The following is a 72,089-nucleotide window of genomic DNA, read 5'->3' as shown; positions in this document are numbered from 1 at the left end:
CACACTTTGATATCTGCTCTAATACCTCTATCAGAATCATTTTTTAGCAGCAGAAGTTTTTTTAGAAGCAGAAGTTTTTTTTTCTCCACAAAAACACATTTTTTTTCCAGCAGAAGTATTTTTAAAGCACTCAGATTTTACAATGCATTCAATCATATCTATTGGGGGAGTAGTTCTCACTGGCAAGGAGAACTATTGTGAGTGGTCCCGGAAGATAAAACACACCCTCATTTTCAATGAGTTGTTGAAAGGAGTGTGTGTTGGAGACGGAGACAAAGAGCCAAAACAGCGTACCTCAGACAAGGAGTTCACCATTTAGGAAAATAAGAACAGCAAGGCCTATGCATTGATTGCAGCATCAGTAAGTAAAGAGGTGAGTCGCCATATTTTTCCATTTTCAAATGCTTTCAAAGCCTTACAAAAACTGAAGGAACTCTATGACTCACACTCTGCACTTGAAGTTGTTTAACTCATGATTAAACTCTTCACTCTTGAATTACAAAACAATGATCCTCTTGCTCTTGCATTAGAAGTAAAATCTATAATGCATGATATCAAAGTCACTAATGTTGAACTAGATATTCCTTTGATAGCTTTCCTCAAGGCAATTTATCCCACTTACTCAAATTATCTTGAGTCATTGCAAGCAAATGGAAACCTCAAAGATATTACCTTTGACTCCCTTGTGAAAAAAAATTCTGAAAGAGAGAAAGCTTTTTGGAAGAAGACAACTCCTGAATCTTCTGAAGAGGTTGTGTATTGCTCAAAGAGAAAAGAATCTTGCTCAAGATTCTTCCAGAGGAAGAGGTGTTCAAAGAGGAAGAGGAAGAAATTTCAGAGCCAAGGGGAGCAGACACTCTCAAGGAGAAAAATCAGATTTGCACTGCATACACTGCAAAAGAAATGGATCACATGATGCCTCCACATGCAAGTTACCTTGGGACAAAATTAAGCAGCAAATAAACCAACCCAAAGGTAAAACTAATGACACAGAAAAAGGTAAAGCACCTGAATACGCTCATTATGTTGTGGCACAATGTAATATTGGAGTAAATGAAGACTTATTTAATGCTTCACTTGCTTCTTGGAAAAATGATTGGTTGCTTGATTCAGGAGAACATTGCCACATGACTCATAGAAAATATTTTTTTGAGAATTTACTGACAATGTTGATGGAGCAGTATACTTTGCTGACTAATCAAAACTCAAGCCATCAGGGCTTGGCACAATCAGGCTTAAATTGCCTGATCTTCTAGACTTTCTTCTACATCATGTTCTATATCTCCCACAGCTGAAGAGAAACTTGTTGTCCTTGGTCCACATCTGCCAGCAAGGTCACTCAATTCATATGTTTGATGGCAAGCTTGAGGTGATAAAAGCATCTGACCACTCACTTGTCATGAGGGGGATAGAAGAAGAAAGGCCTCTCAAGCTGCAAGGTACCTCTGCTCATCCACAACATTTCTCATAAAATTCTCATTATGAAGAAGGTACACTTCCATCAAGTTTATTATGGCATGCTAGATTTGGACATTTGAACTATGACAACCTCTGCTTGTTGAAGAAAAATGGTGTTACTGGTTTGCATACAATTCCTAGGAAACTTAAGCAATGTGATGCTTGCATTCTAGGAAAGCATAGCAAACAGTCTTTTCATGATTCACATTCAAGAGCACATAGAAAACTTGAACTCATTCATTCAGATTTTTGTGGTCCAATGCATGTTCCTTCTGCAAATGGAAATAAATATATGATGACATTTATTGATGACTACACCAAAATGTGTTGGGTTTATTTATTGAAGAACAAATCTGATGATTTTCAAACATTCAAGAATTTTCCTACATGGATTGAAAATGATGCACAATCTCATATTGGCTCTATTCGAACTGATAATGGAAAAGAATACACTTCAAATGAATTTGAAAGCTATCTTTGCCAACATGGGATCAAACATCAAACAACTATTCCTTATAATCCCCAATAGAATGGTGTAGCTGAAAGAATGAATAGGAAAATCTTAAATATGGTGTGCTCCATGATGTTTTTCAAAAAAGTAAAATTGATGTTTTGGGCTGATGCAGTTCTATGTGTTGTATATATAAAGAATAGATGTCAATATAATGCTATCAGAAACAAGACTCCCTATGAAATGTGCTATGGGCACATTCTTCGGTAAAGCATCTCAAGGTCTTTGGTTCCACCTGTTATGCCTTGATACCAAAGGTGCATAGAAACAAACTTGGTGCAAGAAGTCGTAAGTGTATCTTCCTAGGGTATTCAAACACCTCCAAAGCATATCGTCTCTATGATGAAGTCAATAAAAATTTTGTTGTATCTAGAGATATAATCTTTCTTGAATCATCCAAAACTGACAATGTTGTTGAGAGGAAACTTGATCGCTTGGATAGATTCACAAATGCAAAATAATTTCAAGAATTTGATAATCAGATTCCACATCTTGAAAGGGGGGATTCCTATACTAGATCAACCTGTGGAATCTTCTTCTGAAGCACTCTCTCCCCCGCATGAAACTCCAACAACGGATGATACTTTAAGTGATGTGATTGATATAATTGGGGGAGTCAATCTTGATTCAGTCCCAACTCAATCAACGGAGCAGCCTGGACCATCTAAGAAAGGTCCCCCAAAGTGGCTAACAAAGACACTTGAAAGTGTTCACCCTAATGAGGTTGGAAAGATAGGAACTAGAAATTCAAACCAGGAAAATGGAGGTGATGTAGATGACTTTGATTCACCTGTTGATATGGATGTTTCTTATGTTTGTGAATTGAATTTGTCTACAGATTTTGAACCAACTTCCTTCAAAGAAGCTGTTTCTCATGATGAATGGAAAGAAGCAATGCAGAGGGAGTATGATGCCCTGATAAAGAATGGCACTTGGAAGCTGGTTGATCCTCCATTGGGAACCAAACCAATTGGCTACAAGTGGGTCTACAAGAACAAGTATAAAGATGATGGCTCACTTGACAAGCACAAAGCCAAGCTTGTGGCAAAAGGTTTTGCATAGAAGTAAGGGGTCGATTATGAGGAGACTTCTTCACCCACAGCAAAATGGGCTACCATCCGAACACTCTTTGCCCTAGCAGCTCAAAACAGTTGGAATGTCCATAAAATGGATGTAAAAACTGCTTTCTTGAATGGAGATCTAAAAGATAATGTTTTTATGTCCCAGCCTGAAGTATTTGCTGTGAAAGGACATGAACATAAAGTATGCAAACTTGTGAAATCCTTGTATGGCCTCAAACAAGTAACGCGAGCCTGGTATGAAAAACTAACTGAGCATCTTCTGAAACTCAATTTCAAACATTATGATCTTGATGATGCAAATTTATTTGTCAAGAAAGTTGGCAAAAAAGTTGTATATATTGTGGTATATGTAGATGATCTTTTGATGACAGGGAACAATGAAAGCTACATTGCATCAAAAAAGAAGGAATTGAGGAAAGGTTTTGAAATGATTGATTTGGGCTATGTTCATTACTATCTTGGTATTGAAGTAACTCAACATCCGAAGTCCATATTCCTTTCTCAAAAGAAGTACATGGGAGATATTTTGAACAGGTTTGGCATGACAAAATGCAATCCTCTTACTACTCCAATGGAACAAAACTTAAAGCTCACATCCATTGAAGGAAAAGAATTTGAGGACGCAACAAAGTATAGACAGCTTGTAGGAAGTCTCAACTACCTAACTACTACCAGACCAGACATTTCGTTTGTTGTTGGAATCCTCTCCAGGTTTATGCAAAAGCCTTTTGAGGGACATTGGTCTTCTGCAAAAAGAGTTCTAAGGTATTGTTGGGTAGCGGGGGCCCCGCGTAACGGTTTTGGGACTCAAAGTCCACAATTTTGGGAAAAAGTATGGTAAAGACTCCGCGAAGTGCACAGAGCGCGAATTGTAATGAGTCAAGTCAAAGGGTTGTCCACCCAAGAATAATGTAAAATAAATAGAGCAAGGCTCTATGGCTAGAATTCAGTGTTTGAGAAGTCTTTGTCTGGGATCTTGGTGTTATGGGTTTGTGAAGATAGTATTATCTGCGTCTGTAAGTTCGAGTCAAGGGTGTTGGTAGATAGATAGAGGCTCTGCAGCTATGTGCGCAGAGGCCTGGTAGAGTCCAGAGCTATGTGCGTGGACCCTTGCAACTGAGTGCGCAGGGCAGATCTGGTTGTATTGACGGAAGATTTTAATAAAGATAAGTGGTTTCTGAAGTATCGCGGATCTATTGTGTTCTGGTTTATGCGTTTGTGATATGAGTTTATATCTTTTATAATCTTGCGCATTGGGTTTTATTGTTAAATGTTTGCTTAAATACAGTAACAAGAAGATCAGATCTATAATAATTTCATTAATAAGAAGGTACACCCGCGTGGATCTTCGTGGAAGCCCGATAACAGTCCAGAGTGGCGTGAGGCCACAGAGCGGTTCGTGACCCCTCCAGACCACATCAAAACACCCCAAGGGTGTGAAAACCTGGTTCTAGCACCCTCCCCTGCTACCTTGGGTGAGACCTCAATCCGTGCTCTGCGAGCTGTTGCCAAAAGGGCCAGTAGCTGCGGGATTTGTTTGGCTAATAACTCTTCTGAACCTGGGTTAGGGCTCAATAAGCCAACAAATGGTTCTGTTGCTGGGACAAGGATCTTCCTAAGGGATGTCTGATGTCGGAATGCTGGAACCCTACAAAGAAAGAGCTTGAAGATTGGTTGGATCAGAAGCTTCACGAGTTCATGGTACAAGAAAACAGAAATTCGCGGATATCTGAGGAAAGGTGGTTGGATCGCTACATATACACAGAAATCCATGAGATCTTCTTCGCGTCGTTTTCGATAGAACTGTATGAGTGGATCGCGAGGCTAGTTGACAATCAGGGAAGGTGTAGACTGGATCAACCCATCGTGTGGACTCCAGAGTTGGTGCATAGGTTGGAAGCATCTAAAGACAAAATTGCATGGGTAGTAGATCACTGGTTGGATCGAGTAATAGGAGGGTTTATAACCGAGTTCGCAATAGACACAACTGTGAGTTACAACGAGGCAGAAAGGTGCTTTCTCCAAGGGTTGCGGGGTAAGTACATCAAATCGTTGAATACTTGGATTAAAATGTTGTTATGTGAAAAATGGGTTATGCACATCCATTGATGTCTGGGGTAACGAGGAGCAGAAGAGGCTACCAAGGGACCGAAGGATTAGAAAATAGTCCTCTGATTTCATTCTCATGAGAAAGTGAGGAGGAGCTCGCAGGGTTCTCTCTGAGAAGCACAGTCCGATTGATAAAGCAGCGCTTTCCACTAATACCACCGTCATCCACGCCATCACCTACATCCAACCCATCTTCACCTACCCCACCGCCGCCACCACCGAGGGTAGGGATGGCAGGTGCGATCAAGTTGTCGATACTTAGAGGCGTAGGAAATGAGGAACCAAATCAGTTCTAGTTCGTGGTAAAGGTTGTATGGGAAGCCCAAGGCATAACAGATGAGAACATCAAAAAGGCTTCTCTGGTGAGTGTGCTGCAGGACCACACATTGACGTGGTATATAAAGTACTCTAGCGATCACCTGAATGCAGGAATAGCGGCGATTTAGGACGCGCTGAACAAAGAATTTAGCCGACCAAAATAGGAAATGCAATCAATCATCGAGTTCAAGGAGATCACGATGATGCCTAGTGAAACCCCGTGGGATCTAGATCAGAGGTTGAAAATTACAATCCGCGAGGCTAACATGACGCTGACGAACGCGCAGCACTGCGCGTGGTTTGTGGCATCGTTGACACCACATCTAAGGATGGCGCTATCACAGCAAAAGATCTCAACCCAAGCTGAAGCATTGGAGACAACGATGAGGTTGCATGAAACTCCAATACAATATCCGTGGTTGGGAGTTCAACAAATCCACACGCAACTACAAAACCTATGCTTAGAAATGCAAAGTTTGAAACAAGATAAATCACCCCGGTTAGAAGTGCACACAGAGGTATAGTGCATAAAATGTAAAAGCGAGGGCCATGATAAGGATCACTATCTTGAAAACTATCAGGCAGGAGGGGGACCAATTCCATTGCGACCAGAGGCACAAGTAGGGCCGAGCGCAACACCCTCGCACTGGTGCGCAATCTGTCAAGTGGGAGGAAAACACAACACAGAAAACTATCATCTATTGCCGAAACTAATACAACCCCATCAGCAGCTATTTTGAAATTTTTGTAGATCGTTAGGCCATGAAGAACACAATTGATGAAGTTATGAGTTGTTGATGGAACGGACACCTGCTTATAGGATGCAGACTGAGGCGCAAGGTCAGGATCCAGTTGTAATGATAGCGCGGGGCGGATTTCAGGGACGCAGACGGGGACAAGGAGCAATGGGACCTGGACGAGGCCGGGGACAATTAATCTGCTACAATTGTGAAGCACCTGGACACTACACGCAGGATTGCACGAACCCGACCAGAACATGCTACCCGTACTATTACCAATTCGATCATGACGTAGTAGATTTCCCCACACTAATTGCACAAATGTGGGAAAAAGGGGTGCTCCGGGCTACTCCCACTTAGAATGTCCAGATGATGAATGCGGAACCGCGCGAGGAGGATCCTAACATAAACATGATGCTTAGAAGTGGTGCTACTACAGGAGAAGATAATGGGAATCAACCTGATGAGGATGCATGGGTTTACAAGGCCCCTACAAAGCAACCTGAATTTTATTTGGAATGTGTGAAGGAAAAATTTATGGAAGCTAAGAAGAGTTTCACGGAGCCTTCTCCTTCGGGTACCAAGGATCAAACTGAGCCAGAGTTGGATACTTCCATGTTAACTACCTTCTTAGAGACATGCATGAAGCTACTACCAGACACTAGAGCGATGAAGGGATTGCAAGAATTGATAACTAGATGCGCAGGGTCCGGTGAACCGCGCATGATCAGGAAGCTAGGCAAGCATGCTTTACGCACAGGGCAATAGATGTAGTTGACTGCCCATATGGGCGACTATGAGATGGATCAAGTCATTCTGGACTTGGGGTCAGATGCAAATGTCTTACCTAAACAGACATGGGAATGCATGGGTAGGCCCACATTACAATGGTCTCCTATTCAATTATGGATGGCGAACTAGCAAAATATCTTGCCCATGGGGAGACTACAAGGAGTCACAGTAGATATAGAAGGCACAAGCACACAAACAGACTTTGAGATAATAGAAATTGTGGTTGACAGTAACCCTTACCTAGCACTATTAGGGATAGACTAGGCCACGTACATGAATGGAGTCATTAATCTGAAAGACTGAGAGATGATATTTGAGAAAAAGTCTCTGTGCGTAGTCCTTCCGCTAGATCCAGCCGAAGGGGTGCGCTACACTGAAACTGTATGCGACGAGAGTGATGAGGAATTGGATCATATCTATGAGATCATAGCGAAAGATCAGGATCAGGTGAATCCAACAGTGGACGGGAGAATCTCATGGGAACGTGACAATTCATGTACATCGGACTCTGATGAAGAGATTGAGCGATGGAAAAACCGATTACATGAGGTAACAACGCTAAATTGTAATATGATGACTAGATCACTACACCGTGTAATGATAGAAGCAAGGGAGAAACCGACAGATGAGGGTGCAATGAAAGCGGAGGAACCAGTAGACCACTGCGAACCAATTAGTTTGGAAGAAAAGCAGGGTGCACAAATGGGGTCGCCGAGTGTAACAACTGCACAAGGGTGGAGTATACACCAAAAGACTAGGGGAAAGTGGCACGACTTTAGGAGGCAGGCGCGCGGTCAGATTGGAGGACAAAAGGGGGTGAGCATCCATCAGCAACATAGGGTGTGGGTGTATGGTGTGCTAATGCCTAACCGCATACGAAGCAAAAATCTGAATTCACCGCAGCAATGTAGCCTGCCAGCTGTCCGCGACAAAACCAGCAGGAAAGCAGGAGGGCACACAAACAGCATAAGACGATCCACTAGGACTCTACGGACACCAGAGAGTCGATGGACCTATCACAGGAGGGAGGCGAAGGTGCGCTTCTTAATAGTAAGACAAGAGGGAACCCAGAATGGGCACAGTAGCATCAGGTTGCGTGAAATCAATGAAAAACGGGCGCAGCAGAGAAGGAGAAGCGCGATGTTAGGGAAAGGAATCAGCAAAATAAAACAAGGCATCACACAAGCGGGCCACGCGACCCTACACATTAGGAAACCCAGTCTGTCCAAGTCTACCTCGGCCATAAGACGAGTTGCGACCTTGCTATCATGGTTGCGACCGCACCAACGGAGGAGTGTACCCCATACAGCAACACCTAAGGAGCTAATGGATATGAAGGCACTCAAAAGGTGCCCGCAGCCCGGGCTAGCAGGGATGCTGAGACATCGCACCTGGGGTGTGACCACCTGACTAGCTGTGGAAAGCACAGTCTCAGCACCCCCCACAGTTGAAACAAGGCATTGACTATAAACAAGTCTGTGGAAGGTCGGCACAGAAAGAAGGTTCTGTGCAGGGCCAGTCAGATAGCACAATCGCGGCTATGCCAAAGGGGTTGCGCTGCCACGTGGAAAGGTTGGCAGGTGACCGTTAACACTACTATTCATGACAAGAGGTTCCAGTTACGGCAGAGGGGAACGGGCGGCGGGCCATTAAGACAGAAGTTCTGAGATAGATACGAAAATATCTACCACCGAGAAGATATTAATGAACTAGAAGTGGAGGGAAGGGATATATTCAAATCTACGCGCTTCTATAACACCCTCTAGACAATGCTAGGATATGTGAGATCTGAACCAGTGAAGACCAACAAACACCCTGCTACCAGGCATCCCATGAGTACCATGGCAAGAACCCAAGCACGGTTCGCGGAAGAGCTGCATCCAACCCAGGAGGAGCCAGATGAAGGGGCGGTGGCCCTCGAGGTTCCAAAGTCCCCATGCACACCGCGGCCCCAGAAAAACAAGCAGACGATGGGGCCAGTCAGGGTATCACCAAGATTCAGTAAAAGGTCAGTAGCCAAGAAGGGCAAAGCAATCACCACCGAACCCGATGAGGACGACGAAGATTTGCAAGCCCTGATCGCTCAGATTGAAGCACAAGATGAGGACAAAGAAGATGCATTCCAAATACCTTCATTACCCCCATATGTCTCCCCATGGAATGGCACGGCCAAGATACCGAAGGACCTAGACACTGCAAAGAGTACGCTACAGACCCCGCTTCTTCCAGATGAGATAAGGTTTGATGGTTTGCCGTTGGGCCGAGTACCGAGTATCAAGTTCAAAGATTGGGATCTAGCAGATAGCGACAAGTTCCCCCAATTGGCCGCAGATAAATTACTACCACGGAAATGGTTACTGGGTGTGGAAAAGGCAGGCTTACTTAATTTGAGGTGGATACCCCACTATCACCGCGCGGCCATCGCCATTTTTGTGATCCAACAATTACTCTTTATGGTACATGATGGGAATCTCTGGTTGGAAGAGCCGATTCCGATCACAGCCGATTTAGTACACCGGATTACTCACCTGCCAATTAAAGGGAATGACCCCACAGACATAGACGGAACAAGTAGCGATGTGGGTCTTGCAAAAACAATAAGGACTAAATATAAACTGGAAAGAGGAAAGCATGGGTATGTAATAGCGAGCATCAATGACCGAGGGGTGCGAGTCACCACCCAGCTACTTTCCAGTAAACTCATGATGAAATGTTGCGCAGATGAGGTGTCAGCCCCTTTTATTGCACTTGCAGAGTAGTGTGCAGAAGGAGTCCAGTTCAACTAGGCACAGTTCTTATGCGACGAATTTTTGACAAATTGTAAGGAAGCACGGGACAAAGGTAATACTTTCCATTATGCATGGTTGCTACTCTTAATCCTTATGGTTGCAGGAGAATTTCCACAGGGTAGCCAGTTTCCCAGCATTGAGCACAACCTACCTGAAGTAATGCGGTTTACCTCGCTCTGGACTACAAAGTACGCCACGAGGGTCCAAGAGATCAAGGTATTTTGGATATTCATGGAAGCAAGTATCCGGACATGCATTGCTTGCAGACCAAAGATGTCCCCAATAGTCTACAACAATTTGCAAAGCATGGCCGAGTTCAAAGCAGACATGCACAACCTATATATCTGAGCATGGAAGGATCCAAAGCGAACATGGGTCATGCTCCCATTCATTGCAACAGACGATGCCATTTACGAAGTATTGGCAACATGGCCTCCGGAATGGTGCACCCCGTACAGGGCTACGTTAGAAAGGATGGCAGCACAACAGCGAAAGAAGGAAATCTAGCAGTGACTCACTAAACTGGCGGAAAGGACACGTCAGGGACAAAAGGCCACTTTGTTGCAAGAGGCGACCCAAGAAGTAATTGCTGAAGAAACCCCGGAGGATCAGGAAATGTCCTCGGAACAAGATAGGTAGAAGGAATCAGAGACATAGGAATGCACCGACTTTACCACAAAATCGCCCCAAGGCAAAAGGTAGCGCAGCAAGGAATCGCCACATGCATGCAAGAAGTCCAAAGCAGCTAAGACATTGGAAAAATAATTTCTTGACAGCAACGAACTAGAACACAATGTCACTACCGATGCACTAGAGGAGCTGATGATAGAGCATACAACTATGTTGGGGGAGCTCAGAGCGCAGCTGCAGGCATTACAGGTGCGACCCTCGGGAGGGATGATACCAAACCTAGCAGATGATACAGCTGCAGCCGAGCAGATGGTGCGTAGTCACACAATGAACACTTTAGTGTTGCCAGAAGGCGTTGTCTTAACCGAAGCTGAGGGTGACATGCAAAGTTGGGGGTTGAATTTGACCACTCTACCTTGAGAAACCCTCTACCAACTACAGGATGGAGTAACCACTGAGTTGCGTGCCAGGGAAGGCCGCGCACTCCAAATCTTAATGGAGCATAAGGCAAGTCTAGAGCAGATCAGCCTACAGCGTGATGACTTGGTCACCCACAACCAGGAAGTGGAACAGGCCGTGGCGGTGGCTTGTAGCAAGGTACCAGAGTTGGTTGTCCCAGTGGAACTTCCAATAATGAACAAGATCCATTACATGGCCACCGGATTCTGTACAGCCCAAGAGGAGGCCGCAAAGGCTCAGTGGGAATTAAATTTGAAAATCGCGGAGCTAAGACTAAAGGTGCAACCACCCATACACCCGGAAGTTGGAGAGCATCACCGCCATGAAATTCAAGTAGGGTTGGAAGTCATAAAGCGCGCGGTCCAAGATTGCTCGGGATTGTTGGATCAGTCCCTATTTACGCTCACATCTCTACAGGACGACCCAACGCTACAGCAGGTAGAAAAAAAAGTGCGGGAGTTACAGCAGGTGTATGGTAAAGTCCGGGGGACTATACAAACAGTCACCATCACACAATAACTGGCCAGAATGAGGGAGGCCCAGGCTCTCAAGGCACAGGTTGACGTGGCTCGGTAGAAGGAAGTTGTGCTTAAAGAATGCATCCAGCCTTGGTTGGATGAGGCATTCATGGTCTCTTCCAACATTGAGGGAAATTTAGCACACATGCAGACAGCATCTGAACCCAAGCAAGCAACGGAATCGGATACTGATACATCGGTGGCTCACGTAGAATGGGTAAAGCAGATGGCAAATGATTTTTTTGCGAGGGTAAGCGAAGCACAGAAGTTGTTGAATGACCTCCATGCAAAGATTGCCACACCAGTCAAGTGACTAGGGACGAGTCACGTTGATTGTGTTGGGGGCCTATTGGGTAGCGGAGGCCCTGCGTAACGGTTTTGGGACTCAAAGTCCACAATTTTTGAAAAAATCATGGTAAAGACTTCGTGAAGTGCGTAGAGCACGAATTGTAATGAGTCAAGTCAAAGGGTTGTCCACCCAAGAATAATGTAAAATAATAGAAGAGAGTCTGTCTGCCCATGGTATGCGGACCATGGGAATGTATAAATAGAGCAAGGCTCTATGGCTAGAAGTCAGTTTTTGAGAAGTCTTTGTCTGGGATCTTGGTATTATGGGTTTGTGAAGACAATATTATCTGCGTCTGTAAGTTTGAGTCAAGGGTGTTGTTATATAGATAGAGGCTCTATAGTTGTATGCGCAGAGGCCTGGTAAAGTCCGGAGCTGTGTGCACAGACCCCTACAGCTGAGTGCGCAGGGCAGATCTGGTTGTATTAACGGAAGATTTTAATAAAGATAAGTGGTTTCTGAAGTATTGCGGATCTATTATGTTCTGGTTTATACATCTGCGATATGAGTATATATTTTTATAATTGCGATCACTGGGTTTTATTGTTAAATGTTTGCTTAAAGACGGTAACAAGAAGATCAAATCTATAATAATTTCATTAATAAGAAGGTACACCCGCGCAGATCTTCGTGGAAGCCTGATAACAGTCCAGAGTGGCGCGAGGCCACAGAGCAGTTCGTGACCCCTCCAGACCACATTAAGACATCCCAAGGGTGCGGAAACCTAGTTCCAACACCCTCCCCTACTACCTCAGGTGAGACATCAGTCCGCGCTTCGCAAGTTGTTGTCGAAAGGGCTTGTAGCTGTGGGATTTGTTTGGCTAATAACTCTTCCGAACCTGGGTCAGGGCCCAATAAGCCAACAAGTACTTGAAGGGAACTCAAGACTTTGCAATCAAGTATACACAGGTGGACAACTTCAGCTTGATTGGATACTCTGATTTAGACTTCGATGGAGACAAAGAAACTGGGGTATCTACTTTAGGTTATACTATGAGTCTTGGATCAGGAGCTATCTCCTGGAGATCACGCAAACAATTAGTTCCAGCAGATTCCACAATAGAGGCAGAATATGTGGCAGCAGCTAAGGCAATAAAATAAATTGTGTGGCTCAGGAAAATTCTTGAAGATTTGCAGGTAAAACAAGTACAATTGACTCCACTCATGATTGACAATACCTCGGCAATAAAGTTGGCCAATAACCCAAAGTTCTATGATCGAACGAAGCACATAAATACTAAATATCATCTGATTCAACATCATGTTGTTCGACATCATGTTGAGGCCAAAACAATCCATCTCTGCCATTGTTCCACTAATGAGCAAATTGTAGACATCTTCACCAAAGCGCTTGGAAGAGAAAAGCTTGAAAGATTCAGAACAATGCTTGGACTCACCAACATCCCTTCAAATTAAGGGGGGGAATGTTGACACCTAATCATCAGGATTGGGTGAACAACTGTAATTGATGTAAATAAATAATAGAAAATATGAAGAGTCACCAGGAGATGAAATGAGCAGTCTCTCCCTCATGTATATAATAAAGACCAACCTGAATGAATATCATGAATTGTTTTGAAGAGTTACCTCCTGGTCTGACATGATTATTTTTGGATGGATGCTACTTATGTTATCTTGTGTGTTGCATGGATGCAGATTTTGGATTCTCACATTCCTTCGGTGCACCAATGTGTCCCCAAGTAGAGCCAGATGTTAACCACTACGTGTCAACGATCCATAACAGTACACCCCCTTTTTTCACAAAAGGGATAACGCCTGATCAATGTGTCTGCATTGTCCAGCTATCATCATCAGCCTGATCATCATGTTATAATGTAAACTCATTCTGCATGTATATGATGTAAATAATCTCAGCAGAATCATGTCATGTATGTAACAACCTAGGTAAACCTACCTTTCTAGTGACGATCTCCATTCTGGGAGGTTTTTTGTCTCACCGATCCATTCTTGGATGGTCGGCAGAGTTTTCCCTCCAGTCTTACCCCAAAGTTGGAATGGATTTTATCGCTAGGATCTTAGGAGAGTCCTAGTGTTCTAGATCGAGTCTATGTAAAAGTGATTTGGGAATAATCCTAACTATTTGGTTAGGTTATTTTATTACAAGTTGTTTGGTATGTTGGATTATATTTGTGTCGTAGAAATGGGTGATCTGTGAAGGTCTATTACAAATGGGTTTCTCCTTTATGATGTAAAAAATATGAGAATCATGATGTAAAATGTCTTGAGGGTTGGAAAAATAATTTATCCCCTCATAGGTTAATTAATTAAATTTTCTGGCCAAAAAATTAATCAAAATCCTAAGCCAGAAATTTAATTAATCCGAATTCCTAGTCAAATATAAACTCTCCAAAGGCAAAATTCGTCGGTCCTAAAATATTTAATTTTAAGAGGTCCCAAAACTAAGGTAAATTAATTATTTTGCTAAATTTTAAACCTTTGATCCCTGGGGACTAATTCAAAGTCAAATTTTTTGGGAAATTAACTCGAAAATTCTACTTTTTAGTTAATTAAAATACATTTAATTAAAAATTTCAAATTTCCCCAAATATTTAAATATTTCGAAGGATGAGATTAAAAGAAATTTTAATCGTCATCAACGGTTGATATTTATTTGACAAGGATCACTCAAACTAGTCGTTGGAGGATTTATCTTTAAATAGTAAGTCATTTGTCAGTTGATCTATCCAATCTTTGAGTCGTGTGCTTAGCAAGAAGCTATTGTGTAATGTTTTTATGGATAATAAATAAAGACTTTGGAGTTAAATTCTGCTGGTGTTACTCTTCATGGGAATACTATAATATGTGTTGTTTTCATGCATAATTTATTCTAAATTCATTGATGATAGCTTCTGAAAAGTTATTTGAGTACAGGTATCTTGCTCATTCACTGGGGGCTTGAATAATAATTTAAATTTTGAACGTAATAGCGTGTATCTCTATTTGTTTGAATTTTATTATTATTTTATCGCTCTATTTTTTATGGATGGATTGATTTTTGAAAGGAAATCTTGATTTTAGATCATCAAGCGTTAGGGGAAGTTTTCAATTGGACCAGCCAACTTTCGATCCGTATTTTCCGAAGAGCCCAACAAAATTAGCTTCATGCTTATCATAAGGTTTTATTTTGTTTTTGATGATGCGTGAAGGGTTTCAAGTTAGCACCTCCTTTAGAAAAAAACAAAAAACAAAAAACTTTATGTGCAGTATAATGGTAGATCTTGATACTTAAAGCTTTCAGCTTGTAATTATTGTAATTTAATTGGTTTTTTGGTTTCAGCATTATGTATATCATTTATGGGTGTTTTGTTTTTGTCATTTACAAGTACAAATCTGAAGGAGAATTCTTGTTAAATGCCAGATCTAGGCCATGGAAGGTAAGATTTGGCCTCAATATCACTTTGCATGGATATTATTCAACTTTTTTGCAGTCCAAGGGTTTTATATTCTTAGATCTAGAAATTTTTATAAGGGTTTCAAAGATCAATTTGAAGCAGAAGTATACTGGTTTAACTTAAATTTCTGGAAATTGTTTAAGAGTTTCCTGGGCTACCACATTTTTCCATCTGCTGCCTTGAATCTCCTCAAAAAAAAATCACAGCTCCTCTTTGCTGTGTTTTTTCCATTTTGTTGTTGCGTTTTGTTTTTTTCTTTAAAAAAAAATTGAAATTGTTTTTTTTGTTGCCTGGAGTTTTTTCTTTGCTACAAATTTCGAATATTTTTTTTTATAAATCCCGCTATCTCTGCCATATTTCTGCCTACAAAAAAAAAGAGTCCCTTTACTCCTTTCTTCTCCTACCCGCGGCTCCCTCTTCCATTTCTCCTCATACTGCCAACTTCCCCCATCCACAGCCTCCTTCCCTCTCTCATCAAGACCACAACTCCTCTTCTCCCTTTCCACTATTTCCTTCTCCCTCCTCAAACCTACAAAACGTGTGTCCAAAAATTCGTGTATCCCTCAGCCTACAGTCGCCACACTCGCATCTCTTCCCGTCGCTTCTCCTTTTTCCCTACCCGAGTTCTCTGCTGCTCCCTCCTGCGTATCTCCCTCTTGCTTCTCCTATTTCACTACCATTCCATTACTGCTCGAACTCCATCTTGCTTGTGTACTGCCTCCCCTCCCTTGCTCGAGCTACTATTTTCCACCATAGACATGCATACACATAAAAAACAAAACATTCTACTTTTGGTTTTTTCTTGGTTTCATTCATTTTGTTAGCCTCACTCTCATGTGTTAAAAACAATTATAAGTCCAAAATAATTAAATTAATTAAAATCAAGAAAGTTGGATTTAATCCTACTTTTCTAGATTGAGTTTGTTCCTCATAATTAGGAGCCTATTTAGGCCTAGTTGGTTGAGAGATTCTCTCCAACTAGTTAGGCTCCTAGATTAGTGTTTGGTTGAGATATTTTCTCATCCATAGTGTCCAAGATAGATGCACTATCTTGATACAAATTCTCCTCATGTATTTATATGTGTCATAAACATTATTTTAATAATGATAATGTGAGGAATACATCAAGGCTCAGGCTTTTTCCGCCATGTTTTCTTCAATGTTTATGTCTCTGATATTTTTATATATGCTTATTTGATCTCCTTCATGTGGTATCAAAGCTCATGGTTGATCTGAAATGTTATCGATACAGATCTGAGTTGACTTGGCCCTAGGAGAGTTGTTGGTAATCAAGGAAGGCCCCGAAGGAGCGACGAGCCCTTTAGGTAACATGGTGAATACTGGCTTGAAGGCTCTCTTTCCCATAGCATCAAATTGGCGGAGATCTAACTGTAATTTTTTATGTTAAGCTTTGTTAATTTCTTGGTTATGCTCATGTTCATCATATTTTATGTGATCAATCTCCATTGGTATATCCTTGGACTATGCAGACAAGGTACGAGCTCCTAAATATGGCACGACCATGCAGAGAAGTATAGCGAATCTGTAAGAAAACGCTAAAAAAAATAGATATTGAGTGGCCTCCCATGATATGGACCTGAACTCACAGATTTGAGATGAAAACTATTCCTATAATGGACTGTTACAGTAAAGGAAATAGCGAAAAGATCCATGATTTCTTCAGTTTCAGTTTGAGTGTGTACCTACAGCAAGTGAGCTCAGCAAACAAATATGTTTTTGACACAGGATCAATCGTTTGAAGGAATCTCAGTCGAAGCATAGTGGATCTGGCCGTATTCATTAAATTATTATACAATCGAGATATTTTCTGTGTGGGGTGTGTAACGGAGGAAGATCTGCAGCGTATTGTTGTTGCAGTGTAGGTTGTGATCCAGTGCAAATAGCATCCAATTCAACGAGCAGATCTCAATCTGCGGATCTCTAAGTCTTTAATTTGGCTACCATCTCTGTTACAATATCAGACTACTCATATGCATGCCTGGATCTTCCCTCTTCAAAGATCTGATTTTGGTAAGCACTATAATCTTTACCAACGTTGAGCCTTATTCAAATCAGTAGTCGATTCCTCGTAGGTGGACGGGATTCAAGGAGTTGACTTCAATTTTAAAATTGATTTAATATGTTGAACTTATATTAACCTGAATTTTTGGAGTCTGACGAGCGATGTAGTTGAGAGGAACGTAAAATTCGTGCTCGAAATGAATGCACTCCGCACTCAGAAAAACACTTGCAGAGAAATTGTCAAACGAGCACGCGATCTGCAACGTTCTTGCTGACATTGGCCCCCATCTGGTCACTGTTATGATCTCAGAGTGTCGGATCTCAGCTAAACAAAAAGGAAAGAACCCCATCATAAAGACCATCAACAACTAGAGGATTTCCATTGCAGAAAACTTGAGGATCATCACAAATAGAATTCGGGCAATTTCCCATTGTGGACAATTTGTGTGGAGTGAATTCTGGCAAGAAATTGGAAGAATGAGTAAATAATTAGGATCTGGAGCTCGAAATTCAGGTAAACCATATGTTTCTATATTTTGATAAGCATTCACAGCGATTGCAAATTTGATCGAATTTTTACTGCTGAGTTTCAAGAAATGACCAGCCATGGAGATTAGTCAGCATGGAGAACTGCAACACCTTCCTGAAAAAACCTGTGGAGATTAGCCAGTGTAGAGAACCTGCATCAACATTGCGCTCAAAGAAATAAGCTGGGACAGAAAGTGACCCACTAGTGCTCTCCGGTGAGTGAACAATTTGATGCAAGACCACCTTTGAACCAACTTGGAGGAACCAACATCATCTGCCTTGAATTTTGCCTGCACTATTCCCAAAAACGTTTTCCAAGATATTTCATAATAATGGTGCATTATTTACAATTTTAATCAGAGTATCGTTCATGATTTCTAAGTTTGAACACAAAGTGATTTTTCCACTTTTTTATAAAGTGATTTAAGAAAAATAAATAAAAATAAAAAATATAATTATTAAATTTTTTAAACTAAAATGAATTGAGAGATAAGGTATTTGGAGTGATAAGGGAATATTTTTAAAAGAAAAAGGGATTGTTGTAATCCAAAGTAATTTTTACTTTGAGAGAGATTAAGTCAGTGAACATCCAGTTTTTTGAAGACAATGTGCCTCCAAGGAGTTCTCAAACTTTGTGCTTGAGAAGTTTCAACAAAGATGTTGTAAAGATGAAAGGTTGAGGTACTCAATACTTAATAAAGACATTTTTTTTTGGTGTTGAAGTGTCCCAGATCCACCCGAAATTGAATAAGGGGAACTTAGGAACAACTTGTGTAGTGCATGATTCTTTATGTTGCTTATTTTTTGTGTCTAGTTTTGCCAATCTCTTTGTAATATGGAGTACACAACAAATGCATGCACATAATAAATTTTCTTCAATCTTAGGTAATCAAGCAACCTACAAGCAATCAAGAAGCTGCAACACATAATAAAGTTGTCAACATTAGCATTCAAAGACGATTCTACATCAACATCCAATCAAGTTAATGAATCTTTCATCTACATCAACAACATTTGCATCAATTCAAAAGCAGTTTTTTTGGAAAATACACTTGCACCATTTTTTTTAAGAGTAAGCTCAATACAAAAATGTAACTTGCAAATCATAATTTGTAAGTTAGCTTGTAATCAAAGTCAAATTGAGTTGAATTGTAAGGGTGCATTCTCAGTCGAAATCGACATCCAAATTGTGAATTTATAGGAGGTAAAGTGAGTCAATTCCTCTCAACTGAGCCAATTAAGTGAGTCAATTCTCTTCAACTGAGTCAATATAATTTGAACTTTTCATTGTGAACATTGGGTGCATTTTTGGTGGTATCTGACATCCTCATCCTAGTACAAAATTCAAGCGAGCGTGCGTTCAATTGTTAACATAAATTTCAAGCAAACGTCAAGTTGATTGAAGCATTCACAAAGTTCAAGTGAGCATGAATTTGATTGAAGCATTCACAAAGTTCAAGCGAGCATGTCAAAACTAATAACGGGTAAAGGAGGAAATGTCTTCAAACTGCATAACTGGAGATTAAAGAGTTGAAGCAAAGTCAAAACTTAATCAATCAAATGAACAGTAAATTAGAAGCAGCGAAAGACTTTCAAATTGAGCTCAAAGTGAAAGAAAAACTCATTCATGCACTCCAAATTAAGTTAAGTGAAAAACAAGATTTACTTGATGCACAATGTGTAGAAAAGACAGTTGCAAGTTGTGACACAGAAGACCTCATCACAACAGCAAATGAAAGTTGTGATACAAGTGATCTTATTCAGCATATTAATGAATGTTGCAACACAGGTGATCTAATCAAGAAAGTTGATATAAGTTGTGACAGATGAACTAATCAATCAAGTTGATATAAGTTGTGACACAAGTGATCTCAACCAACCAGTTGTACTACTCAATGATGCAACAAGTAGTACCAAATATCAAATTGATCAATTTGATGCAACATGTCAAACCGATGAACTGTTAATGGTTGATAACCAGTGTGACACAAAAGGTTTAATAAATCAATGATGTTAGCAGCAGCAGCAAGTATGAAGAACAATAGCAGGATAGTCTTTCCAAGAAAGTGATCAACCTTGGGAAGAAATCTCCTTCAATAAAGATTGAGATGGCCTAGGATACAACAAATAAAACACTTTGTTTGTTCCAGATTTATCAAAACCAGTTCAGTTTGTAAGTGCTTGTTTTCTAGAAAGTGATCAAAATTTGGTTAAGTGTAATCATTGTGTTGGGCATGGGATCCCCCACAACATGTTTTTGGGGCTTAAAGCCCGAGTTTTGGTCAATGTAATGTAAATACTCCGGGAAGTACGGGCGCGAAGCATGAAAGTCTAGGATGAGTCATAAGGTTGTCTGCCCTAAGAATTGTAAAATAATGTAAAGTTGTGTCGGCCTACCCATGGTCCGCGGACCATGGGATTGTATAAATAGAGCGAGGCTCTAAGTGTAAAGATAGTTTTTTGGGAAGAAAGTAATAGATAGATGCGAAGGCATGGTTAGAAGATAGAAGTGGATCTGAAGTGTATTGGGTCATAGTAATAGGAAGAGGCTCTGCAGTTGAGTGCGCAGAGGCCTAGTAGAGTCCGCAGTTGAGTGCGTGGACCCCTATAGCTGAGTGCGCAGGGTGGAGTCGGGTCTATAATTGAACTGAACATGAAAATTATTATTAATAAAGATAAGTTTGATTCGAAATATTTTGCATCTATGGTTCTGTTTACCTTTATGCATTTATATTGTTTTTGATGACACACACTTACTTGAAAGTTGAATAAGTAATAAGAACATTTGGCCTGCACAAACTAAGTAAAAGCACTAATATAATAACGCAGTAAGGATCCAGATTAGGATAGTACTGTATTCGCACCCCTTATAGAGGTACACACATGCTGCTGCATGGAGCAGTGCAAGCGCGCAGGTTCAGACCGCGAACCTCCAGAACCTTCATCAAGACATCCCTAGGGTGCAAAAACCTAGTTCCAGCACCCTCCCATACTACTTCGGGTGAGACCTCAGTCCGGCTCCGCAGACTGTTGCCGAAAGGGCCAGTAGTACCGGGATTTTCTTGGCTAAATCACTTCTGAACCTGGGTCAGGCCCCACGTAGCCAACAAATGGTTTCGTTGCCGGGACCGGGATCTACCTAAGGGATGTCTGATGTCGTGCCACTGGAACCCAACAAAGAAGGAAATTGAAGAGTGGTTGGACAAGAAGATTCACAAGTTTGCGACACAAGAAAACAGAACTCCGCAAGTATCTGAGAAAAATGGCTAGATCGCTACGTGGATATGAAAATCCATGAGATTTTCTTTGCATCCTTTCCTTCTGAACTATATGAGTGGATCGCGAGGTTAGCCGACAGCCAGGGAAGGTGTAGGCTCGACCAACCGATAGTGTGGACTCCGGAATTAGTACGCAGACTAGAGGCATCAGAAGATAAGATCGTGCGAGTTGTGGACCATTGGCTCGACCGGATAATAGGGAGATTTATCACTGAATATACGGTAGACACGGCCGTGAGCTACATCAAAGAAGAACGATGCTTTCTCAAAGGACTGCAAGGTAAGTATATTAAGTCTTTAAATACTTGGATTAAGATGTTGTTGTGTGAAAAGAGGGTCATGCGAATACATTAATGTTTGGGACAACACGGAGCGGAAAGATCTACAAAAGCAGTGAAGAATTAGAAAATAGTCCCTTAATTTCACCTTCACGAGAGAGCAAGGAAGAGCTCGCTAAGGTCTCTCCGAGAAGCACGGTCAGTTTGATAAGGCAACGCATTCTGCAGTTACCACCTCCACCCATGCCACCACCCGCTTCACCTCCCTCACCTCCATCTCCACCCACTCCACCTCCACCACCTCCACAGTTCAGTATGGCAAGCGCAATCAAACTACCAGTATTCAAAGGGGTAGGGAATGAAGATCTGGACCAATTCTGGTTCATGGTAAGAGCAGTATGGGAAGCGCAAGGTGTCACGGATGACAATATTAAGAAGGCTACATTGGTGAGCATGCTGCAGGATTGCGCATTGACATGGTATATCAAGCACTCTAACGACCACCCAAACGCAAGGATAACAGAGATCCAGAATGCATTGAACAAATAATTTAGCCGGCCGAAATCGGAGACACAATCAATCATCAAGTTTAAAGAGATCGCAATGCTTTTGGGTGAGACTCCCTGGGATCTGGATCAACGGCTGAAGAGTATGATCCGCAAAGCCAATATGACACTGACGGACGGACAACATCGGGCATGGTTTGTGGCATCTCTGACACCACACTTGAGGATGGCACTGTCACAACAGAAACTTTCCACCCAGGCCAAAGCATTGGAAATGGTGATGAGGTTGCATGAGACAACAATACAATACACTGGGTTGGGAGTTCAACAAATCCATGGCAACTACAGAATCTATGCCTGGAAATGCAAAGTTTGAAGCAGGATAGGGTACCGTGCCCAGAGGCGCATGAGGAAGTATGGTGTATAAAATGCAAAGGCCAGGGCCATGACAAAGTTCACTGTCCAGTGTTCGTGAACTACTTGGCAAGATGGGGGCCAAATCCGTTGAGACCAAAGCATAGGCAGGGACGAGTGTGACACCCGTGTTATGGTGTGCGATCTATCAGATAGGAGGAAAACACACGATGGATAATTGTCATTTATTGCAGAAATCTACATCGACACCCCAGTAACTGTTTTCTAATTTCTGCAGGTCGGTAGGCCACAACGAGTGCACTTGTCATAGCTACGAGTTAATGATGGATCGAACCCCAACCTATAGGATGCAAACAGAAATGTGAGCCATCGACCTAGCTGCGGGGATGGAGCGTGCTGGATTTCAGGGGCGAGGTCGAGGACGATGAGGAATGGGACCAGGAAGGGGCCGCGGACAGTTAATTTGTTACAATTGCGGAGGACCAGGGAACTATGCTCGCGATTGTACCAACCCAATGAGGATATCTTGTTCGTACTATGCTCAGTTTGATCATGAAACAATAGATTGCCCTATGTTGATCATACAGATGCACGAAAAAGGGTATTCCAGCTTCCTTCGACTCAGAATATACAAATGATGAGGTCTGAACTGCGCGAAGAAGACCTGAATGTGAACATGATGCTCAGAAGCAGTGTGACCATGGGGGAGGATAAGGGGAAGCAGCCCAAGGAAGATACATGGGTTCGCAAGGATCCTACAAAGGAACCTGAGTTTGACTTAGAACGCGCAAAGGAGACATTCATGGAAGCTAAGAAGAGCTTCGTGGAGGCCTCCACTTCAGGTAGTAAGGATCAACCAAAGCCAAGGATGGATCCTTCAATGCTTACTACCTTTCTGGAGACATGCATGAAACTGTTGCACGACAATAAGGCACTTAAGGGGCTACAGGAGCTGATCACCAAGTGCGCGGGTTCAGGAGAACCGCGCGTAGTCCGGAAATTGGGAAAGCATGCATTGCGCACTGAGAGGGAAATTAGATTGACTACGTAGATTGGTGAGTATGAAATGGATCAAGTAATCCTAGATCTGGGTTTGGATGCAAATGTGTTACCGAAGCAAACATGGGAACGCATGGGCAGGCCTGCATTACAGTGGTCCCCTATTCAATTACGAATGGCGAACCAACAGAAGGTTTTTCCCATGGGGAGGTTGCAAGGGGTAACAGTTGATATTGAAGGTGCGAACACACAGATGGATTTTGAAGTGATAGAGATTGTTGATGACAGCAATCCCTATCCCGCACTATTAGGAATAGATTGGGCCACTGATATGAACGAATTCATCAATCTGAAGAAGCGCAAGATGATATTCGAGAAAAAATCAATACGCATAGTAGTCCCACTGGACCCAGCCGAAGGAGTGTGCTACACTGAACCAGTGCGCGACGATGAAAGTGATGATGAGCTGGATTGTATTTACAAGATAACTACACGAGACCAGGATTGGGTGAATCCGACTGCAGATGGAAGAATCTCGTGGGAGTGCAAAAGCTCCTACACTTCAGATTCAGACAAAGAAGTAGAGCGTTGGTAGAATCAGTTGAACGAAGTAACAACATTGAATTGCAACATGATGATTAGATCATTGTGTTGTGTAACAACAGAGGCCCGAGAGCTACCGACATATGATGGATTGACAGCGGTGGATGAATTCTTGAGCAAGTTTGAATGCACAGTACTGGAACAACAGTGGTTTGATGTGTTGAAATGGGTGTTGCGCGCTGGTGGGGAACACATCAAGGAAGTTTTGACGACTGGTGCGGATGTAGAAGGATGATGTGCCTACGATTTGGGAAACCACAGCTACGGTTAGAAGACAAATACGATGGACGAAATGACCCATGCACACACCTCGCGAAATGGGCCAAGGCCTATGGGGAAGAACCATAGCCTAAATGGGTACATTTATTCTACCATACCATGGATGTCATACCCATGAACTGGTATATTGAGACGGAACTCCGACATGGTACGGGCGAATGGAATGTCTTGCGTGAGGGATTTTTGTTAACATTCACATTTGAAGACCGGTGGTCAGATACTGTTGACGACACACTGTAAGCAGTAAAATCCGACATCTTCAAAATGCCGCAGGAGCCACTGGAAATGCTTCAACCAACATGGGGGACCCAACTAAGCAGTTGATCTTAAAATCACTCGTGAATGATCTCAGTTAATTAATGAAGGTATTACAAATCCATGTGCTAGGGTGTGCCTATGTTATTTTAAGCAACGGATCGATAAGATTGCGAAATACACAGGCAGTTGAAACAGTAAGAGAAACACGGTAATCAAATACAAAAACAAAATAAATTTAATGAGGAGTCCACCCAATCCTCCTGGGCTATGTCTCTTGGTCCAGCCTTCAGTGGTGGCCTTTCTATTGTGTCTTAAAGCAGAGATTTTACAATAAGGAGCTAAATTTGAGTCTCACTTAACAGAGAATGATCAGTAGGATTGTACTTGGATCCCCCAAGTCTCTAGAGTACACAAACTCCCCTTACTGAATCTCGACCTCAACTAGTCTCAGTGGTATGGGTCCAATTTGGTACTCAATACCCGACAGGAATACACAAAGGAGTTGCTTGAGCCTCTCAAGCATAGACTCTCGGACTCTCTCTGTTATGTCTTCTCAATGCTGCCTTTGCTCTGCAGGTCAGCTCGGCTTCTCTATTCTCTGAAATTCACTTCTTTCTCTACTTCTGTCTCTTCTTCTCTTTGTCTGTTCATGGCTTAAAGCCAATCTGCTCCCTGACTGTTCATTTCCGCTTCTCGACTCTCTGGATCACCTGTCTCTATCCGCTAGAATTCCCCTGCTCTGCATCATCATCGTTGTGTAACGCTTCAAAGAGAGGTGGCCACCTGTTTCCTCACAAACTGAGTGTCAGTTCTCTTTGAATGGTCGTTATTTCCATTGCTCCAAGATTTCTCGCGAAACTGATTCCTCAGCCAACTCATTGGCCATGTCGGACCCCAAATCTCATGTAGCTCATTCCATCTCCCTGTCAAATCCATTCTTCCATCAGGTTTATTCTCTGTCATTGATCTGGAGCCTCCAGATCCTACGGTCTTCGTCTATATTGCGTGGGTAAGTTGCTCGACCGTTACTCACGCGATGTAAGCGGTTTTCTCTCTCATCCGCTGGACGCGTGTCACCCGGTGTGTGGCATCGCGCTGAACTCAACCAAACCCGCTTACCACTCGAAGTGCACGCGATATCTTGCCGGTTTTGGGTGCGAGACCCGCCTTCTGACGATTTCCACACGGTTTCCTGTTTTCGTCGTGACTGAGCACTCGAGGCTTTCCTTCACTGAGAGTTTTTCCCTGCAAAGCCCGCTAATCGCGTATCAGAAACTGCCTCTATTTTTGGATTTGGGCTTCTGATCACCAATTTGCGTCCATGCGCGGTCTCCATGGGCCAATGGTTAGCGCGCTTTGACCAAGGGTCCTTGTTGTTCCGTGCTAGCCACAAATTGCCATTGTCTAGAGGCCATTTCTTATAAGCTCGTTATTCATAAGATTTTGAAACCTGACATAATTTGAAACAGTCATGGAAATGTTTAAGGATCCAATTCGGATCACGACCTTCCCACTGAAAAAGCTTTTGGACCACCAAAAGTTGGTTTTCAAGCATCGACTAAGTGAGGGTATCGTTGTCTCACTTGTCCAATCTCTATCCATTTTGCACTGCTTGGCTTGGAACCCTTGAGTCCAATCCTGAGGTACTCAACATCTCCCCTACGCGTCGTCCTCACATTCCTATCCAGAACTATGTCTTCCTGCAATTCATTGAGATATTCAAGTAACAGATCATCAACAGAAGGCAATTGACTCTGCTCTTCGGGATCGTCAATTAATGAAGGTTCAATAGTCTCAAGCTGTCTACATTAAAAACTAAGTAGATGTGCTTGTAAGCTGGTAAATCAAGGTGAAAAGCATTCTCACCAATCTTCTCAAGTATCTTGAAATGTCCATACCTTATTGGCTTTAACTTTCTACCTTCACCTCGCATTCTATCCTTACTGATATACAGCCAAACTTGATCACCAACTTGGAAACTATGCTCCATCCAATGCTTGTCATGCCTTGCCTTGTATTTGGCTTGGCTCTTTTCCAGCTATTCATGTACTTCCTGGTGAATCTCTTGGATTTTTTCAATGAACTTGGTTGCCTTGTCCACATCACTGTGTCCATCAACTGCTACGTCTTTACCAAAGACAAAATCCAAGAAAGTCCTTGGTGTGAAACAAAAACAGGTCTCAAAAGGAGATATCTGTGTAGAAGAATGTTTTTCTCGGTTGTAAGCACGCTGCACATAACACAAATTTTCATCCCAAAGTTTGGGATGCTTGCTGCAATAGCCTCTGAGCAACTGGATCACTATCATGTTGACCACTTCTGTCTGGACATTTGTTTGTGGATGAAAGGTTGTGCTTTTTTTAGTTTGGTGTCCATCAGTTCCCACAAAATGACCAAAACTTCCCAACAAATCGAGTGTCTTGATCAGATACAATGGAAGTGGGCAACCCAAAAAGAACCCATACATGCTGAAAGAACAACTTTGCAGTTCGTTCAGCTGTAATTTGTTTATCACAAGGTATCAAAATACACATTTTGTTGAACCTATCCACAACAACATATAAATAGTCATGACCTTTCCTAGATTTAAGCAGTCCTCCAACAAAGTCCATGGAAACACTTTCCCAAGGATGAGAAGGCACTGGCAGTGGAGTGTACAAGCCTAGTTTTATATTCTTGGGCTTGCTTTTAGCACACATGGTACACCCTCTTACATATCTAGAAACCGTCTCATTCATTTTTGGCCAATAACAAAACCTTTTCAGCTGTGCAACCGTTTTACTTACCCCAAAGTCACCTAATATTAGAGAAGTGTGTGCTTCTTGGATTATCTTTACTCTTTTAGTTTTTGGAATGCATAGCTTCCCACAATGATACAAGAGTCAGTCCTTAACATGATAATACAATTCTTCTACTCGTTTTCCTTGACTTAAAGTTGCATATACATCTTTGAAATCTATATCTTGAGCATATTGTTCAATGTAGCTCTCATGTAGTAGTGAATTATGCTTAAGTATAGTGGATGCATTTACAATAGGTCTAGATAGCATATCTGCAACTTCATTTTGTATGCCCTTTTTATATCCGATGACCAAATGAAATTGTTGTAGAAAACCCATCCATCAATAGTGTCTTGATTTCTGCAACTTAGTTTGGGAGTGTAGATATTGAAGTGGTTGATGATCAGTATTTATAACTTTCTCTTTTCCCATTAAGTAATGTTTCCACTTTTTCACACTCTGTACTAATGCATACAATTCTTTATCATATGTGGGATAGTTAACTACTACAGAATTAAATGTCTCGGAATGATAACATATGGGTTTACCGTGATGTATCAACACTGCTCCCATGGCATAGTCACTGGCATCTGTTTGGATCTCAAACGGTCTTTGAAGATCAGGTAGTGCTAATATTGGTGTTGTACTAATCTTTTCTTTCAAGGTTTCAAAGGCTTTCTGTTGTTTTCCTCCCCACTGAAACACCTTGTTCAATCCTGTTAAAGCATGTAAGGGAGTTGCAATTAAGGAAAAGTTAGAAATGAACTTTCTCCAATATTGTGTTGCTCCTAAGAAGCTTCTCACTTCTATAGCAGACTTGGGTTTAGGTCAGTTATGCCACCTTAGAGGGATCTATCTTCAATTCACCACCCCCTACTATATGACCCAAATAATTCAAATATATTTTGTCGAATTCACATTTTGAGAGTTTAACATAAAAATTTTCTCTTTTCAAAACATCTAGTGTCTGCTTAACATGCTTTAAATGTTCTTCCCACATTTTGTTAAATATAAGAATGTCATCCAAATATACAATAACAAAGTCATCAAGAAAAGGTCTGAGTACATCATTCATTATTCTCATGAAAGTAGCAAGAGCATTAGTTAAGCCAAAAGGCATAACCAGCCACTCATACAATCCCTGCTTTGTTTTGAAAGCAGTCTTCCATGCATCTTGCTTTGCAAATCTGACCTGATGATACCCACTATGCAAGTCTAACTTGTAAAAATAAACACCTTCTTTCAATTGATCTAATAGATCATCTATGCGAGGAAGGGGATAACGATTTTTTGTCGTTATCTTATTCAGTGCTTGGTAATCAATGCACATTCTCCACGAGCCATTTTTCTTTTTTACCAAAACGATTGGAGACCCACATGTTGATGTGCTAGGTCTGATGAACCCCTTCTCGAGCAACTCCTGCACCTGCTTCTTGATTTCTACACTCTCTAAAGCGGACAACCTGTACATTCTGATGTTAGGTAATGGAGCATCATGCTACAAATTAATATCATGAACTATTTCCTTTTTGGGTGGCAGACCTTTAGGTTCTTGAAACAAGATATCATACTCTGAAACAACTTTTTCTAAATCAGCTTGTTGTTTAGCATCACAGCTCTCAAATACATTGGTTTTATCAAGTTTCTTTTCCTTTACAACCATCAGTAAAAATTGTTTGCATGAATTTACAATTCGTTTCATCTGCCCTGAGTTTATGAGAGTATAATTATTCTTGAGCTTATGAACTCTTACAAAGTATTCGATTCCATATTTAACGAGTAGATACTTGTTCTCAACTCTATAGAAAATATCTTTTCTATCATACAAGTAAGGACTTCCTAAAACAATTCCACATATATCCAGAGGAACTATATCTAACTCAACCTCATCTACAAATATTGACCCAAAGGAGAACTTAAGTTTACATTGTTTAGTCACTTGTAGTTGTGCTTTATCACTTAACCAACCTAATGGGTATGGTTTCTTGTGAGGTGTAGTCAGTGATCCCAACTTCTTTACAATTGCTTCAGAAATTAAATTTAATTGTGAGCCACTATCAAACAAAGTATCAATCTTTTGATGCTTGGAAATAACTCAAATATGGAAAATCTCATGTCTTTTTCTCTCATTTTCTTCATCATTAATAGATTGTGCAGAATTACTAGTAGACGATTCAGAATTTTTACCTTTTATACCTGTGGTTGCAATGGTTGTTTCATCTCCTGAGTCTAACCCCAAATCTTTCTGAATAGCTGCAGCAATGTTCTTCTTCTTTCCCTCAAACTTCTTAGATCTCAGCTCCAGATGCAGAATCCAACAGTGTTCATCATCATGCCCATCCTTCTTACAGTGAATGCATGAAGACTTGCTTTTCTGTGCAGTGTTGGCCTTCCTCTCTTTCCATTTTTGTTTTCTTTTCTCCTTATTCTTGCTTGCAATGGGCTTGGATGATCCTCCAACTTTTGGGTTCCCATTCTTTCCTCTAGCTTCTAGATGCGTAGCTTGAACAAATACCTCATCTATACAAGTGGGATTAAACATGAGGATAGTGTGCCTCATGTAGCTATGTAGACCACCTATGTACTTCAACAGAGTCTCAGGTGAGTCTAATGAAATTCCTAGAATCAAAGCTCTTTTCCTAAATTCTTGGGTGTAACCTTGTACACTTTGCCCTTTCAATTGGCGAAGAGTTTGCCAACTCATCATGGCTTGCTGCATGTAAACTAGTGGATAGAATTGCTTTTTTATTGCAGAAACAAATTCACTCTGGACAGAAAGAATCTTACCATGTTTCTTCATGTCAACTTGGGTCTTGCCTTCCCACCATACCAAGGCAGTGCCTCTGAGGCGTAGGCTAGCCAGCTGAATCTTACTTTTTTCTGAGTCGATACTCTGCACTCTGCAATAAACATCAATTTATCTGATCCAATTATCCAGCTTCTCTGCATTCAACTCTCCATCATATATAGGTAAATCAAATTTAACATCTAATTTAATCAAATATGTCTTCTTTTTATGACATTTAGGGCTATTAGGAGGTGTGAGAAAGCTTTCTTCTTTCCCTTTTCCTTTTGAGTGGTCATGGAGGAGAGATTCTTCTTCTCCTTTTTCTTGTTTAGAGCCTAATGAGTCTTCATCTTTATGTTTCCTGAAGTCCTTATACATTTCCTCTACCATGGACCTCATGGCCAGGAAACTATCTATAAATTGGGGATCTGGTCCCAAGGGACTTTCCTCTGACATTTTCTTCTGAAGATAGACTCTTCCAATTTCCGGGTTAGTTTCGACCAACTCTCCTTCTCCTAATTTAAGCTTTGATCTAGTTAGAATTCAACAACAAAATCCAGCACAAGCTTGTCTAACCTTAAACAACCTAGAAGCTCTGATACCACTTGATCTGAAAATCACTCGTGAATGATCTCAGTTAATTAATGAAGGTATTACAGACCCATGTGCTAGGGTGTGCCTATGTTATTTTAAGCAATGGATCGATAAGATTTTGAAATACACATGCACTTGAAACAGTAAGAGAAACACAGTAAGAAAATACAAAAACACAACAAATTTAATGAGGAGTTCACCCAATCCTCCTGGGCTACGTCTCCTGGTCTAGCCTTCAATGGTGGCCTTTCTATTGTGTCTTAAAGTAGAGATTTTACAATAAGGAGCTCAATTTGAGTCTCACTTAACAGAGAATGATCAGTAGGATTGTACTTGGATCCCCCAAGTCTCTAGAGTACACAGACTCCCCTTACTGAATCTCGACCTCAACTGGTCTCAGTGGTATGAGTCCAATTTGGTACTCAATACCCGACAGGAATACACAAAGGAGTTGCTTGAGCCTCTCAAGCCTTCTCTGGAGTTCACAGACTCTCAGACTCTCTGTTCTGTCTGCTCGATGCTGCCTTTGCTCTGCAGGTCAGCTCGGCTTCTCTGTTCTCTGCAATTCACTTCTTTCTCTACTTCTGTCTCTTCTGCTCTTTATCTGTTTGTGGCTTAAATCCAATCTGCTCCCTGACTGTTCGTTTCCACTTCCCAGCTCTCTGGATCGCCTACCTCTGTCTGCTGGAATTCCCTTGCTCTGCGTCATCATCGTTGTGTAACGCTTCACAGAGAGGTGGCCACCTGTTTCCCCACGAAACTGATTCCTCTGCCAACTCATCAGTCATGTCAGACCCCAAATCTCATGTACCTCAGTCTATTTCCCCATCAAATCCGAACTTCCATCGGGTTGATTCTCTGCCATTGATTCGAAGCCTCCAGATCCTACGGTCTCCGTCTATATCGTGCGAGTAAGTTGCTCAACCGTTACTCACACGAGGTAAGTGGTTTTCTCTCTCATCCGCTGGATGCGTGTCACCCAGTGTGTGGCATCGCGCTAAACTCGGCCAAACCCGCTTACCGCTCAAAGTGCACGCGATATCCTGCCGGTTTTGGGCGCGGGACCCGCCTTCTCACGGTTTCCTGTTTTCCTCGTGACCGAGCGCTTAGGGATTTCCTTTACTAAGAGTTTTTCCCTACAAAGCGCGTTAATCGCATATCAGAAACTGCCTATGTTTTTGGATTTGGGCTTCCGATCACCAAACATCTATGCGCGATCTCCATGGACCAATGGTCAGCGTGCTTTGACCGAGGGTCTTCGTTGTTCTGTGCTGGCCACAAATTGCCATTGTTCAGAGGTCATTTCTGATAAGTTTGTTATTCATAAGATTTTGAAGCCTAACATAATTTGAAACAGTCATGGAAATGTTTAAGGATCCAATTCGGATCAGCGGCACCCTAGAATGTTATAATGTGCAGGTAGAGGAGGATGATGACGACCCTCGAAATATTAATATTCCAAAAACCGAAGGTTGTCATGAGATTCGAGGACCATCAATTGAGGATCCCAACATCACAGTGATGCTAAAAACAAAGCAGGTAAACATTGGCACAGAAGCGGAGCTGAAGTATGCGACACTCGGGGACTATTGGGATGATGCTACGGTAGATAAGGTCACCGAGTTACTCCGCGAATATCAAGGCTTGTTCCCGACCAAAATCACGGACTTAAAGGGGATCATTAGCGACTTAGGGATGATGAAGATCACTTTGAAACCGGACACGAAGCCAGTTAAGCAACGACCTTACCGCTTAAATCCAAAGTATAAAGAAAAGGTCCACGACGAATTAGACAAAATGCTCACAACTGAAATTATTGAACTAGTGGAAGAATTCGACTGGGTGAGTCCTATGGTAGTGCAGGGGAAAAAATAGAAGGGCATAATAAGAATATGCATGGACCTCAAGAAGCTTAACGACGCCTATGTTCACAATCCATTCCCGATACTGTTCACAGATGAAGTATTGGAGAATGTTCGCAGTCAGGAAGCTTACTCATTCATGGATGGATTCTTAGGGTACCATCAGATCAAGATGGCGCCGGAAGATAGGAGAAAAACAACCTTTGCAACAGAATGGGGCTGCTTTCAATACACCGTTATGCCCTTTGGACTGAAGAACGTGCCAGCGATATTTTCGCACATAGTGGTGGCCGCGTTCAAGGAATACATCCACAAGTTCTTGGAGGTCTATCTGGATGATTGGACTGTTTTTGGGTTAGTTAAACACCATGTAGCGAGCTTATTTTTGATGTTGGATACTTGCCACCGACACTAGATTGCGTTGAACCTTAAAAAGTGCACCTTCCTCGTTCCCTTTGGAAACCTTCTAGGCCATGTGGTCTGCAAACAAGGTCTGATGGTGGACCCTGTGAAGATTGTTGTTATTCTGAATCTGGAAGCACCGCGAAGTGTCAAACAACTACGCGCTACTTTGGGGCACACTGGTTACTATCGAAAGTTTATCAAGAGCTATGCCCAAATAACAGTGCCAATGGAAAAACTATTGAAAAAGGACGCTACATATTGTTGGAATGATGATTGTATGAAAAGTTTGGATGTTCTCAAGGAGAAACTGGCATCCGCTCCCATCCTGGTCTTCCCAAAATGGGACGTGGAATTTCATGTACATGTTGATGCGTCATGTATTGCGCTAGGAGTTGTACTCACGCAGGAAGGCGCAGAAGGCATGGATCACCCAATTGCGTTCGCGAGTCGACGACTGTCCAAAGCCGAAAAGAACTACTCTACCACTGAGCTCGAAGAGTTGGAAATGGTGTACGCGCTCCAAAAATACCGACACTATTTACTTGGCGGGCACTTCAAGATGTATATCGATCATTCCGTGTTGAAATACATGGTGAACAACCCTGTGCTGGGGGGCGCATATGTAGATGGATTTTACTATTTCAAGAATATGACTTTGAGTTCATCGTCAAGCCAGGACGCCTAAATGCTGGACCAGATCACTTATCACGAATTGAGACAGGGGAGGAGCCAACAAATTTGGAGGAGGGACTACCTGATGCACAACTCTTCGCAGTGCGCGTCGCGGATGGACATTTTGAAGATATAATCCATTTTTTAACTATAGGGACTGCGCCGAAGGAATACTCAGTCCAATAGAAGAATGAATTGGTGGTGCGCGCGGCGGAATTTTCTATCATCACGGGGCACCTCTACAAAATGGGAAACGATGAAATATTGTGAAGATATGTACCTAAATTTGAACGAGGACAGATCTTCGCAGAAGCACATGGGGGTGCTACAAGAGGACACTATGCAGGATGCGCGACTGCACAGAAGATTCTTCGCGTTGGGCTATGGTGGCCAACCTTGCACCAAGATTTGAAAGCACACTGTCGGGCCTGCGACATATGTCAAAGGACTGGAAAACCATCACGAAGGGATGAGATGCCACTCAATCCACAAATGACATTGCAGTCGTTCGAAAAATGGGCAATCGACTTTGTGGGGCTGATCAAACCTCAGGGAAAGACGGGTGTGTGCTACATCATCACCGCGACGGAGTACCTGACTTGATGGGCGAAAGCACAACCGGTTAAGGACTGCACGGCCACTACGGTTGCAAAGTTTTTGTTCGACAACGTGTTGACACGATTTGGTTGCCCGAAAATCTTAATGAGTGACCACGGAACGCACTTCCTAAATGAAACCATCAGCGCGCTCACCAAGGAGTTCCAGGTGTATCATCAGCAAAGTACACCGTACCACTCGCAAGCTAATGGGATAGTAGAAGATTTCAACAAAATACTGGAGACTACGCTGACCAAAGTATGTAATGCGCAACGAAACCATTGGGACTTACGCATACCTACCGTATTATGGGCATACAGAACCACGTGCAAAGAATTGACGGGTCAGAAACCTTTCAGGTTAGTCTATGGCGCGGAAGCTATCATGTCGATGGAATACATTGTACCTAGTTTGCGAATAGCAACACTTACAGGCATGTCGGACCGCAAAGCATTGGAAGAGAGGCTCGCACAATTAGAAGAACTCGAGGAAGAATGATTTCTGGCGGGATTCCATCAGCAGGTACAAAAACAGCATGAGAAAGCCTGGCACGACCGCCATATCAAGTTGCGCACCTTCAAGGTAAATGATTTAGTGCTGTTGTATGACAGCAAGTTCGAAAAATTCCCTGGAAAATTCAGAATGCACTGGTTGGGACCACATGTGGTAAAAGAGGTCACAGACAGAGGCGCGGTCCAGCTAGTCAAACTTAATGGAGAACCCTTCCCAGGAAAAGTAAATGGCAGTCGCCTAAAGCCCTACACAGGTGGGTCAGTTGTCTGACTACCCGACCAAAGCACAGTCTTCGCGACCCGGGAAGCCGGACAGGGGTGCGGGACTATAAACACAAGTACTAGAAGCCGGCACCAAAGAAGAGAATCAAGTCAGACACAGATGATTTAGAGGCCAAAATGGAGCAGATTTAGCAAACGGTAGAACGATGCATTGCGGACATTCGCACAACACAGGGATAGTTGGATGGACTTAGTGCAAAGATCGCCACACCAGCAGAGTGACTCGGGACAGGTCACAAGGATTGTGTTGGGGGCTTGTTGGACATGGGATCCCCCACAGCATGTTTTTGGGGCTTAAAGCCCAAGTTTTGGTCAATGTAATGTAAAGATTCCGCGAAGTACAGGCGTGGAGCGCAAAAGTCTAGGATGAGTCATAGGGTTGTCTGCCCTAAGAATTGTAAAATAATGTAAAGTTGTGTCAGCCTACCCATGGTCCGCGGACCATGGGATTGTATAAATAGAGCGAGGCTCTAAGTGTAAAGATATTTTTTTGGGAAGAAAGTAATAGATAGATGCGAAGGCATGGTTAGAGAATAGAAGTGGATCTGAAGTGTATTGGGTTGTAGTAGTAGGAAGAGGCTCTGCAGCTAAGTGCGCAGAGGCCTAGTAGAGTCCACAGCTGAGTGCGCGGACCCCTGCAGCTGAGTGCGCAGGGCAGAGTTGGGTCTGTAATTGAACTGAACTTAAAAAATATTATTAATAAAGATAAGTTTGATTCAGAATATTGTGCATCTATGGTTCTGTTTATCTTTATGCATTTATATTGTTCTTTATGACGCGCACTTACTTGAAAGTTGAATAAGTGATAAGAACATTGGGCCTACACAAACTAAGTCAAAGCACTAATATAATAGCGCAGTAAGGATCGAAATCAGGATAGTACTGTATTCGTGCCCCTTACAGAGGTACGCACAAGCTGCTACATGGAGCAGCGCAAGCGCGCAGGTTCGGACCGCGAACCTCCAAAACCTTCATCAAGATATCCCTAGGGTGCAAAAACCTAGTTCCAACACCCTCCCATACTACTTCGGGTGAGACATCAATCCGCACTCCGCAGATTGTTGCCTAAAGGGCCAGTAGTACCGAGATTTGCTTGGCTAAATCACTTCTAAACCTGGGTCAGGCCCCACGTAGCCAACACATTGTAAGAGAAATGGCCATATGACGACTAAATGCTTTGACCTACATCCTTGTCACCATTATGGCAAGAAAAATCATTCATCCGAAAGATACTGCAAGCAAAATCAACTACCCAAAGTGAAGATCAATTACGCATGGATTGATCCTTGGAAGTGGTCATCTACAATCAAACAGTTGTCTATGTGTTACCAAAGGATTCAGTCTCACATGAAGACAAATTCTACAGTGAAATGAAGATGGTGAAACTCTCCTACACTTGAAAGGGGGGAGTTCCAAAATCAAATGTCGATTATCTCTCATTTCAGTTGACAAAGGGTGGAAAATGATAATAATGGAATTGAATGTTGTCATACTGAAAGTTTCGACAACATCAACAAGCAGTAGTAAATAGTATTCGACAAAATGAACTCAGCCAGTGGGTAATCATCATCAGCGGCCAATGGGCGTTCAACATCAAGCAGCCAGTGAGCAGTTTCGACATCTGCAAATTCCCCAGTGGGCGTTCTCAATATTTTGTCAGTGGACAAAGAAAATTCTCTAGTGGGCATCATCAACATTTTGCCAATGGATAAAGGATGCCGATTGCAAGCAGAGGATAGATGGATCCTTTTGCAGCTTGGCACGTGATGGGATTGTCAAGAAAAATTCAGAGATGAATCATACTTGTAGCTGATTCATGTTCTCTTCATATTGAAGTTTTTTTTGGCATCCAGCTTTGGAGATTTTTCAGGGAACATTTTTTAGAATCAACAGTGTCAGCATGACAACTTGAAATATGGTTCCTGGTTCTTATTTTGGACTTATCATTGAGGGGGGGAATGTTAGCCTCACTCTCATGTGTTAAAAACAATTGTAAGTCCAAAATAATTAAATTAATTAAAAACAAGAAAGTTGGATTTAATCCTACCTTTCTAAATTGAGTTGGTTCCTCATAATTAGAAGTCGGTCTAGGCCTAGTTGGTTGAGAGATTCTCTCCAACTAGTTAGGCTCCTAGATTAGTGTTTGGTTGAGAGATTTTCTCAACCATAGTGTCCAAGATAGATGCACTATCTTGAGACAAATTCTCCTCATGTATTTATATGTATCATAAACATTATTTTAATAATGAGAATGTGAGAAATACATCAACGTTGAGGCCTTTTCTGCCATGTTTGCTTCAATTTTTATGTCTCTGATATTTTTATATATGCTTATTTGATCTCCTTCACGTTTTATATTTTATGCATTAGGGTTACTTTGTTTGTTTTGATATTTCTTTTCTTTTTTGGCTTTTCATTTTTCTTTTTTTTCTTTTTATTTTTTTCGTTTTACAACTTTAATTTTGTTTATGTTTTAATTCTTCTTTTTTATTTTAATTTTGTTTCATAAACAAAACTTTAAAAAACATTAAAAACATTTGAAAATCCAAAAAATTTAAAAATTGTTTCGTGACTTTAGAATTGCTAAGAAATTAAATCAAAAGGGGAATTTGTGCCTTCACATTTTAAAAATTTTAATTTTTATGTTGCCTATGGCCCATAAAATTTTAAATTTAATTTAAGTACTTTTGATTTTTTATTTGTTTGGTCACATTAAAAATTTAATTGCCACATTAAATTTGCTTAGCGCATAAAATTTACCTAAGGGATAATTAAAATTCTAATCTAAAGTTCCTTTGTTTCTCTTGTGCTAAGTGCAGAATTTTTAAATTTTGTGGTAGTAATTTCTCTATTGTCAAGTGTGTTTAATGTTTTAGAATCATATCTAAAGTTTGACTATACGAGAAAGATAAATTCTAGATCTGGGATCGTTGCTTAGCAGTTAAATTCTTCATGATATTTAATTACTTGAATATATTGCATGTTAATGTTTTGGGCATTTACATTTAATCATTCATGATCGTCACTTTCGCCACATTTATAAATTGAGCTAGATAACTTGTTTTTATTTAGTCTATGGTTAATTAAATATAAAGGCACTAGTCTAAAATCATTTCTATCTTGTTGTGTCTTACTTGTCGTAATTGCTAGATCTATCCATCTCGGTTAATCTGGACTTGTCTACATCCATCAAGTTATTCATCTTTAAGTCTCCTAGAGCTTGTGTTCAGCAGGCTATCCTCGTTCATTTCACTTTACGGAGTACCCCCTTGACTTGTCTAGGAGAGAGTCTAAACGGAGTAAATAAGGATCAGAGTGACAGCCCTTACTCTGAGCGTTGTCGCGATGCCTGGACACTTTGTGCGACAACACATATCAACTATGAAGGTAAAATGCTAACTCAAACAGGGTTAGAAATTTTTATATGGATCGAGGTCATAATTAACAAGAAGGGACCCTCCCTAGATTAGCGCCTAGCCCTGTCAGAGTTTGAGAATGTTTTTCCTAAGTAGTTATCAGAATTGCCCCTTGAGAGAGATTGATTTCACAATTGAACTAAAACTTGTTGTGGATACAATATTCAAGACAACCTACTAGATGATGACTCCATAACTTTGTGAGTTACAAATGCAGTTAGAGGAGCTATATATTTGGGACTTATTAAACCCAATATTTCACCTTGGGGTGCACTAATGACCTTGTTGAAGAAAAAATATGGATCTTTGATATTATGCATAGATTACAAGAACTTGAATCGAGCCACAATAAAGAATAGGTACCCAATGCCAATATTAAATGATCTCTTTGATCAAATAAAGGGAGCAGTGGGTTTCTCAAAAATCGATCTACAATCTGAATACCACCTATTAAGTATTAAGGATAATGGCATCCCAAAAGCTACCTTTCGAACTAATTTTAGGCACTATTAGTTCATAGTACTAGCAGTTGGTTTGACCAATGCACCAACAGTTTTCATGAGCCTCATGATTGTCGTGTTCCAAAAGTATCTGGACCACATTGTGCAAGTCTTTCTAGAAGATATTCTCATTTATTTAGAAAATGAAAGGGAGCATGAAGAGCACTTACGAGTTGTGTTGAAATGCTTAAGGGAAAATAATTTGTATGGCAAACTGTGAAAATGTTTTTTCTTTCATAAGGAAATTCATTACCTCAGACAAATCATTTTAGGAGAAGGAATTTCAGTTGACCCAAAAAAGGTGAAAACCATAATGGATTGGTTGGTGTCGAAAAATGCTCATGAGGTACATAGCTCCGTTGAGCTAATAGGTTATTATCAAAGATTCATGAAATGGTTTTCGAACATTGTGAAACCCATCACCACATTATAGCATAAGGGAGGGGTATGAATGGACAAACGAATGGGACACTACATTTATCAAACTGAAGATATTACTCACTATTATATCAATCCTTCGAGTGCCTAACATGGAGAACGGCTTCACAATTTGCATGAATGCTTCGAAGCAAGGATTAGGAGTTTTGTTAATGCAAGAATGGGGAGTAATAGCTTCTACATCTCAAAAGTTGGAGAAACATAAGGATTTGTACGCTACCCATGACATAGAATTAGCAGTGGTGATGTTAGATTTGAAACTTTGGAGGCACTACCTTGTTGAGAGAAGCTTTGAGCTAGAAATTGACCACGAGAGCATAAAGCATCTCTTCACTCAAAGAGCTTTCCATTCTAGATAGAGGCAATGAGTGAATTCATGAGTGAGTATGATTTTTGGATTCCGTACATCAAGAGAAAAGAGAATGTGGTAGCCCATGCGCTAAGGTTACATTAGTGCTCCAAAGTGTGAAGTGGATAGAACAAAAGTTTAAGGGCTATGCCCTTGAACTAGAGGGACTATTGAGACCATCCTTGAGGAGTCACATAGAGGACTTTAATGTGTGCATCCTAGCTTGAAGAAGATGTATTGAGATATGAAGAAACTTTTGTTTTAGGCATGGATGAAGCATGACATTGTCCAGTTGTGTCTTAAATCAACAAGTAAAGATTGACCATCACCACCCAATAGGACTCCTACAACCACATAACATCCCTGTGTCTAAATGGGAAGTCATTTCTATGGATTTCATTGTGGGCTTACCAGTCACATGACAAAGACACAACACCATCTTGGTTGCAGTTGATATGTTGACCAAAAGTACTCATTTCATCGTAGTGAGAGACGTTTATGATGTCACCAATGCGGCACAATTGTTTGTAAGTGAAGTTATCCAACTACATCAGTTACCCACAAATATCATTCTTGATAAGGACTCTAGATTTACATCAAGGTTTTGGATGAGTTTGAAGTCAACATTGAGGACGTCGCTAAACTTGAGCACCACATATCATCCAGAAATAGATGTGTAGACTAAAAGAGTAAATCAAGTTATGGAAGATATGCTTAGAATGTATGTTATGTATGTATAACCAGACTCAATGGGAGAGATACCTACCATTGGTAGAGTTCACCTACAATAGCAGGTACCATGGTTTGATTGGGATGCCTTTTTATAAAGCTCTATATAGGAGACCATGTAGGACACTGTTGTGATGGGAAAGGTTGGAGGATATAGTAATAGTAACGTCGGAATTTGTTTAAGAAATGTAGTTAAAGTAGATTTGACAAAGGTTAAAGGAAGCATAAGATAGACAGAAGGATTATGTCGATGCACATAGGACCGATCAAAGTTATGAAGTGGGAGACTAAGATTTTATTTGTATACGACCCAACAATAGCACCATTTGATTTGGCAAGGGACAAAGTTGTCACCTCAATTTATATGACATTTTAGGATCAAAGAGAAAATTGGACTAGTTGCATATCGTCTTGTACTGCCATCTCACTTGCATAAAATTCATGATATTTTTCATATATCTGTCCTACGACATTTTGTTCTTGATGAATCTCACAAAATCAATTGGAGGGAATTACACATATCATACATGGGAACTATTATGGTCAAACCATTATGCATATTGGACCATAGAGTTTGACAACTCAACGGTCACTTGGTGGACCAAATTAAGGTCCAATGAGACAAAGTTAACCTGGCTCTGTTACCTAGGAGGATGCAAAGACTATATGTCAAAACTACCCTCCACTTTTTGACCATATGTGATGCCCATTTTAACCTAAATGGCTATTAGGTTTTGTTACCCAGGAGGATGCAAACACTATATGTCAAAACTATCATTCACTTTTTGACCATACGTGATGCCCATTTTAACCTAAATGGCTACTTGTGCCAAGGCCCTATATGTATTTTCATGATGTTTTCATTTCAAATTTGACAAATGAACAAACTTGTATAAGACATTTAATGAATTATGTTTATATTGATTAAAACGTATGTTGTATTACTTATCCGATGTATGATTAACTTCCAGCATGTTGATGTTAATTAAGAAAATTTGGTACATGGATATCGAATCTAATAATATGATGATTAGAATTACGTGTGTGTGTGAGAGAATTAACCTGCAAATTGGAATTAAAATTAGTCACTGGTGGATGTCAAAACATCAAGTGAGAATTTGTATGATATACATTGTTGTATTATATTTTGTACTTATTTGATATGCATTGTTATGACATGGGGTAAGGCACAAATTGCATGTAACATGATCATATCACTGAATTATGTGATGACAAAAATCCAAACTAGCATTGTAGTGTTGTCCATGATTAGGGTGTTGACCCTTGTTCTTTGAAGGTGAGTGGAGGACTTTCCCACTATGTAAACTCCAAACTAGAATCGTGGGAGATCAGTGATGGACATGCTCCCCTAGAGGTGTGATGATTATTGTCAGTTCTCTGTTGTGGAAGTCAGATTGATATAGTCGATGCTTCTGTCATATTGATTATATCAATGCTCAAACCGATATCATTGATGGCATAGTATATTGCAACAGAGGATGGATAGGATGGGAGCGAAAGTAGGTTAGGGAGTATAGGAGGTTATAGGTTAGTTATGTATCTAGATGGAAAGTGATTTCCTTGGATGGTTTACTTAAATTTTGGTTACTACATCATCCTCCCTGTTTTGTTATGCCTTGTGGTCATACTACTTCCCAACTGTATGTATCCTCTTGACTCTAAACTTCGGATGAAATTTCTTTCAAGAGGGGTTTATGTAGTGCCCACTTCCTCGTCCTATTATCTTTTATTAGATTATTCCTACCTTTCGAACAATTGACTTCTATGATTGATTCTTATAAGAATTATTAGTGTATATATAGAAGGTATGTGTATGTCAATTACATACCCAGACCTCGCACGTAAACATTCATATTTTTTTATTAGTCTTCACCCTGATTAATAGTTAAGTTTGGATTAATCTTTTGAGCTTGATTAGTGGTTAATTAAATGATTAACGCTTAATCAAGATTAATATATAATTAATGATTTATAATTATTATGATTAACCTTTAATAAGGATTAATAAATAATGAATGATTTGATTACATTATGATTTACAATTATTATGACATTATTTTACTATTTATGATTATTATTTTATTATTTTTATGACCTGACAAGAATTGATCTAGTTTCAAATAATTTGGAGCTATGAGGATAGGTGGGAGTGGCTCAAGAGAATCAATGAAGGATGGAGGCATTAACAAAGGGTAAGGCCATGGGGATTAGAAGGGATTAACGAAGGATTTTTCGGGGGAATTTCTCTTTGGGCCTTGGGGAAACTTGGAGAGGAGGAGTGGGTTTTGGTACTTGGGAGTCAAAGAGGTTTTGGATGTCATAGAGAGTGGTGGATTTTGGTGTTGGACACCAGAGGGTTGTTGGCACAGGATCCCATACAAACTACGACTATGATCTGAACTTGGGCTCGAAGGGCTAGAGAATCTGTGGAGATTCTCTCAGCTAGGAAATCGAATAGACTTTCCTAGTTGGCAGGGTGACACATTCAATCGGGTGGCCCTAGGAGTAACACCACAATCAAGCCGCCATAACCAGGGATTTTCCTTGTTATGGTTAAGGAAAGAAAAATTGCTCATGAATTACATATATTTGACATGTTAAATTTGAAATATGCAGTTATATATATATATATATATATATATAAATTGCTCATGAATTACATATATTTGACATGTTAAATTTGAAATATGCAGTCATATATATATATAGTAAAAGGTTGTGGAAAGTTGTCATTGTTTGAGACTCGTGAAACGAGGCTTTACAATGGAACAAGACCAAAACCCACATACTTGAAACACTCTACATAGAGAAGTAGAGGGATGATAGCTAGTTGTAATGTCCTCGCTTGTGAGGAGGCTTGTTTGTGAATGAGAAACAAAGCACTCTAGCTAGAGGCATATTACAACACTATAGCATTCCTCCACAAACAAGCCTCCATGAGGAAGACATACAATACCATCCAAAGATTCTAAGATGACAAAGGAAAGTTTTCTGAAACCATTTTGGAAACAAGCAACTCAACAATCTCACTTCTAGAGCTTCTACTCTCTATGCATGATGGAGACCATTAGGGATGTACTAGCATTGGCCTTTTTGTCTCTCAGATATGCAAACAAAGATACCAACTCAAAGCTAACGAACTTCGTCGTTTTGGTATAGTTAGACATGCAAGACACTATGAAATGGAAAACCCCAAGTTCAAACACTTTCCTAATGAAGTTCTTCAAATGATTGAAGGAAATCATTGCAGCAAACATAATCGGGATAATTAAGGAATAAAAATAGAAAAATATTGCATGCTTCCAATGCAAAATCTGTAGTCATTATATCCCAAAAGAACATGGCCCTACTCACTTCGAGTAGTGTAGGCCCATATCCCTTTGTGATTTTGCATTTAAATATTTAAACCCGAGAGACTTAACAAGGCTCAAGCCTATCCTATCCAAAGTCATTTCAAAGAGAAAATGGACTTTCTAGAAGGGACATCCAAGATGCAACTAGCTCCGCTAAAGGGACCCTACACTCCCCAACACTCTAGGACATAATATAAGAAAGCTTTAATAGCATAAGTCAAACTCTCTAAAGAATACACAAAATAAGCTAAAGATATCTCCTATGATCATGTAAATAAAGCTTCTCCCACTCTTTTAACAGTAGATCGAAGTCGACTTCAATTTAGTTTCATGTGGATGTGTTTATAAATGGCACTCTCACTAAATACTTCCACACTTCTAGAACACCAATACATGGGTGCCCTCTTCAACCCCTCCTCTTTCCTCTAATGGCAAGTCAAAGGCAACAAACATTAAAAGGAAAATGACCAAAGAACCGTCAAGAAAATTCAAGTGACAGCAATAACACAGCATGCTTTTATGCTATATGTTATTTTAAGGAAGCTCTGTTTTCCGCAGGAAACTTTAATATATGCGGTTTTTTAGACTTGTCCCTAGCTCTATGTTTTGACAGCTTATTTTAGACTTGTGCCTAGCTCTGTTTTTTTACAAATTGTTGACAGTTATTTCAGACTTGACCTCGGCTCTGTTGTTGGCTGCCAGACTTCCTAGACTCGGGCAATCAAGCCTTCAAAATTGTACTCTCTTTATCCAATATTAAAACGAGAAGATTTTTTCCCAACTTAATATATTAAAACGAGAAGATTTTTTCCCAACTTATATATGAATGATCAAATAAATAATGGGCCTGGAGTATGTTCTGAACTGCTGCTTGCCCATCTTTTTTGGAGACAAGGAAACAAGGGTAACGGTCCAAGACTCGGAGGCATCTTGCAGAAGTGAAAGCCTGCCCCTTTATGGAGCACCAGCAGGTAATTCGAGGTGGCATGGTTTTCTTTGAATAAAAGTATGAGTAAGTCTGCGTTCACAGACCACAGTCAGTGATGGCTGTCCTCACTTCTGGTTTGGCAACTGAGTTATGATAGGTTTTCCCACTGTAAAAAAGATCAAATAATTAAATTTATCATTGCAATAATGAGTCGAGAATGCCTATCTAGTGTTTGTACCATACCTAGCTACTGGATGCTACACTATGAAAGGCACTCCAAATTTAAGAGATGTTTAAGAGAAATATGTGATCATTTGAACTCCCATAACAATTTAAGAGCAGTCTAGATCTTACACAAACATTTGAGAAGTAGCAAAGCATTGTGCCAGTCAAATTCTGAGTCCTTTTTATCTCTGCAATGTTTCAACTCTGATTCAACTCGGAACTAAAGACGTCATCGGAGAAAACAATATATTCAGAATCACTAATAGAAATAATAATTTCCATTGAAAAAAAAACTCCTTTGAAACATGCCCACATGACTTTGATCTCTTTCGCATAACATCTTGCTTTAAAATAGCTTTGGTTTTCATCACAGCCCTGCCTCTACCAAGGTCAACGAGCTAACTTGGTAAGAATGTGCATTGGTACGATAGAATTGAAATATTCTGCACTCTAGGGGCATACACCTTTAGCAACATTGATCACTTTCTCAAATTTTAGATCAGTGAAATTCTACCAAAATCAAAACTCTGCTGAACAGAACTCGAAAATGAAAAATTAGAACAACTCATAAACATGACATTTTTCACTGAAGCACAAAACGGAGAAGTGATATCAAATGATGTACCCAAGTATTAAAACAAGGTATGCTTACAATGTCAAAATTACATGTTTATAATCATCCCGTGAGGGAACTGGGACTGGTCTATGCAAAATCCCTCAAACTGGGCTGAATATAATGCCAACTAAAGTAGACCAAGAAAATATAGTAGATTACAATCCTTGTCCAGCCCAAGCAGACAGATTCAACCTCTTGCATTGTGTGAAGATCCTCTACATCAATTGCAATCAATAAAGTGTGATTGTGTGGTACTTCATAGATCATAATATGACAAACAACTTGACAAAAAGAAGCCTGATTCCAAAAGGCATTCCTGGTCTTCTGTGAAGAGTGAATACCAAAGGATTTTGGCTATATACAGAGCCTATTAACATATAAAGATTCAATGGCAGGTGTTGGTTACATAATGCAAGAAACCAAGATCTCCATTATAAAATGATAGGAGATGAGCTTCGAGCAGAAAGGTATGTGTTCCATATGCACACGACTAAAAACACTGTGCTGAGCAAGCATATTAATGGAATACAATTAGCACCTTTGAACATCTTGCTTTGAAGCCGAAAAGGCTGAATGAAGATACCCAATGCCTTCCTTAAACTGCTAAAACCTTTGCTAGAGTCTTTAGAACAGAGATCAGAAACATTCTCTGTGACATTTCTTGACTCCTCTACATGATCAGATCTTACATACTTTTCTCTAAACTTCCCTCTTCGATTCAAGCCAGTCAAAATCACATTGAAGCCTGTGAACTTACCTAACCCTTCGGTCTCGGCCACACCATTATGATTAGAACTGATAGCTCCCAATTGTCTGGAACCAAAACTAGATGCACCCTCTGAGACCAAGGCCTTCTTAGAAGCCAGAACAGTGGGAGATTCCATTCCTAAAGCAGAAGATTTCACACTGACCGAGTCAATTTCTTGAGAACCTGTAGTATGCGATACAGTTGTCTCTATTTGAATTTCTGTGGATGAAGACTGACTACAAGCTGATGACATCACCGATTCTGTTCTCTCAATAAGAACAGATTTATCTCCTGATTCTTTGCTGTTAACAGACATGTCACTTTTCTCTGAAGCCTCCTCAACAGGAAAGAAACTAGAGGGTAAAAATTGGGTCGGTTCCAGATTAAAGTCATGACCATTCGCTACTATTTCAGAACTCTCAACAGAATCGTGGATTGTATCAGACTCTGCATCATCTGCAATATATTGAAATTCAGTTACAGGAGCTCCTCCATTATCTGGAAAAAGTTACAAAAAGAATGAACCATCCATTTCTATATTTCTGCACAATCTTCTTTCTATTTGAAATAGGCCCAAGATACAATATGGTGCTACTAGAACAGAACGAAACAATCTAAAAGTATAACATTCATAAAAACTCAGTAGAAAGCATACCTTCTACACTACAACAGCTTATTTGACTTGGGAAAGATGCTAGTGGAGAGTCCTCGGGCTGTGTGATAACCTGTCAACAAAATATTGTTCAAATCAACCAGTCACACAAAACCAAGCACAACAATCATACAGACAAATGTCTTGAAAATTGAAATGACAAGTCCTTCCGGGTTTTTTTCCATTTGTATTTTATAATGCACAGGAAAACTATGAAGCAAAAAACATAGGAAAAAAAAAATTATAGTGTACATCCCAAAATAGAAAAGTAGGGAATTATATGCATTCCCAAAGGAAATCAGCATTCGATAGCCTATTCTAACCACAGTAAAGACAACTTGCAGGGGGTCTATATCATGCAGGACGTGGTCAATATTTGGGAACCACATACACTAGTGAGGTCTCATAATAATCTGCAACACACAACTATTTGTTCAAAATTGACACGAATTAGTACCACTATACAAATTTAAGGATCTTTCTCACCTCAGACTCATCGCTATCATCACTGTTACAGTCAGAAGAGGCTGACCGGCCATTTACAGTGAGCGGATGCTCTTTTCTTCCATTTGCAGATTCTTCAGTTTTGTATATCTGCAGGCGAAGTCTTCTCATAGCAGTGCCTTGACTAGGCAATGGCTGTTGATTGCTATGCGGCAACTGAGGTCGAGAGCGAAATTGGATTTGAACACCATTGTCTGGCATGCTAGTAAGAAACCCTGCCACACAAGGTTCGTCGTTCTTTTCTTCCTCGCTAATGGGTAGCACTGAATAAAGATCGTCACATTCAAAGCTGTTTAGCATGGATGCAAGGTCAATACTATCCTGATCGGAAAAGGATCCAAAATCTAAATATCTTTCAAATGCTTCTGATTCCATGACAGAGGAATTCATTTGCGTCCCAAGGGAATAGTCATTATTAACCAAATATGGACTTTCAAGAATATGTGGGAAACACTCTTCCTCATATGATGAATAGAATGAATCATTTTGCAATTTTTGGTTCCTCCACTGAGAATCATCCTGGACAGCAATTTTATAAGAAAAACATGATAAATATAAGATAATCCCAATAATTTGATGCGACTAAAATAGATTAAAGCAAGCTTTTAAAACTAATAATTAAGGGAGGACCTCTTAGCAGCTTTTACACTGATTATCCCTATAAAAGGGATCATACTCTACTTACATTTTCGTTGGTAGAGGTATCACGGAGTGATACTGAATTGCAATTTGGATTGGATATGTCCTGGAGACACTCCATTGGTCCATCAATACAATTAATGTCTTCGGTCTTATTGTCTAAAATCTCTGATGATGTTTCTGACCGTGAACTTGCCGGAGCATCATCTTCCGGTTTTCCCGGTGAGGACCTATCTTCTGACTGACCTTCAATGTCACCATCTGAGCCATCAGTAGGAGAAGAGGTGTTGTTTAACATGGGAAAAGCTTCCTGAAATGTCTCTTGATCATTTGAACCTTGTTTGGGCTTTTTGAATACCCGAGATAACACATAAAGATCCTGCACAAGTAGATTAGATTACTATTAATAGCAGCTTATAAACCTTCAGGAGATAGAATTCAAGGATCTTGATTACAATAAACTAAAAGAAGCTTATCCACAAACTCAAGCTTTCTGAAATGTTTTACATGAAAAATCAAAGCTAGCAAACTTGCAATTTGACGGGCAACCTCCATCTCAAAGACTATATCATACAGACAGTTAATGGTTGTCCATCAGATGTAAGAACATGTCGCAAGCATCCCATATTAATGGAATGAATCGCAGATATACATGATTGTATAAAACTTTAAAAGGTATATTGATTAATTTGTAAGTGGTGAGATACAACAGTGCACGACTCATTTATACATATATTATTAGCAATGACTCTTCCTAAAGAGCCAGTCAATTATAAATGTGTGTTAATTATGTATAATTACCTCTATTTAACCTAGACTAATATGGGGCATATTACAAGTTATCCCCTCCTGAAATGCTTTGCCCTCGAAGCGTTGGTAAAGATAAGTGACTTCATCTGAATTCTTAATTTGATAAGGTATTCATCGACATCTCTTAATCAAAGGACAAAGGGCTTTGGTTAGAGTTTTAAAATACCCCTTTTGGTTCTAATACTATTCTTCCTTCTCCATTCAAAAGGGCTAAATCTATCTATATATAAGTTATTTCTTCATTCAAAAGGGCTAACTCTATCTATATCTAAGTTATTGGACCTCAAATTTTCTTCAAGCAGAAAACATGAAAGACATCATGCAGCTTCCCCTTGTTTGGAATATGTTAAATTTGGCAAATAGGGCCAAACATCACTTTGAACAGCTCTTATGAGGCAGCTGATATTTTTCATGGATTCCTCTTTCCAAGAGGTGTAGGATTGATCTAAAAATCATCCCATTCTGACATGTACAAATGAAGTTATGAATTTATTTTGATTATGGACAAATTGTCAAAGTCGGCCAGCCATCAGATTAGCCTCCGCCAGCCTTGAACGTTGCATATAAATAAAAGGTGCCTCCTCTTCATTTTGGCATCACTCTCATTCATCTTTCTCTCTCTCATCTTGATTGGGTACAGATTTCTGGGCTTCTTTCTCTCCACATGTGTGAAGAAAGGTCTGATTTTCTAGCTGCTGCGTTGACCAGATTTGACTGAAATTTCAGGAAACCGAAATTTCAAGAGGCTGACTTTGACCAGCGTTGACTTCGGTTTTGTGAGGGAGACTTCTGTTTGGGCAAGCCGCAGTTTTGGGCACAAAAACCAAGGCAGTTTGACCCCTGCGTTGACCAGCATTGATTGCCCTAGTTCTGGTTGCTGCATTGACTTTAGTTGACCAGGTTTGACTGGTTAATTTCAGACTGTTTTGGGCTGCATTATCTTGCTGTTGGAGGCCGAGTTGACCAAGGTTGACCGAGCTGTTTTGGAGGTCAATTTCTGTTTCTGTTTCTGCTGTTTTGACTGATCAGATTGGGCAAGTGAATATTGTAAATCGTACTCTCTCTCTGCTGAACTTTTGAAGAATTATAAAAAGAATTGATCAAGGGTTTCACCACATTGGGGTTTGTCCCTGGCTGGTGCCATATCTTGTGTCTTCTTGTGTTGGCTTGTCTTCTACTGTTGTTGTTTATGTTCTATCTACATTTTACTATCATGATGATGCGATTTCTAAACTGGATATTGATATTGGGCTAATAAACAAATTGAAGTAAAATTTCTCTAAGCATAGAACATACCATTGTTATCCTAAACTTAACATGGCATCAGAGCTGAGGTGAAGACAAAGCCCAAGCAAGAGCGAGAAGAGCAATCACCAAGAGGAGTGATCACTGATCAAAGATAAGATTCAATGGCTTCCACATCCTACTTCAAGTCTGATGATAAGCTTCATGATAAGTCTGATTATCATGCATGGAAGATGTCTCTTGATTTGACATTAGAAGAGCAAGATGTGATGGATTATGTGCAGGGAAAGATTTTAGAACCTCCTTCTAATGCACCGGCTGCTGCTAAGACCAAGTACAAGAAGGGTGAAGTCAAAGCCAAGAAGATCATCAGAGATTCCATTCATAAGCATTTAGTTGCTTACATTTCCTATTTGAACACTTCAAAGGAGATATATGCCAAGTTGGTTGGCATGTTCAAATCTAACAATGCAAATCAGATTATGTTCAAATTTAGAAATGCAAATCAAATTCTTTTCCTCAAGAACAAGCTGAAAGATATAAAGAGAAGAAGAAATGAAGATATTCAATCCTACTTCATGAGGTTTAATGAGACAAAAAATGATCTTCTTTCTATTGGAGAAGTTATCACTGATAGGGAGCTTACCCTCATTGCCCTTGGAGGACTCCCTCGTGAATGGCATGAGTTCAACACTACTAGTCTTAATAACGACAAGATTCCAGGGTTTGAAGAATTGCTTACTAGATGCTCTCAAGAAGAATCAAGGATGATGGAACCAGATATGCCTTCAATTAAGAATGATCCTATTGCATTTTCCGCTCATGCTAAAAAGAAGAACAATGCAGGTTCAAAGAAGCAATGTCAAGGAAGGTAGGATTTCAAAAAATGAAGGAAGGGAACATGCTTCATTTGCAACAAGTTTGGTCACTATAATGTCCTAATAGAAGGGATACACCTCATGATGATGACAACCACAACAACAATTTCAGGGGCAACAACAATCAAAGGAATTGCAGATTCAACGGCCAAGGAAAAAGGAATGCTCCCGCTTCTGATCAAGGAAATGGTCACCCTCCCAAGAGATCAAGAAACACTGGGTATGATGAATCTAATGTTGTTGATAACAAGCAAAAAGAATTCTATCTTATATCTGCCCTTTCTACTACATCTCCTTCGGACACTTTGGGAAATTGGTTGATTGATAGTGGTGCCTCAAGGCACTTCACCAGGTATAAGGAAGCTCTTTCAAATCTTATTGAAAGGGATACAAATTTAAAAATTATCCTTGGAGACAATGCCACCTATCCCGTGAAGGGAGTTGGGAATGTTACTCTTCAATTGAATTAGGGTAACACCATTCATCTACAAGAAGTACTATATGTACTCGATCTAAAGAAGAACCTAGTATCTATCTCGACGATGGAGAACAAAGGATTCAAGGTGACATTCATCGATGGAAATGTACGTGTGTGGAATAAAAATTTCAGAGATGCATTTACACTAGGCTTCAGGGTTGATAGCCTATATCAAGTTGGAGGAAGCCCATTGGGAGCTATGTCTTGCAACACATCACTTCAATCTGAATTATGGCACCGAAGGTTTGCTCATATACTTTATAAGGTTCTCTCTGATGCAAAGAAGATGGTGACAGATACGCCCGAATTTAAAGTAGAACATGAAGGTGTTTGTCAAGCGTGTGCCGAAGGAAAGCATACAAGGCGACTATTCCCCTCAAGTGATAGCAAGACTATTGACATATTGCAATTGACTCTGATGCAGGAGCATCAGAGCACCCTTAATCAAAATTTAAATTTGAAGCTGTGAAAGGGGAAACGTGGACAATCATTGTAAACCGAGGCAAATTCTGTTTAAACAGAGCTAAATTGATGGAATTAATAAGTCTCTGGAAGGCTTGATTAAATGTAATTATCTGCCATGCATGCGAATAGAGAGATTTAGGGGTTTGATTGAGCGATTGTGGGAGAAATTCATGGATCTTAAACGATTCCTCCCTTTGTAATTTCCTATATAAGAGAGTTTGTGTTGTGTGAAAGGGAGATATAGAGTACGCAATGTAGCCACAAGGCAATTTGTGATTCGGGCCATGAGGCCTTAGTCTGTAATCAAGTTTTGTATATAATTGAAATATGCGTGTTATCTGGATTTTGTGTCGCTGTGTATGGTTTACATATATATTCTTTACTGTAAATTAATAGATTGCATGTGCGAGTGTAAGGGATGAAGTTCTTATGAACTTCACCTTAATCAAGTATGGCAGAGGTAAATTTGTGTTGTAATGCGAATTCGATCAATAAGCAAACAAGAGACCCATTGGATTTGAGAACAGATTAACGGAGGAGAGTTTCAATCGCAACTGGAGTCGATTGAACAGCACAGCAAAAACCATCAAATCGGCCAGATCGACAAATAACATCGACGGAAGAGGAATGGCGGAGATTAAAACCACGTGTTAGCAGAAGGATAGAGTGGTCTTGAAAAGACGGTAAGCGGTATTTCGCGCGCCCTAAAAGTTGTAGGTGGTATTTCTAAATTTTACGCGATTAACCTTAGCGGGTAAAACGTAGCGCGAAAAAAAACACTTTTCTCGCACGCTCTTAACCTGATATCGGTCGTGCATGATTTCACGCAAGATTGTGCGATAGCTATTGGATCGAGCATGGCCACATCGATGGTGGAGATTGTCCGAGCTAGTTGGCGAGCAAACGACGCGATAACCGTCCGATGGAAGAAGATCCACGGTGATCGCACGAGAACTTGCAAGCATGTTACCTCGGCTAGCGGACCCAATAAAATCATTAAAAAGAGTTTAAACTTCAAGATGATCGGACCGTTTATTCAGTGTCGATCCAAAAATAATCACATCACAACATGTGTATAGGTTAACATTTCTGACAGATGCGAAATGATCATAAAGGAGATTAAATTTATTTGGGTTCCGGTAATAAACGTCAAAGAAATCGTGTTCATTCTGGCTGTGATAAATAAATTAATAAAATGTTGTGGGCCATAACCCGCAGGTCCGCGTATTGATTTCAGGATGCAGTTTCGTTGCATCAGATTCATTCTTATCTATCTAGTGCAATGCCTGTGAACTCATTGGGAGGATACTTATATTATGCAGCCTTTATAGATTATTTCTCTCGCAAGACATGGATATATTTCTTGAAAAAGAAGGATGAAGTATTCTCATGGTTCCATTCTTTCAAACTCTTGGTGGAAAACCAAACAAAGAAGAAGATCAAGATATTGAGGACCGATAATGGAACCGAGTATGAGTCAAACGAATTCAATACTGGCGGTGAAGGGCTGGATAGCATATAATTATTAGACGGATCTTCTGGTTGAGATTTGCAATTATAACAACACCCTGTTCTTGATTTTGTATTTTTTCTTACTGATCCAAATGCATACAATTTTTGTGTTTCCAACATTTGAAATGTTGTTATATTTCTCTATTATTTTTTCAGTCTGTAGATTTTCCATTTTCCCTTGCCCAGTAAATGTCATTCATTCTCCAATGGAAAAACAAGTTTCGGTGATATGCAAAGGTAACAATAAAAATCCAACTCTTGAGTTAAATAAACAACAGAAATATTGCCTTTGACAAGTTGCTGTGCAAGAAATGTTTTCCGACAAAAAGGAACATGAGCAACCCTTTTAAATGATAGTCTATTTTTTGAAGGATCATACATAATAGTAGCAACCGAAAAAAAAAAGGAAATGGCTCATATAATAAATACCTGCAAATTAGTTCCTCCTTTGCATTGCGTTCCCTCCAGGCGATATTCATGCATCAGCCAATCTGTTCGTTCTCCATTCGGAGCACGGCCTTTGTAGAAGACTAAAGTCTTCTTAGTACCAATTTTATGATTATTAGAGCGAGAGCTCACTTTACGATCTTTTCCAGTAGCTTTCCAGTAACCTGCTTCAGTTGCCCTATTTGAACGTGAGCCGTTGGGATATTTACGATCGCGAGGACAGAAGAAATACCACTCTAAATCTCTACTTGGCAAGAATGACTTCTCTGAAAGGATGAAATAGTGAAGTTAGCCAGAAATAAATCCAAATTTGGACATATAGAACATTGCGAAGCCTATATACTGCAAGTACGAATAAATTTTAATTACAATGTAGAACAAACAATTAAAACAATAGCAATTGTCCGAACAACTGGTATAATTCATTTTAATCCCATAAACAACCTTGTAAGTGATGGATTTCCACAAGTGATTAAAGTAGGAAAAAAATTGGAAATAGCACTAAAAATCAGAAGATATATACCTGTTTGACACTACCATTTATGGGAATCCAACTCAAAAAGAGATCTAATGGAAACCCCGACAAGTGGAAAAGTGACAACACTGATGTGTGCACAAAATTAGACAATAGTTATTCTTTTACATTACCAGTTGTCAGAATATACAAAACATACACCATTGCTTTGTTTGCATCAACACGGCAAAAATAGTCCTAACTCTAAAAAGTGCAATGCATGTAATACTGACATTCAGTCCCTACTGGATGGAATAGGCTTCACTGACACAACTTCATTTATAAAATTATAAACTCTTTAGCTCACCAATCTTATCTCGTAATAGGGAAGGATAAACCATAAATTCCTCCATGTGAATATTATCTAGGATAACAAAAGTTACAACTATCGAGCATTATGCGTTTCAAAAACCTTCAAAAGGCAATGAAGACCAACGACGAATGAGGGTGAATAAAAATAAGAATGGCTTAGAAAAGTCAAGAGAGAGGTCTAAGATCAATTTTTTACTGCTTTTGGTAAGCTTGCATAGCTCCAAACCAATATGTTTTAAGTTTGTGTGTAAATAAGAAGCGACGGAAAGAGGAATCACACATAAAACTATCCCCTCCAATGCCCACTTTTGCTACCTCGAGTCAATTTATAATTCCGCTTGGATCACCACAAGAGTTACACATAAAACTAAATTTCAACTTTTTAAGTGTTCACAATTATAAACATTAAAATGAGATAGTGCAAGCAATGTTCTGGGGAAAGAGCAGGAGTAGGGATACTCACAGGGGATGTGTTGAAACATCCTCTTAGGGAAAATTGATGGGGTAAGGGGCATCAGAATTCTTAGTATAAGGATTCTTGTTTCTAAATAATAATAATAATTAAAAAAATAAAAAATAACAATTCGTTTTTATAGAAATTCATTATTATGTAATGTAAATATTAAACAGTAAATGGTATATTACTGTATTTTAATTTGTAATTAATATAAATATGATTCAGATTTAGATTTAATAATAAAATACATTAATTTATAAATTATAAAGGAAACAGAAATAACAAAAAAATTGACACATCTGTCTAAATTCATTGTTTTAGAATCTTAGTACCAAGAAAAATAATAAATATTAAAGTCTGAAATGTTAAATTGAAAGTACTCACAATTTATAAAAAGCCAAAAATACCTTTTTTTTTTTATAAATGCCCAAAAACACTCTTTGTTTAGAAACACCCAAAAATCTTTTTTGGGAAATATATCCCCACAAATAAGAAATGCTTTCTTTACATTTCCCCACATTTCTTAAAAAAAATTGCAGGAATTTACAGGGTAAGTTCCTCAGATAGAACACCAATCCGCTCACAACCAGATCGCAGATCAATACACCAGTATTTTTGACGTGGTTAAAACCCTCAAAGAGGGAAACAGTCCACAGCCTGAGCCAACGCGGCCACTTCAGGCAATTTATTAATAAAAGAATGAAAATTTACATATGTTTCTCTCATGCACGGATTACCCTACAAATGACCCTCCATGCGCTTTAAATAGAAATCATGGACCAATCGGGTGTCAAGCCACGGATCAAGTGTCGGTAATACCGAAAAGAGAATGAACCGTCGGATGACTACATATCGTGACGTCGGATTGTAAGTTACAAAATGTACAATGGTAAAGAAACACACTTTACCTAACTCTATACCTAACTCTATACTAGACCAAGTTGTACTTAACTATTTCCTATATGTCGGAATATCCTAACAAAAATAATGTAAAAAAACATTTCCACAAATATCATAAGAAACATAAAAACATCCCTCCAAAAACATGAGAAACATGGAGACACACAAACATGTAGACACACCCCACCCTGAAGGATGCATCCTATCAAACAATGAGTGAAAGTTAACAATGAGATCACGCCATGCGAGGGGAGAAATGGCTATTCATTAGCACTGCATTAGCAATGCTTTTAACTATGCAGAGATGGTGGAGAGATGGAACAATAGACCTCGCTTTCGTGCAATCCTCTATAGTGACACCGAAGAAAAATTATGACTATGTGCGTAAAGCCTGTGACCTAGCTCTCCTTTTGTTTAAAAGCTTTAACCCATATTATATTGAGATCCAAGAACATTTTGCGAGGGATAAAAGTTGCAATATGTATAAAAACACGTTTCTATTGCCAACCAAGGCTTTCTTCTATTATCTCCTTATCCCTTTTAACTATGTTAATTTATGTTTATGTTAGATTAGATAAATCAATTAATACATATCTGAGAGGCAAGGAGATGTTCTTTGCCAAGTTTAAATTGGTACAAGTAGGGCAAATATGTTAACTTTTTCCTTAGTGCATTAAGAAAATGGAAAATGATGGTTAATAAATAACGACTGGATAACGACCTTGACATTCAACTCTATTTTGTATGTCTTTTATTAGTCGATAACATCCAATTTTTTTAAGGGCGGATACAATAATGTACTTTCACAATAAAGTTAAATCGTTCCCACAAATTTTAGTTGTACAAAGCTCTTATATAGCTTGCACTTTACTATTATTATGTTTATTAATATATTTAAAGTGTAAATTTTAGTATATTTTTTAATTTAAAGTGTAAATTTTAGTATATTTTTTAATTTTTTTATAATTTGGGTTACTTGCAATAAAAGAAGTAGGTGATTGTATATTATATTAATTTAGATTTATTTTAATTCTAGATCTATTAAATATTAAAGTATCAAATATTTTTTCATTCTAAAAAAAATTACATCTTAAAAAGTTTGATCTCTCAACTGTTGACAAATCCAAAACTAAAATAAAAATAAAACTTAAAATAGTTTAATTATTAATTATAATTAATTATTACTATAATGACAATTATTAATTTTATGTTATTTTATTTTATTTTATTTTTATTTTAAAAGACTCACAATTTTAAACAATACATTATAATATCTCTATTTTACTAAACTAAAAATATTACTTACTTTTATATATATATAAAAGTACATAGGGTAAATTTCTCTCAACACAATGACTACCAAATTCTATATTAAAATTAAAATTTTACACAATGACTACCAAATTCTATATTAAAATTAAAATTTTAAAAGAAAATATGAGATCACTTCGATTCTATATTAAAATTAAAATTTTAAAAGAAAATATTAGATCACTTCGGATTCGTTACAGTAAATCAAATGATACGCAAACTGAATTCAAATATACTTTTAAAAAAAAAATCAAAAAATTCATTTTCCAAAAGACACCCTAACCAATATTTATATATTAAAACAAAATACACCTGAGTGTGCTCTGGACAGCCGTCCATCGTGTCGCTGACGCATGTCTCGATATTTCTATGAATACTAACAAGATACCAAGCTTATGGATTAAGATAATTAATCTCCAACAAATGACCCCAAACTAGATTCATGGAACTACGATAGCACAATGAGTGCAGGTACGAAGTGAGCGTGTCAAAGCTTCTTCTAAAATTATTTTAAAAGCAAAAAATGATTTTAGAATGTAAATTTCTGTGATTTATAATGTTATACCAGAATATTTCTGGTAAACCTTATGTAGTAAGATAATTAATTTCCGACCCCAAACTAAATTCATGGAACTATGATAGTACAATCAGATAGTACAATGAGTGCAGGCATGAAGTGAGTGTGTCAAAGTTTTTTCTAAAATTATTTTAAAAGCAAAAAAATGATTTTAGAATGTAAAATTCTGTGATTTATAATGTTATAAGAGAATATTTCTGAAAAATCAGATTTCAATTTTTATTAGGGATGTTTTCTAATCATTAAGTATAATTTATCATCCAAATCTTGATGATAAATATTTAATGATGTGAAACACATAAAAACAAAAATTGAAATATAATTTACCATGGTAACCAAAAAAAATAATATAATCTAAAAACAAGCTAGAGACTAGGTCTTAAATGTCTAGCTAAAAAAGAGTATAAGATTAACAAAGCAAAAGCAAAAACAAAAAATCTAAAAACAAGCTAGAGACTAGGTGTTAAATGTCTAGCTAAGAAAGAGTATAAGATAAGGTGCTGGAAGTGGACCGAATAGTATATGCCTCTCTAGCTACAAGAAAGAGTATAAGATAAGGTTATGATCAAGGTTAGATAGAATCATTCATGTCTCTGGCTATAGAGAGAAAGAGTGACTACAGAGCAAACTTTGGGAAAAGCAAATTTATCGTGGACTGAACCAGTGAAAAGTAACATAAACTGCGAATTTATAAAGTCCGAACCAGTAAACAGTAACATTAACGCTAACAGCAGAGTTCAAGGTTTGAACCAGTCAACAGTAACATTAACAGTGAACTTCGAAGTTTGAATCAGTGAGTGAACCTCGAAGTTTGAATCAATGAATAAAACATGGTGCCTTGACGCAGTTGCTCTCAAAGTTTGAATCAGTCAATAAAACATGGTGATCCTTGACGCAGTTGCTCTCGGTATGTACCCAGTGAATGAACCAATGAATCTACCAGGTATTTAGACTCCAATATCCTCTGCCTGCAATCTGTGTATTTGCTCAGAATTCTTTTATATTTGAGAAGGGTGTACCTGTGCAACTGCACACCCTGCTTCCTTCTCAAAAAGATGTAGACCAGGACGGAGTTGAAGAAACGGTAATATCAAGATTGAAAACCATCACACCAAACAGACACACATACACCTCCAAATTAAAAACAGAGCATTACACTGAAATTGACCAGTGGCATCTAGAGATATATTTCATCTGATATAGATGTAAGTTTTTCTCCAGGTCAGATTCATGTACCTTTTTCTCCAGGTATAGAGATTCTAAAATTTTGAAGGAATTATATTTTTTCTTTTAATTTAATGGAAGGTTGGTTTTAAAAAATCAATTAATCCTATAAAAAAAATGATATTTCATAAATCCATGCTTCAATTACATGTTGGGATTCTATGGCTGGAGGTTCTATTCACCATATCCGTAAGGACAAAAATTATCTGGCAGACTCACTGTCTAAAACAGGTCTTTATGATGCTACAGGGTTATGGTATTTGCAGGTTCTAACTGAGGGAGAAAGCTATCATATCCAAGAATTTAATATGCCGGATTTCTAGGTTCATTTTTGTTTCTTCACAGGTTTCTATGGACACTTTTTTGATCTTTATGTGGCTGCTTTTGTTTATCTTGTGTATATGGATAGTGTATGTAATGCTACTGATCATGCTTATGATTCCTGTTTCTCTATGATCACATGTCTTTTTTTCATTGGAGATCCCCCAGAACATTTTGTCACAAGCTTGTTTTACCTTATCTGATAGTAGGAATACTTCCATGATGATTCCATTTTGACTAGTTTCACATGGAGTTTTTCCTGATGTAATTTTTAAACCTTTATATCTCTCATATAATATTCAACTTTTTCGTTCCAAAAAAAAGAGATTTTGAATATTTAATTAATCCCAAATATTTATATTTTAGAAGCCCGTGCTTCGAAAATACTTGGAAGCAAGCCATGCTTCGTAAATAATTGGAAGCTGATTTTGAATAATATTCACAATTAACCCCGAAAAATGATATTTCAGAAATCCATGCTTCAGATGGAGGCTGATCTAAGTATTCAATTAATCCCAAAAAGTGATATTTCAAACTTTCATGCTCCCGTACAGAGATGTCTACTGAAGCGTGAACTTCTGAAATAATTTTTTTTTAAATACTCAATTAATTCCGAAAAATTAGTGTTCACAAATCCATGTTTTAGTATATATCCGAAAATGTTATTTCAAAAATTCATGTTGAATACCGATAAAATAACATTTTAGAAGCCCGTGATTTAGTAACAACAATACAAATGTCTACTGAAGCATGGGCATCTCAAATATCGGCTTTCTAGATTAATAATTTAATTGAATATTCAACATCAATTTTTCTAGACTATCAAAGTCATGATAAATATTAATTGAGTACTCAAAAACAGTCTTTACTGGGAATATTCTGAAGATTAATCTGAAGACTAAAACTCATGGAAGGCTGATCATTACGAATGACACTCATTTGAGACAGGTCAAAGATGGCTACCGAAATATAGACTTCTGAAATTAAAAAATTGGGGATTAACTGAGTCTTCAAAATCAGTGTCCTCTGACCCATCTTTCATGACTGTCCTTCATGATGAACCATCTTCATTTTCCATCGGATTCAATTATTTTCGAGAGATTCCTTGAATTAAGATGCTCACGGGAGAAAGGATCTATAATCCCTAGGTTTTTAAAAACCAGAAATTATCAGCATACGAAATCCAGTCTTCCGCCATGAAAAGCATGACCAGGCATCCACCTAACCCTTTACTCGGTTTCTGACATGATAATCTATATGCAAACCCACAAAAAATTCATGATAATCTATATGCAAACCCACAAAAAATTCATGATAATCTATATGCAAACCCACAAAAATAAAAAAGGATTAACCATTCACAAGTTATTGAGATGATTACCTGGCAGATCCCAGGGCTCACACTTGTAAAGATCGATCTCGCGAATAACGTCGAACTCGAATTTATTGCCGTGAACTTTGTTCTTCAAGTAAAACCCCACGATTTCTTCATCGGAGGGCCGAAATCTGAATCCCGGGGGGAAATTCACTGCCGCTGCCTGTACTGAGCTTGCCATCCACTTCTCGTCAAAACCCACTCTCGCTTCCTTTGGACACTACAAACCCTCCTCGCTTCCTCTGGCCAATAGAAACCCTCCTCGCTTCCACTGATCGCTCCAAACCCTCCACGCTTCTTCTCATAATTATAAACCCTCCACGCTGATTTTTATTCTCGCCGCGAAAAAGCGTAGGACTTTCGTTACCGACACGCTTACAGTGTACTAACCGCCCATTAACGATCAACAGTGACGCAGTACCCGACAGAAATCTCGTATGTAGGAAGGAGGCAGGAAGACTCGACCCCGGGTTCACGCGCTTTCTATGTGTCATTTCACCTCCAATCGGGGCATGCCACGTGGAAAGCGTGTGCAAACAGCGTAGCAGGATTAGCGCGCCAAACCGGTATTGGAGACGTGGCAGGAGAGGCAGGTTTATCCTTTGGCTGCGTACGTTCAGCTGAATTTCAACACTAGATTCGGAATTTTTACATTTTTTAAATAAAATATTCATGGCCTGCCCTGCATAAATCTTGTATATATATTATTGTCTAACATTCAATGCTATTTTATTAATAAATAAACATTAAATATCATTATTATTGTTTATATTCAATGCTATTTTATTCAATGTCATACTTTTACCATATAAAAATATAGAATTCTTAATTTCCAATAGTACGTGGACATGCTTGCTAAATATCTGAAGGGTTAGGGAAAAATTCGTTGAACCCGGTTTCTTTTCCATTGGTTCATGAATATGCTTGCTTATTATTTTAATGGCTAAGGTAAAATTCGTTCAACTTGACCCTAAGGTCGGCGGATCATATTTCAATAGTTTCGTGGTATTTTCACTAAATTAAATCTCATAATGTCATTATCACATGTAAAGTTAAGTTGTACAATATGTCGACATTATTGGCTATGATAGTTATGTATGTCCACAATATTTATACACTCTAACCTAATAATTCCATGTAACTTTATATCTTGTCGAAAATATTTACACTTTTTAACTTAATTTCATATAGCTTCACATCATTGGATAATATTTATGTTCTTTTATATTTGAATTAGTTTCAAAGAAAGGTGCACAACCACAATATAAAGCTATAAACCTATAATTATTATAGGGTTGAATATATGATTATAATATTAACGTGGAACAAAATTTTAATGTAGGGATATAAGATGTAAAATAGGATAAAAGATATATATACATATTCTATGTTCAAATTCGAGTATGCATATTTTATTTTATTTTATTTTATTTATTTATTTATTTATTTTTATTTTTTTTGGGGTTTGTTAGTTGTGATTTGTTGTTTTTATTAGGGCATGCGTTTTAAAGATGTTATTAAAATAGTGTTTTGTTAGATTTGGTTCTAATCATGATGTAATCTATGAGTACTAAATTGTAATTTAAGTTGGCTTATGACTATCAACTTCATTTTTGTTGATAAAAAAGTGCTTAGAATGGATTTAAATTATTTTGCACTAATTTGAATTCATTCTCGAGCACTTTTTATTAGCGAGGATGAGGTTGGCGATAATAAGCCAACCTAGATTACAATTTAGTTCCCATGGTGGTTAGTTCAAGAGTGTTTCGAGTTTTGTGGAAGAGGTTTCAAGGTCAATCCCATACCTTAGTTGCCTCTATTGCATGTCTCACTTAGCATCCCTATTGGGTCAACTACCATAATCAACATCAATAGGTTTCCTTACTAGTCAGCTACCATAATCAACAGCAAAGGTTTCCTTACTAGTCAGCTACCATAATCAAGACGAATAGGCTTATACATCGTATCATCCTGGAAAGATAGAAAGTGCCTAAGTGTTTTCTCACAAGGTTTTCCTTTGAATATATATAGGTGATGAAGATAGGTATAAAGGCATTGAAAATAATAACATTGACTTAAATTTCAGTCACATATGTATGTGTGTGCGCACAATGTACATTCATATGTGACATCATCATATGAGTGTTATGTATCATAACATCAACATTACATGTGGAGTCTAGTTGCAAGCCTTCCAATACTGTTACATACAATAATGATGTGTTGTATGATGCTTATTGGTGTTCTTCATGTACTATTACATATCTTTTATATAGTGGTGTACACCCTATTGATTAATATTATTTATCCTCTCTCATGTTTACTAGATAGAATATAGTGTTGTACACCCTATTTAATGTTACTTATCCTCTCGTGTGTTTAATGGATAGAATATAAACTTAGAAAATGGGGAATATTGATGTCAAATGGAATCTCAATATAGGAATATGAGAGCATAGTGAGATAGGGAAAGGATGAATAATATTAACCATATATATATAAGAGAGGGGATAATAACAATAGCATGGATTTTAACAAATACATATAAGTAGTGAGCCTAACAACATCAACTTAGATTTTAGCAAACATATATATGTGGCAAGGATAATAATATAATTGTAATTAATGTTATTAACCTCATCAATGCCCCATGGCCTTAACATCTTTACTTATTGGTCAAAAATTATTTGTGTTCTCTCATAAAATAAATATCAAATATATCATACAGATTAAGTGAAAGAGTGGGCTTGGAGTATGCCTTAAAATTGCTTCTGCTTGCCTAAGAGCTTATCTTCCTTAGACGTAAGGAAAAAAGCTAACGGTCCAAGACCCAAAGGCATCTGGCAGGAGTGAAAACCTACTCCCTTACAGACCACCAGCGGGTAATTGTAGGTGGCATGGTTTTCCTTGAATAACAGTGATGAGTTAGCCTACATTTGTGGATAGCAGCCATTGATGGTTATCCCCATTGTTGGTTTGAAAACTGAGTTATGATAAGTTTTCCCATTATTTAACAAGAAAATACAAAAGTGAACAAAAATATTATCATATCAAAGAGACTTACACCCCAAAACCAATTTCTAAAATAAACATTTAGACATTAATTATAAACACAATACATATGTTATTTTCTTGAATATATTAAATTTTGTTAAAGAAAATAATTCACGAAAATAGATCACTAAGCTTTAACAAAATATAATAAATATCTACACTTAAATATTATTATCAGAAATATGTCAAAATGACATAATCATAAAATATAATAAAATTAAATAAATGATAAATCTATTTAAAGATATCTCTAACCAGTTAAAAACATGCTAAGGGAATTGAAAAATATAATCGAGAAAATATCAAAATCAGTACCCATCAATGTAACCTTATATAATTCTAACCCACAATATTTGATTTATAAACTCTACTCATCCAAAATGATATACATGGATACCACTCATACCTTTAATATTCCTTCCTCTTCATTTATATACCCTTTAACAACATATAATTTTTTATCACTAACTAAACATAGAAAATTATATATATTGCTAATATTTAATGCTAACGTACCTTCCTTTCTGGGTCCCACTTTTCATGTACATCTTTCTCAAGGCCACATTACTAATGTGTATGGCTTGAGCGGCCTGCATCGTCCTCCTAGATAAGAGTTATTCTTGAGTCAATGTGTCAAACTTCTTTTTGGGCCTCTTCCTCAAACTTTTTAAACTCCCCACTTTCCATGATTGTATGAACTTTTGATTTTCTGCTCTCCTTCTCGGGAATGGTTCCATAACTTTATTTATTTTTTATTAAAAACGTCTTTTACAAAAGAGTAAAAGAGTAAAGAAGAAAAGTATTAATGGAACTGAAATTTCGATATAAATTTGTGTTATGTTGAATAATTTTTTCAGTGGGGGAGAGATCCCCTCTGAAGAATCAACATACAATATATGTGGCCGAAGCCAACAGATATACATATCGCCAAAGTTAGAAGAGCATCATCATCATACAACATATGTGGCCGAAGCCAACAGATAGACAAATCGCCAAAGCGTGAAGAGCATCACCGAAACAAATAGTGGCCTCCGCAGGAATCGAACGCGGCTGGGGTGCGAAAGCCAACCGCCCCAGCCACCACATCGCGCACTCACGTGCAATAACAATGAGATTGTGGTTGATGTTAATATTATAACAATGAGATTGTGGATGATGTAATAACATTGAGATTGTGGATAAGGTTAATATTAAAACGAAGAAAGATTTTATCATCCCATCTATTTAGGAATTTATATTCAAGATAACTTTAGAATTGGTAAAGTTTTTGGTTTCAACTATGCATGTATAATTACTTATAACATATGTAAATTTATATAATTAGAATATGAGTATTAATTTAGATTGAGATTTCAATATAGAGGTGTAGATATCGTGTATTATGAAATAGATTAAATAACTAAAAAACATGACATTGAAATCATTGACTAGGTTAGTATTGAAGTGACAGAGGACTTTGTGGGATTTATACTTTAAAGTTAGTTTAAGAAAAGGTCAAGATTCAAATATCATTAATATATAATAAATTAGAGGAGAGTATAATGGTTGAATGAAATTTTAACATAGGGAAATGATATCATAGTATAATAACATATAATATCACATAAATAATAACCATAAATCAGAGCCTATGTGATTTTGAATAAGCTGTGATTGGGTGTAATGTTAAGGCATGTTTTGTTGTAAAGGTCATTAATTCAAAACCCATGGGTAGTCCTACCCCCTAACCAACCAGAAAAAACAAAAAAACAAAAACAAAAACATGAGTTAGAAATTGTCTACAAAGCATGACACTAAAATCATTGGCAATATTAGTAGCAAAGTGAGGGAGAATGTTATCACCTCAACCCAAGGATTTGCACCCCAGAGCTAGCATTCAAATTTACAAAATTTATGGTGTGGGTAATGTTTATAAATAATTTTTCTCTCATAATTGCTATGCATGTGAAATTATTCACAACACGTGCAAACAAATCACTATTGGAAGAAGGCCTATTACAAAGGTTATTTTTCCAAATTTTGTATTTCATAAATTTCCATTAGAGGTGAAGGTCGAGATTTTTGTGAAAAAACAAATAGAGATGTTCCATTATCTCATAGGTGCATTAGTATGCTTAATAAAGTGCAACACTAGTGCATGGTATACCTAGAGCACCACTAAAAATGCACTCAATTAGGGGAACTTTGAGGTAAAAAATGGGTTTCAAACAAAAAAAAATGTACTAACAAAAATAGCTTTAAAAGAACCAATAGGATTCAAGATGATGATGTTATCCCTGTGGGAAAATATTTTGGAGGGAAAAGAAGAAAAGTATTTTTTTAATTGTATTTTCATCTTATCTCCTTATATGTTTACTCAAATGTCAAGTGTAAACATGTGTTGGATGCAGAATTCAATTCCACATCCAAGAGTACCTACCTTGAACATACTATTTTCATGTATTTTCAATTTTTTTCGATGTAGGTCTACTCAGAAGTATGTAGAGTGGGTACTCATTGAATGTGGAATTGAATTATGCATCCAACTCCTATCTACACTTGACCTTTGAGCAAACTTATAAGGAGATAAACCGAAAATGCAATTAAAAAAGTAGTTTCTTTCCCTTTTCTTTAAAAATTCATAAATATTATTTTATTATTTTAATTATTATTATATTGTTTTCCTTAGAAGACCCATTTTAGACCTCAAAATTTCTCTAATGCAAATAAAATATATGTTATATGTTTAAATTTTATAAACAAACCACTAATAATATATGGGTACATACACTAGTTCTCAACTCCACACTATTAAAGCAGGGAAAAATAGTTAAATTAAATGAAAAAAATGAAACCACTACCTACCAAAGAATGAAAAAAGCAATTACAAGTAGACTATCACCATAATCTATGATTATCTTGAATTGTGTTACTAATTTACATGAATCTTATTTTTAAAATAGTTAATATTTGTGTATATTGATAGGAAATTAAGGGTTGGAATGAATTTCTTTATTTAATGTCTACACAACACTATTATTCTTACAATTTCTTTTACATCAATTCAACGAGTATTTTCATTTTGTAATTTAGTAAATTGTTAATTGTAATTCAAATTATCTTTACTAATTATCAAAAAAAAGAGGAGTTTAGGAGATAAAGCTACTTGCACCAAAATTTATCAAATGCCAAATGAAAGGCATAATCATAATTGCTTTGGTGGAATTTCAACAACCTATGGAGAACACAATAATCTCTTGTTTTCATCTCCATAGAGCTAATTAGGTTGATGGTTTTTTCTTTAAAGGAGTGAGATTTCCAAGATTCAACAAAGAAACTCATAATCCCCTATGGTCGCTCAACCCCACATTTGATTTTGAACTTCCTTGAGGAATTGTCCACATGGGAAAATAAAATTGACTACTCATTGATAGCGATAAAAGAGCTAAAGAAAACAAAAAAGCAAACTTGAAATTAACCATTGATTACTAGTTCAAGCACTGGCTCAAAAAGTAGTACACATCAATAAGATTTGTATTATGGATGCCCAACCAAAATCATCAATCTTGACGCTAAGGACCTCAGAGCTCACTCTCACCAACACGATACCAATCACTCTCTCATATTCGAATTTAGAACAATTCCTCCTTCAATGCTCTAGCTTAGCTTATGCTTCTCATATTTAGGTAGTTAGACACTCCTAAAATTATATTACACCAATCACAACATCTTCCAAACAATCATGGGCATGATGTTGAAAAATGCAACAAGAAATTCTCATTTTGATTTTGCCTTGATTAAATTGAGAAAAAATGAATTTCCACATCAGTAGACAACTTGGATGCAGTTAACTTGTGTGACATGGCTTATGTCACCCAGTTTACTTGGTAAATTCAAGTCGGTGTAGTTAGAGTCAAGTTAAGCATTTGTGATTGCGAATTTGCAGCAATCAAAGTTTGTTATCTCAAGTTGTTTTCAATTAAACTAGTTCCAACAGTTGGAGGAACTAGTGGAAGGTCAGTTGTGTAATGGGACTTCAGTCAAACTCAATGATCATCTAGTTAAATGATCAATTAGCCCAAAATAGCTAGTGCATGTAGAGAATTCGAGTTCCCCAACTATGGTGGAGATTCCAAGGCAATGTAACATCAGTTGTAGACTAGTCTTGAGTGTACAAGTGTTTCATGCAGTCAAATGATCAACCTTGGAATTTACCAATCAATTTGAGGAATTTCCTAAATAATGGGGGCCTAATTTCTTAAGGAATTGTGCAAGGAAATAGGGGCTCAAGTAGAGGCATAAATTGACTAAGTATGGGTTAGAGCTTCTTAGTGAGCAGAGAGATAGGTTATTCACTTGCAAGTTGTGCTCAGTTAGGTAAAGCAATTGTAATACATCTCTATTGATTAGATTAATGCAAGCGGCCATTGGGGTTTTTAGCAGATTGCTTTCCTCGAAAAAAAAAAAACTACATGAATTTTTTGTTCTAGATTGTGATTTAACTTTCGTAGAACAGTAGAGTAGGTTTGTGTCTTGTGATTTTGATTAAAACTTCATGATAAGTTGCAAATATACACCATAATTTCTATATGGTATCAGAGCAAGATTCACACTAGAGCAGAAATTTCGAATCTGTTTCTCAGGAGGTTCGAATTTGGAGTTCAGTGCAGCAGGATCTCTTCAGAGCTAAGAAGATGGCCTTCAATGGACTGAGGCTAGAATATGCCTTGGAAGACAGTTCTAATTTGATCGCCTGGAAGGATCACATGGAGGCAGTATTGGATGATAATGGATTGCTAGAATACATCAAGAGAGATTTTGTAAAACCAATGCAATCTGATGCCCAGAACCTTGCTTAGTGGAAGAAAGATGTAGTCAAGGCGAGGAGAATAATATTGGAGGGAGTACGTGATCACATTGTCTCAAAGATCCACGGAAAAGAAACTCCGTTCACAATATGGAAAGCACTAACAAAATTGTTCGAGAATAGTAGTGACCACAGGAAGTTGGCACTCAAGGATAAACTTCGAAGTATCAAGATGCACAAGAATGACATTATTTTGCAGTATCGAAGTAGGTTCACACAAGGTCGTGATGAACTTAGCGGGTTGGTGTTAATGTTCCAGAAGATGACTTGGTAAGCCTGGCCCTTCTATGCCTTCCCAAGAGCTAGCATAGCTACCAAGATTCGGTGAATGGGAGGGATAAACTACTAAATTGGGAATGATTATGGTCTGATTTGGGAAAAGAGGAAATAAGGAGGAATACCAGAGATAGGACTTCATCCAAGGGCGAGGATGAAGAAAACTTTGCATTGGTTGGAAAGGGAAAGAAGGGAAAAGGGAAGAAATCTCAATCCAAACCAGAATCCAACCAAGGGGGCAAGAAGAAATATTTTTCCAAAATTAAATGCTTCCATTGTCATGAATTCGAGCACCACGAAGTGTTCACACAAAAAAGCAAGCAAGAAGACCTCAGGAGGAGCAATGAGTGAAGCCTTGGCTTCACAATTCGAGTTGACTTTACCCTTATCGCATGCATGGCTAGCATAATGATGGGGAGTGTGTGGTACTTGGACTCAAGTGCATCGTTCCACATGACAGGGTGTAGAGAGATTTTCAGTGATCTAGAGGAGAAATACTTGCAGATGCACATTGAGCTTGGGGATGATGGAAGGTACAGTGCGACTGGGGTTGGTACAATCACCTTTAAGAGGGAGTCTGGATCCTCTCTCAAGCTCAAGGATGTCATGTTTGTTCTAGGCCTAAAGAAAAATCTCATCTTTGTTGCAGTTTTCGAAGACCATGGTTATGATGTGATCTTCAGCAAAGGAAAAACATCCTTGAGACACATAGCCACGGGATAGGTGAAGCAGATCGAGGTTTGTGTGAAGAACCTGTATAAGCTAGATGTGGAAGACCGTATTGCATTAAGCACAAAGGCAGAGAAGGTGCAGAGTCACGATGTCAGTGAACTTTGGCACATAAGACTTGGCCATTTGCATCATGGCATCTTGGAGATTATGCAGCAAATAACCACAAGCCTCCCAAAAGGAGCACTTCAGCAACAAGATGTATGCAAAGGATGTACCTTGGGGAAGTATACAAAATCCACTTTCCATGATTGGGGTGGCAAAGCACATGCAGTGCTTGAAAGGATCCACTATGATGTCTGTGGACTTTTCTCGATAGCCTCCACTTCCAGGCACAAATATTTTTTCATTTTTATTGATGACTTCTCAAGGAAGTGTTGGATCTTCTTCATGCAGAAGAAAGATGAGACATTCTCCAAGTTCGTAGAATTCAAGGCACTGGTTGAGAAATACAATGGTAAGAAGGTGAAGGCTCTCAAGAGCGATAATGGAGGTGAGTACGTGTCGAATGAATTTAATTTTTTTTGTACAAAATAAGCACTCGACAAGAGTTGACAACACCTCGCAACCCACAACAAAATGGGGTTGCTGAGAGAAAGAATCGTAGCATTGTGTGAGCAACGAGGGCGATGTTGCATGACCAAGTTCTACCTCTGCATTTGTGGGTTGAGGCATGCAACACAACATTTTATTTGCAGAATCAGAGTATTCATCAGATTTTTGGCATGATTACACCAGAGGAGGTTTTCTCAGGGAGGAAGTCGAATGTGTCGCACTTCATGAGTTTTGGAGCCTCTGTGTTACCAGCATGTCTCCAAAGAATGAAGGAAGAATCTTGAGTGGACCGCAAAATAGGGGGTATTTGTGGGTTACACAAAAAGTCCACACAACTACCGTGTGTACTTGTCATCCATCATAATGACACTGGTGCGAAGGGATGTAAAATTTGGTGAGGAGAAAGTGATATAGTGCACTCTTGAGAGGGAGCTTCAAATCCCACAAGAAGAGGACCTTTTAGATCCAAAGGAGGAGCCTCAGGAAGTTGTGGAGTAGCCACAAATTGAGGAGCAAAGAGTGGAGACGACCACTCAAGAAAAACCATCCAAAAGGAAGGAAACGAACCACAGAATTTGAGAGACTTGTGCAGGATGCGAGGGATAATGTAAGTGCTCCTTCAAATCAGCATAGACAGAAAAGGTCACATGATCGGTACACTGGCTACATGGATCTAATGACTAAGCTTGTAGAGACTGAGCCATCCTCTTTCGAGGAAGTAGTAAAACAACGTGTATGGGTTGATGCAATGGTGGAGGAATACGAATCCATTGTAAAGAATAGTGTTTTGGAAGTGATCCCAAGACTAGCAGATAAATCAGTTGTGGGTTCGAGATCGATCTTCAAGGTTAAGCAGGTAGAAAATGGAAGCATAGAGAAGTATAAGGCCATATTTGTGGCTAAGGGTACTCTTAAGTTGAGGAAATTGACTATGAGGAGACCTTTGCTCCTGTAGCAAGTTACTCATCCATAAGATCAATTATTGCATTGCTTGCACAGATGGGGTGGAAGATCCACTAGGTGGATGTAAATAAAAGCAATTCTCAATGGGGTTATTGAGGAGGAGGTGTACATTAAGCAACCAGAAGGTTTTGAGACATTTGATCGAGAGTCTCATGTGTGTAGACTCAAGTGAGCGTTGTATAGTCTCAAACAAGCACCCCATGCTTGGTACACCAGGATCGATAGCTATCTCACCGGTTTGGGCTTCACCAAAAGTGAAGCGGATGCAAACCTCTATCACATATTGGTAGAAGGTAAATTTCTTATTATTGTCTTATATGTTGATGATTTGAATTTAACTAGTGACGAGTAATTGATCATATCTTGCAAAGAGGACCTTGCAGGGGAGTTTGAAATGAAGAACATGGGTCTCATGCATTACTCCTCGGGTTGGAAGTATGGTAAGGCGATGGGGAACTGTTTGTCTCTCAAGGAAAGTATGGAAATGAGATACTACAGATATTCCGCATGGAGAGTTGCAAACCCATGGATACACATCTAACGACTAACTAGAGGAAGGAGGATGCCACTTCAAGTGAAAAAGTGGATGCTACCATTTATCGGCAACTAGTGGGTTCACTCATGTATCTTGTGAACACACAACCATATATGTGCTATGCAGTCAACCAACTGATCCAGGCTATGGTTAGGCTAACCAAATTATTTTGAAAGGTAGCTAAGCATGTTTTACGGTACCTCAGAGGAACTACCCAGTTTGGACAATGCTACAGACGAATAGAGGGAGTGAAGTTGTGTGGCTTCACAGATGCAAATTGGGCAGGGAGTCCATCAGACAGAAAGAGTACATCAGGTGGAATTTTCAGTGTTGGGTCCACATTTGTTTCCTAGTACAATAGGAAGCAAATATGTGTGGTGCTTAGCTCAACAAAAGCAGAATAC

The 72,089-nt window shown here is 38.9% G+C and overlaps 1 protein-coding gene across 2 annotated transcripts; it reads right to left on the bottom strand.

Moving 5' to 3' along the window:
• Positions 1-45,349: 45,349 nt before the first annotated feature.
• On the bottom strand, positions 45,350-61,062 carry LOC149149724 (uncharacterized). Of its 2 annotated transcripts, none has more exons than XM_089438652.1 (6): positions 60,734-61,062; positions 53,719-54,002; positions 47,948-48,280; positions 47,245-47,781; positions 46,762-46,831; positions 45,350-46,604 (listed from the first exon to the last, which is right to left on the bottom strand). In XM_089438652.1, exons 1-6 carry the CDS (start codon positions 60,906-60,908, stop codon positions 45,790-45,792), a joined length of 2,214 nt encoding a protein of 737 aa, XP_089294778.1. In that variant the 5' UTR covers positions 60,909-61,062; the 3' UTR covers positions 45,350-45,789. The 2 variants fall into 2 exon arrangements, with proteins under 2 accessions (XP_089294778.1, XP_089294779.1); XM_089438653.1 differs by having other exon boundaries at positions 45,350-46,562; positions 60,734-61,058.
• Between the last annotated feature and the right edge of the window lie 11,027 nt (positions 61,063-72,089).

Source organism: Pinus tabuliformis, chromosome 9 (assembly GCF_031772625.1).
Source record: "Pinus tabuliformis cultivar Carrire ecotype Pingquan chromosome 9, CPIR1, whole genome shotgun sequence".
Taxonomy (NCBI): domain Eukaryota; kingdom Viridiplantae; phylum Streptophyta; class Pinopsida; order Pinales; family Pinaceae; genus Pinus; species Pinus tabuliformis.
Note: the sequence above shows the minus strand (reverse complement) of the source record. Positions and strands in the feature narration are given on the sequence as shown.

Excerpts from the sequence above, each read along its gene's own strand:
- LOC149149724 (XM_089438652.1), bottom strand. The coding sequence starts at position 60,908 with ATGGCAAGCTCAGTACAGGCAGCGGCAGTGAATTTCCCCCCGGGATTC. Across the intron at positions 48,281-53,718 it reads AAGGAGGAACTAATTTGCAG|GATCTTTATGTGTTATCTCG; the intron begins GTATTTATTATA and ends CTACTTGTGCAG. Across the intron at positions 46,832-47,244 it reads ATGATAGCGATGAGTCTGAG|GTTATCACACAGCCCGAGGA; the intron begins GTGAGAAAGATC and ends TTTTGTTGACAG.